The 72089-nt window shown below is 36.0% G+C and overlaps 1 protein-coding gene across 3 annotated transcripts; it reads left to right on the top strand.

Annotated features, from left to right (window-relative positions):
• Positions 1-34545: 34545 nt before the first annotated feature.
• Positions 34546-64689, top strand: LOC140136251 (uncharacterized). 3 transcript variants are annotated; one of them, XM_072157975.1, is made up of 2 exons: positions 34546-34654; positions 60568-64689. In XM_072157975.1, exon 2 carries the CDS (start codon positions 61645-61647, stop codon positions 64228-64230), a length of 2586 nt encoding a protein of 861 aa, XP_072014076.1. In that variant the 5' UTR covers positions 34546-34654; positions 60568-61644; the 3' UTR covers positions 64231-64689. The 3 variants fall into 3 exon arrangements, with proteins under 3 accessions (XP_072014076.1, XP_072014074.1, XP_072014075.1); XM_072157973.1 differs by having other exon boundaries at positions 34546-34667; XM_072157974.1 differs by having other exon boundaries at positions 34546-34781.
• Positions 64690-72089: the final 7400 nt, after the last annotated feature.

Raw genomic sequence — 72089 nt, 5'->3', positions numbered from 1 at the left:
AATTTTTAAAGCAAATAAATTAAAGTAGCAAGTTCTCTGTGTCACAGAAAAATCCACACAATTTAAGAAAAAAAATGGAAAACACAGAAATTCGCAGAACAGAAAAAATGTGTTTCCTTCAGTAAAATAAAATGAAAAAAAAAAGTAATGAGAATGAGAGGTAAAAATAAGGAAAATGAAGTCTGTCTTCAAAAAAAACAACCTTAAAACAGCTAAAAATATTATGCAAGTAACTTCTTTTTTTACCCCAATTTTTAGTGGTGCGCATCTTCTTTAGGCCTACACAGCACAAGGGGATTCCATCCTTTCTAATGAAATCATGGAATTTAGTATTTAAAACCATTCCCACGGAAAATCACAGGATTCAATGTTTTAAATCACAAAAAACTTGCCACTTTAAAATAAATGGTAAACAATGCATTTTGATTTCATTTTAAAACAATAGGTAAGCTACTTCAAACCAGGTCATTTTAAACAAACTGGTCATTTACCTTCAACACCTTACTCCCAACCTCTGTCCACTCCAAAAGTAAAACATAAAGAGAAAGTACAAAAATCAAGTACTAATATAACCAGTCAATTGTAAGTAATGCTGAACCACTGGTGGCTTGTTGACCAGCTTTTAAACATGTGGTCAGCTTAAATTGAGTGCACAAGGCTGTAAAAACATGCATATTCTTTCAAAGTTTTATACCATGATATCTCAACTTTGGTATTATGTTTCAGTTTAACTTGGTCAAAAGTTCCTGGCAAAAATTACTTTGTGTGGTGACCAGATCCATAACGAATGCTCTTTATATTTTAAGTGGAGTAAATCAGGGTTGAAATCAGCCTTTTCAAAATGGCCACCTTTCTGTGTAATTCACCTACCTGATCAAGGATCCGTGAAAGAACCTATATGTTGTTAGCAAATTATCAGGGTCGTGGCTTTAGTTTAGTCTTTTGTGCAACATAAATGACTTAACACATTTTAGCTTGTTTTAATTGAATAGAATCACTTGTATAGCATATTGTTATTTTGTTTTAAAAAATTAGGCTTTTGTTTGAGTAGAAGACAGGATTCATGCTGGTTATTAATGGTTACTATTGTGATAAAATGTTACATTTATTTGGAGTCCTGATTTCATTTAAAGAATATTAACAGAGCCAATCTGTGATTGATAGTGATCCTTGAAAAAATGTTTCTCCAAGGTAGGCATGGTATAGGGGCATATCCAGTGATGCCCAGAGCCCACCATCCCCAAAAAACAATTGAGAGAGAGAGCTATCTATAAGAAATTGCTCCGTACATATATAGAAAACCTGTTCATAGTTAATATGGTAAAAATGGGCAATTTTCTCAGGCTCCCTTGAATTGCCACCAAATTGGGGTCGAGTGAAACGAGGTTTGAAATTTGGATTTCAAATTATAGTTTCATTGCATTATGGAATTTGCTAGAACTAGATCAGGTAAAGAAGAATCATTTGGTCAGATAATCTTAGATGGAAATAGGTGTGGTTAAGGTAGCAACTTTGAAGTAACTAAGCTATCTTATAAGCTTTTGCTATAATCTGAAATGATTCCTATTCAAACTCATATTCCACAATTTAATTTCAAGAGAGGTCTTTTAAACTTACACTACTAGTAGTTAATACTATTGTTGAAAATAAAAACCTATCATTTTATGTATATTTTGTATAGGCGTGAATGTGTTTGCTGATACAATGATCAAATGTTTTTAATATTAAACTCAAAGTCGATTATGTTCTATCTTTGTTCAATTAATTCCAGGAAAATCATCACCAATATCGGATAGTTGTTAATAAGGCCATAACACAAATTGCTGTTGAGAATAGAAAGATACATCACTGAAGTACAAGAAGACAGATCATCAGGATCCCTTGGGACAACATAACTGGTGATGACTCTCTATACTAGACCAGTCTTTGTGCTTCATTGGGTTTAAAGTAACCAGGGAGAAATTGCAGTGACCATTAAAGCCAGACTAAAGGTATGTATTACATGACAGAATGGTTGTATACCAGCCATTAAATGAGATATAATTGACCATGCAATGTATTCCGTTACAGGTAGTTTGTCTGTCTCATTTTTCCATAGCATTATTGTGAGAAAGACTGAAATGTAGCAATACTTGTATCAAGGCTCAAAAAAAATTCTTGTTACTTGTGTAAGAGCATGTATTTATTGTTCTAATAAATAATAAATAATAAACAGATAAATAAAAATATGTGATGACCAACATTATAAATAGCCCTTTCCATTTAAATTTGAAAATCTTATCTTTTGCAATATTATTAGGAAGGCAGCTTTAAATATTGGCTGCTAAGTTCCAAGATAGTTTGTGGAATCTCTGATAGTTTTATATCTCATTAAGTTATCAAAATAGATTACTTGTCAAATGTTATATCGGAAGTTTACGAGACTTAACGATCAAATTTGCAGTTGGATATTGGCTATTTTTTCATGGCTTGTGGCGCACTGCCAGATTTGATAGAGATTGTCCTTAATAAGCCAGAGGGAACTGAAATCCTCTCTGACATACCAACAATACTAGTCGTTCTACAGCCAAGAGCAGAGCCTAAGGATAATAAATAGCCTCTAAGTGGCTTTCTATTATCTTCGTTATCACACCTTGACTCTGGATAATTGTTTTCTTTAAACCAAGACGCGTGGGTTAGGTAAAAAACTTCAACAATGAGACTTAGTTTTGTATTAAGAATCAGTTAAGGATGCTAGAGCCAGTGTTTGCATGCACGCAAGCCGTCAAAGCGAGAAGAATGACAATGATAACGAAATTCCATTCCTGGGGTTCATTCTCTACCACCGCAAATGCCTTGAAACCATATTTGAAATGTAAACAGGTTTTGGACAACAACAAAAATTAAAGCAAACTGATGAGACCCAGAGGTTCATTTCAGAAGATTTTTTGGCCTGAATAGTAGAGGTGACTTCCGAGTAGATTCTCCTTGCTCTGAGAACCTGCATGTGGGAGGGGGGATCACAGAGCTGCAAACTCTCCCTCTTTTCGCAGGAGACTCCCTACTTTTAAACCTTCAGAACCCTTAAATTTTGGTCATCTCCCTGAAAAGGAAATGGTTTCATCCATTAAGATGTACACATTGTGACAAGCCTCCCTGATTGCAACAGGAAATCTCCCTTTTTTCAAGATTCAAATGTTATCAGTGGGGAGGGTAATTCCGATCCTCCCTTGAAACATCTACAAATGGTCAACTCATGAGGGGGGAGCTGGTGAAAAGGTTCCAATCAAGGGACTCCTGCATGTCTCTCATGGAGAGAGTGTATACCTTTGGATCCACCCCCCCCCAGAGCTAAATATGTTTAGGTTGCTTGCAATGTGTGTGTAATGCACTGTGCTGATTAAATTTGAGTTATCTTCAGTAGATAGGAAAAACACGGGGATTCAACATAATTATTATGCCTAGAAAAAGAAAATATCGCAACACTTAGAAATTTTGCTTTGATCTTGAATAGATAGCGCCACTATCACAATTCTAAAAACATCAATATATTTTGTTCGATTGTGACTCTTCAAAAAAATCCTGGAAGTACATTATTTTTTGCTCCCCATCATCATCATCATCATCATCTGTGAACAAAGATTCATGTAAGCATTTTCAAGATCAAAGCTCTGAACATACAATGTGAATAGGGTACGGTTTCTAAGACAAGCAAATTTGAGAAAAAGTGTACCTTGCTATCATATGTATTTAAAGCTTATTTAGGGAAATTAGAAAAAAAAAAAATTGTGTGAAATCGGGTGGTTTCTGACCTTGTGAGTTTAAGTTGTATATAATCATGATAATGCAGAGTTTATAGAGTCAGGAAAATTTATAATTTTACTTGCTTTGGAGCTCGTTGGGAGGATGATGATGCTAATACTTAGGGGTGTGTTTTCAGTTCAATATTCTTTAAATTCTCAAGAATTTGGATAGATTTAAAGACAAAAGGTCTGAAATTTGCAAACCACCATTACTTAGCATCTTGTTGGCCTTGACCAAAAACTCTAAGGTTTTTAAATAAAATATATCCTATAGCAATGTAGCCAACAGCTGATATTACCCTTGGAAAACCCCTATTCAATAATATTTGCCCTGAAACCAGAGAATATCTCTGCGTTCTAAGCAGTTTGTTCCGTTGATATTGTGCTCTTTTAAAATATGAGTACACCCTGGAGGTGGGTAATGAGCCGTAAAGTGTCACGGTGGTATATATATATATGTATATGTATATATGAGGGTGTTATTAGCAGCATATTAGTGATAATTAAATGGATTGAGTGGAGTGGATTTAGGGACTGTTCTTGGAAATATTTGGGGAAATTTATAAGCCATTCACAGATTTTGTGAGATTGGTTGAGTATATATCCAATATTCTTATTTTGATTTCACGATTTGGTTATTTAATATGGAAAAAAGGGGAAAAATTAAAGAAAGTAAAACAATGTACTTGTATCTTTTGACAAGCCAGCCCATTTTAGGCCCCGAATAGTCAATTTTGAGTTTCCCTCACTTAATTTCTGAAAACAAGTGAGGTAACTTTTTCATTATTCATTTTTTGTCTGTCTTTCATTGTATGACCAACACGCATGTAAAATGTGTTGTTATTTGCCGCTCACTCACTTGAAGATGGATGTTTAGCCCAAATGAGATTCAAAAGTATATTACAAAGAGTCTGCAAGGTTGACAGCAAAATGTATGTTTTGATTTTGATTTTTCCACAAAAAATAAAGGGATATTCATAATTTTTTTTGCAAATATAACCAGTTTTTATTGGTAATTTTTTGAAAATCACAATAATGAATTCAAGTGAGGGTCAGAAAATGAAGTGAGGGCGGGTGATGGGAAACTCAAAATCGACTTTCCTTGGCCTTATGAAAATTTAATATTGGAGTCAATGATTTTCATCAGCACTTCAAACTACTCAAACCAGGTATGTTGGTCTCTAATTGGTTGAGGGCTATAGTTTATGAATATTGTGTTGTTGGAAACTTTGTCAATGCTAGATAAAATAAAATGTTGTACATTTAATTTATAGCTTCAAGCCATATAAAGGTGTAATACAAATATGATCCTAGCAGGGAATCTTTATGCAGTAAATGACAACATGCACCATGCGACTTGACAAAATTATTTTTCATCATTTTAAACCTTTTGAATATAGATGTCTTCATGACAAAAACTTTTGTGAAAAACACACAAACCTCTAAATCTGCCTTAAGTATGTTAGTATGGTTAGTGTTCACAATACAGGTGATGTGCACTATGAACTGAAAACTTGATAAATATCTTTGCAATAAATTTTTCTTTTGGAGACTTGATCACTGTGGCATCCTTGGTGGTGAAATATTCTAAAAATTTGTTCTGTCAGAGTTGGTGGCTAATGTTGAAACCTAATTTGCTGTAGACTGCTGGCCTTAATCTCACACATAGAGGCTGTAGTCAAATGGAGTCACCCTTCTGGTAACCCCATCTGAAATTCCCATTCCCTGTGCGGGAGATTAAGGTCATGTCTTCCATAAAGGGTGTATCATGGATTTTGACTGGAATAGTCCAATGCTATCTTCAGTAGACAGCAATGATAAAGCACTAACATTAGATTTAAAACCTTTTGTTCATAAAATGATAAATTAATTTTAACTTTCAGACTGTACTTTAATTGTGCTGTGTTTAAAATTTAAAAAAATCATTCTGCACTAGCTTTCCATCAGCATCATCTGCAAGTACAATGTCCCTGTTAGACTTTCATGGTGCTTGCCACATGGGAGAAAATGCCCTAGTAGGAACTATATCCCCCAGTAAAAACCCAAAATTACAGACAAAAGTTTCCACTTTTTATACTAATTTTGCTCAAAATGTTGTTGATTTTGTCCCCTTAAAATTAACTTTTCCCCCATGCCCCCCCAATAAAAATCTTGGTGTCGCCACTGCTTAGAACTGCAGGTAAGGTGATCAGTAACTTTTTAAAAGATAGTATTGTAAAAGATGACTAAGGTGGGGCTTAATAAGCATCAATAATTCATATATAAGTAACTGCAAACTCACAAGTTGAAGTACTTTGTACCATTTTGTGTGTTCACTGTGAATCATTCATTCAACACTCATATATTTTGTATGGTATTATGACTAACTACATTGGTAGGGGTTTATTTTCTTTGGTAAAATATTTCCTCCAACTCTCGGTTCTGGTGAACTGGTGTTCTTTTGTTGCTAAGGTGTTCCATCACTTGACCTGGTTAATACAGATGTTTATTTGATACCACTGTGTGATGAAAAGAGTGGTTATGTCTGAAATGATTTGCATATGTGTTATTAAAGCGGTTACTCATTGATAAGCATGCTGAATTTGGAAAAATACCTGGATTGACTCAGTGAAGTGTTTGGGTGTTTTAAGTTACATTTTATTAGAGACCATTCAATTCAATATCTATCTGAAATATATTTTCATTGGTTTATGCTTGGGAATACGAGTGTCAAAAGTCAAGAAGGTTCACATCTAAAAACTTTTTGCTAAGATCTGAAAATGAGATATGTGTATTTCGTTATGAGAATTGCATTAAAGTATAAACAGGAAAACAAACTAGGCTAGGTCCTTTAGCCACAGGGTTGCAAGAATGGTTGCTTCTGATTGGTGACTGCAGATATGTTAATGGTAATGAGGTGTATTAGTAGGTTTATTTTTTGTAGGAAATACAAAGTGGATGTTATAACTTTGAGGAAAATATGCAAGAGAGCAAAAGTTTATAAAAGATTTGGCACTAATAAATGCAGTGACGGCACCAGGATTTTTTTTTTTTTTGATTGAGGGGGGGGAGGTGAGGGAAAATTAATATTTTGTGGAGGGAAAAAAAATTGAAAATTTTCCCTAAAATTGGGCGAGATTTATGGCCCAAAATAGTGAATTTTTGTGTGATTTTCTTGTCCTGACTAGGTGCTGTCACTGAGTAAATTATATGGATTTCGGCCTTTTTTTTTTGCCGATTCTATGAAAGTAATAAAACATGTTCATCAGTTTTTGAAGAAAAACTTTTAGATCACATGAACTGTTGAATCATCAGTATCAGTCAGAGATGTCTTACAAATTGTGGCACAATGAAAAATGGGCTAAAAATGATTATAATTAAGAGAAAAACGACTGACTCAGATTTGTCTCAGCACCATTGATATGCATAATCATGATAATGAACATTCCAGAGATCAACCAAAGAAACAAAAGTAAAAAAAACCCAGGTAATTTGCATTTTCTAAATCACATTAGCTTCATTGTTACTGATGGTTGGCTTAGTCATGCATTAAAATGTAGGGAGGGAAACTGTGGCCTGAGGCTTTTGAGAATGAGTTACCTTAATTATTCAGGACCAGTGGTATGGATGACTGTTATAGTGGTGAAGTGTAATCAGTTCAAAAATAAGTATTTTTGCCATTCTGATTTTCTTGTCTTTTTTCATCTGGAAATGTTCGCAATTTATATGATCTTTGTACCATTTTATTTTTGGATTCAATGATTTTTTTAAAAACTGAAAATATTTATTCACAAAAGTCACACAAATTGTATGTGGTATGAATAATTGAATATATCGGGAGCATGTGTTGTTGGCACTCAAGATTTTTTTTTCCTACTTGAAATCAGGTTATTTTGATGTTTCCATCACAGACTCTGAATATATTTCCATTATGTACAGACTTTTTAATTTTGAAATTAAAATTTTGGAGTTCATGTTTCTTAATTGGTATCATTAATGTTTCCAAATTGTCTTTGTTTCACCGCACATCTGGTGCATAATATAAACGTGTATAAATGGTCTATTATCTGCTATCTACTGAAGAAAGCAAGTTGTTTAAATACCATTATCACCAAAGTACACACTAGGGTATATTCTGCCATGCAGCATCCATTGTACCTTTAATAGCACTATGCTTGGGAGCTTTAGGCTAGTAGCAAAATCTGCCAATTGTGATTATGAAATTATTGAAGAAGTTAACTTTGAGTTAATAACATCATGTATTTAAGAACAAATTGAATACATTGTACAGTATGTATTTAAAGTGTGTTTTATTAACATTTTACATTAAAGAGGGAAGTTAAACACATACTGGTTTTCCATTCTAGGTATATACTTGCTTTACTTTAGCAAGGGGAAAGTGGCAGCACACAAATTCACCTCCCACACCAGCACCCCAGCTGAAATCAAAATTGACCTACACTTTCAGCATGCATCCTTTTGTCAGTACACAACATATAGGTCTTGAAATTACTCGTCTAGTACTGGGCATGATATTTCACAGTAGTAAATAACTTAGACCCCTTTCAAAGTCTTCCAAATTTGCAAAATGTCACACCCTCCAGATTTTCTTCAAAATCCTGGGTTGTTTCAAACCTACTGAATAAAAACAAGAGTGTGTCAATAAAGACACAATATTAATTTAACCTTTTCAGTGAGGTTATGACGCTAAGACGATGCATTCCAAGATTGTTTGAAATTCAAAACTTTTTGAATTGTAGCCCTACATTTTGAAATTCTACATGAAAATTACACTTAATATTAGTACAAACATGCCTAGTTTTGGTTCAGTAACCATTTTTCTTAATATTGTCATTTGGATCTAATTAACTTCTAAGAGAACTACAGTGAAACAGGTGGCATGTTGCAAAGCTCAAAACATTGAGTGCTTTACCCAGCCAATCTGTAACAGCAGCTAGCCAACAGGCCTGATGAGCTGGGCAAATCAGAAAGTCAAGTAGCCATGTTAGCCTTGAGGGGAGCTATGTTACTTTTATGAACTTGGCTGAGCTAGCTACAAAGGGTAAAGCAGAATATGGCACGGAGTCTTTGATGACACACCTTTTTGAGGCTTATTAAAAAATTGGGTACAAATTTAAAAGAAAATTAAAAGAGGTACAAAGAGTATCTATTCCTAGATTGTTTATACGGTAATGCTTTTGGCTTCTCTGATGTAAGAGGTTTATTAAAAAATTCAAGTGGTACAAATTAAAAAAAAAAGTTTTAAAGATCATAATGCTTTTGGCTTCCTGACTTATAGGATCTTTGCTTCATGGGTTTTTGACCTACATGTAATAGATCTGTATTGTTTGTCTATTGTTTTTATTTTTTTATTTGCTTGTAAGCATGGTGAGTTCAAATCATAAAACTAAATCTGATTTTATATCAGATACATTTTCTGAATCTTTAGGACAGAAAGGGCAATTTTTTATGCTTTTAAATTCAAAATGAAGTATTTGCAATTTGACCCCCTGTATAAATTTGTGAGGGTACTGTAGATCAACAGTTTCATAAATGCCTCTGACTAATTCTCAATTTTTAATCATCGGTCCATTCTTGATAACTGCATTATTTAATCATGAAAAACTAGTTTATTTTTTATCCCTAACGCTATGATTTTCCATGATTCAGCATACCTACGACAAAACCAGCTGACGTTGCAGCGAGTTTTATTAATTCTTTTTCAATAAGATAGAATATCAAAGGCACTCATCTGAATTGAAATGAAGTAGTTAGAGACTATTTTAAAATCATATCACCAGTGAGTTAGCGAGGTAAGGTGTCTACCATGAAACACCTGCAGTCTTAACATTCAAATATCCTGCACATGAAATGTATCTCTGAATGTTTAATCTAAATATGCTGCACGAGCAAGCAAAATCAATGCAATGTTCTGAAACCTGGTTTTGATATACGGCCAGAAATTATGTGTAATTTGCTTTGTGTTCTATTGTTTTCATTAGCTTGAAATTTATCATATTTCATGACTTTGACGTCAGATTGTAATAGGAATATCAGAAAAATTTAGATTTTTAGAAGTTAAGGTAAATTGCAAGAAAAACTACAAATTGGTATTTCATAACATAAGATTGGTTTTGCCGATTGTATCATATCAGTCTCCTCAAGGCATATTCATTTCAATTACCAGAGGCTATGCCAGTTGAAATCCATACACCCCCTGTGGAAGACATGTCCTTAATCTCCCACACAGGGAGTGTGAATTTCAAATGGGTTATCTGATTTGGGTGATTCCATTTGAAATCTACACCCCCCTGAGTTTGAAGGTTAAGGTCATATCTTCCACAGGGGGTAAGGTTTCAAATGGAATAGCACCTTGTAACTAGGCTTTCTTTGCTGACCCAATTGCTCATGCAATCAAAATAAAATCAAGATATTGCGATATGAAATATCACAGTGATGCAATCTATACAGAGATGTCAATTCAACTATAGATATTCATTTTGAATTCATTATGAGGCATCCAAATTTCTCTCTTGTATTTTCAAGAAACTGAGTTTTTGAGAAAATTGCTTTTTTATGCTATGCTCACATCTTCTGAACATATACAGTGGCGTACCGTGGCTGCCCCAACCCGGGGGGATGAAGAAAATTCAATTTTGCCACCCCCTTTGTTTTTGCCGCCCCTTCTTCTTCCGCCGCCCCTTCATTTTTGGCCGCCCCCTGCTTTTACCCCCAAAATATGCGCATGTTATATGACAAACTACACTACAGTATGTTGAAATCTACACACCTTGTTGGAAGACATAACCATGATAACATTGATCAGGGAGTGTGAATTTCAAGTGGAGGTGATAATTTCAAATGGGGTTACCCAACTATGAGTGATTCCATTTGAAATCTATACTCCCTGTGTGGAAGATTAAGGTCATGTATTCTATAGGGGGGTGCATAGATATCAACTGGAATAGTCCACTCCAAGGTGTTTCTTCAGTTCAGTGGTATTATGCTCCTAAATATTCTTTACTCCGCAAAACTTGTAATTACAAGTCGTTCAGGGAAAGTAACACTGTTGTTTAAACCCAGCGAAGAAGACAGATGTTAAACACGCTCTTGACCTAATTGCATTTTCAACGTTTTCAGCTCAAAAACTCTACGCCAGCACCTATTACGCCAAGCTGCCATCATTGAATGCAAGCAAAAAGCTCAGTTGGTAGGGTCGTGTAATGAAATCTTATGGGTTGGTAGCTGTTGGTATGTGTCTCAGCTTAATGGAATCCATTAACGTTCACTCTTCATTATTGTATTGGCTTCACAAGCCATGTGTGATTCATACAATGAAACATTGGGTTGGCCTGATGAGAGCATCTTAAAAACCTGTAAATTGAGCTGTAATTTTATCAGAATGGGTTCATCTCTTGGAAGATCCTCTAGGCCATTAAACCCCCTTAGAATCAGTCCATATATCCTTCAGTCAAATCAAGGGAAATTAGTGACAGTTTAGCATAGTCATGTCAGCTTGTGGTGGATTTTTTGTGCATAATTGGAGCCAGTATATTTAGTGTTGTACCCATGGGCTGGTTAGTTATGGTGAATGGGGCTATTCCACTTGAAATCAATACATCCCCTATGGCAGACACAATGTTAATCTTCCACATAGGGAGTGTGAACTTCAAATGGGGTTACCCTAATCAGGAGTTCTATCAGGCATGAGAATTTTCAGTTTTAAAACGGAATTCAATTTTTCAAAACTTTATTTAATTTCAGCCTGTTTTTGGTACTTTTTGCCCAATTTCACATGCATTTTCATTTTTTTTAGGAAAGCGCAGTCTCATGCCTGCTTATTGGATGCCTCCATTTGAAATCTATACACCCTGTGTTGAAGAATAGGGTGTGTCTTCCATAGGGAGTGTATGGGGTTCAACTTGAATATCATCCTCAAAAAGCATCTGTGTAGCATTCCCTGATAGGTGACTTTAATTACCATGATTACAGAGCAAAATCTTTATCTTCAGTAGAGAGCAGAAAAGCTATCTTCAGAAGACAGCAAAATGGACCCATCTTCATTAGAAACAAAATAGTTACAATCTTTATCAGAATACATTCATGAGCACTTTTTTGCCGAGTGCAGCATCTGTATAGCATAAAGTAAATAAGTGGGGTCCTGATTAACAAAGTTCAAAGTAAAAGGGGACAAGGCTGGGTCGTAGGACGGATTGCCCTTCTATCGTTGAAAGTGATTGGACCAGGCAATTAAGATGGGGTCTGGTGGACCATGTCTGTATGTTCTTTTTTCCCTTCCACCAGGCCCAAGTACAGGTGAATAAAAATGGAAAAACAAAAAAAAAAAAAAAAAAAAACTCCAAGTAATGTTGTGCGGGGTGCTGCTACCGGTACCCATTTTTATATCTAATTCTGTGTTTGGAGAAGCAATATGGGTGAAGAGCCTTGCCTAAGTGCACAAAACGTTGATGCCATGGGGATTCAAACATACCACCTGGATCTACCTCACTATTATAAGTTAAATTCTTGGACCGCTGCGTCACCGTGCCCCATTGAATCAAGTCAAGTCATGAAATATCAGCACCTCATTCATTGAACAAACTTGGTGGAATAGTGTAGCCCTGGCTTGACTTGATTATTTACACTACAAGATGCATACATCACAAGTGTTTAACTAAAACTTCCCTGGTGGTAGATATATATTATATATGTGGGCTACATGTCTTTGCTGAATAAGGAGAATATGGCTATCTACATAAGGCAGCACAAAACTTGGAAAGCCAGAGAACTTTCTCTTTGTTAAACTTCTCTGGTAGACATATATATGCATAGGTTTCCTGTCTTTGTTAAATAAGGAGTATATGGCTACCTTAGAAAGCAAAAAACTTGGAAGGTCAGAGAAGTTTCTTTATGTTAAACGTCTCTGGTAGACATATATGTAGGTTGAATAAGGACAATATGGCTATCTTCATGTGAAAGCAAAAAACTTGGAAAGCCAGAGAAATTTCTTTTTGTCAAACTTCTAGACATACGTAGGTTTCTTGTCTTTGCTGAATAAGGAGAATATGGATATCTTCATAAGATAGCAAAAAAATTGGGAAAGCCAGAGAACTTTCCTTTTGGGGAAACATCTGTAGTTTTTTTTTTCAGTTGAGGTGAAGGAAGTAATATTGGACAGTATCAAAAGCCTCTTTCAGACCAACATTAGCCTGATTTTGAGCCATTTAAGTATTAAAATGACAAAATATTTAGCTATCATATGTATTTGTCTGGACAAACCATGCATACAGTAATTTTGGAATTAAGCAGGGTACATTGTACATGTTGTAAATTTTCTAGGTATGCCAGCATGAGGCAGAGGCATATATGTGTGTTTTTTGAATGTCAAGACCCATTTCAATCTGCTCAATACCCCCACATACCAATATTGCATGATGCATAGAATATTGCCTGTTAATATTCCACCATAATGCCTACGGGTGCAGTGCTGAGATATTAAAACTCTGTTTGGATATGCACACAATGTAACATATTATATTAACTGGGGATACTTCAAATATTTCAATTTTAGATTAACCTGGCACCTCATACCAATACATGGACCTAGTTTTGACATTATTAGACAGACATATCAACGCCCTTGGCGTCAACAGAACATAATAGCATGGCATTGTACTGACTACAAATAGGTAGATTAATAGCCTAGGTTTTGTTGTTTGGTTTTATGATTGACCTAAAAAGTAAAAAATGTTTTTGCCTGAGTGTAATCATGGTACCGGTAACATAAATAGGTAGAACATTTTTATGGAAATTAGTCAACATACATCTTTTAAGAGATTAGATTGTCTCCAGTAAATGAGGTCCACTTTGCGAGTGTATCGAGTGAAAAAATTAGGTTCTTTATGCTTTCTTGGTCAAAGTAAAAAAAGTCCAAAATTTTTGGGAAAGGTCTAAAAAAGGTCCACTTTTCAAAATCAGCCCCCTCCAAATAAATCCTGGCTATGTCCCTACGCTGCTGTAGACCGTCTCTTTGTAATTCATTATCCTTTGAGAGGTAGCTAGGGTAGCATCCGTTGTCTTTTAATATCCTGTCAAGGTGAATGGCCATATCTAAATTGCTTCTCTATCATGGTATTCATACCAACAATGAAGCATCTCCTATATATATTCACCCACAGGATATTCAATGTGTTGGAGTTCAGACAAACTCTGAATGGAATACACACTAGAATCCACAACATGCTCATCTATATCAGGGCACAGTTTTTTAACCCCAATACATTTTGCAGTTATTGAATGACCTTTGAAAAATTGGATACAAAAACTCATACTTTGCAACTTGAGGTCAAATTTTGCACTATGATTGTTTAATTGAAGTTATTGAACTATGCCATTGGGATGAGGCCATTGTAGTCCTTAGTGACAACCAGGTTGGTTATATTAACCCAGTCCATGGGTATCGATTGCAGACGACATGTTCCAAACTATTTTTCATGACCATTTGGAATCAGGATGAAAAATGCATTAAAATGAGTACAAACAAGCCCAGAATTGGTTCAGTGATTCTTGAGATAACTTTTGATATTTTGAGAAAATATCTCAAAACTTGGACTATGGCTAGCATGCAGAGCATTAAAAGCTGCCATTTGATGTTAACTACAAAGTAGGATGGCATTCTCAATGATGCATTTGGGAGTGTGACTATTTCAAATATAACTATGAGACTGACTTATTGAAATTCACTACCATTAACTAAGATATTGACCTTGCTTCTAAAATTGTGTGGGATATTTTAATTTGAATGCAGATATGTGTAGGAAATGATGGAATATGTAGACAACCCAAGGGGTAGGGGTGATGGTTCTCCCTGGTTGAAGGGGTTTCTCCCTGGTTGAAGGTATACAGGGATGTGCCACAGGTTTTCGGTACCTTTCAGCAACCATTTTGGAAAAAGTGCCCTTAAAAGCAAAGTGCCTGTTGGTGCTTTTTGGGGAAAATTGGTATACTGATACGGGTTGCAAAAACAGCAAAATCTAGGTATAGAGAAAGTCAGAATCCAAGGTCCGTATGCACAAAAGAGTTAGACCGGGTCTAAAGTTAGACCTGGTCTAAGTGGAATTTAGTCCAAGGAGAAAGGACATTTTCCTTTACATTTTTGCTCAAGTTATTTTGTATTATTTTTGAACTTTGCATTTAAATCTTTAGAATTTGCTACCTACTCTTGGAAGGAAATAATAGTAAAGGACCATTTCTGGTGGAACTAAATTTCAGTTAGACCAGGTCTAACTTTAGACCCGGTCTAACTCTTTTGTGCATACGGACCCAAAGGTCTATGTTGCACATCCCTGTAATTTATTCCAAGACCCCCCCAGGCAATCTGTCTATTATTATATTTATGTTGAAAATTTGTTTTACCACCTTGACTACTTGTCTCTGAAATGGGCTATTCCAGTTGAAGTCCATACACCCCCTATAGAAGACATGACCTTAGTCTCCCACATGGGGGTGTACATTTCAAATGGAGTTGCCAATGCAGGTGATAACCCCATTTGAAATTCATACTCCCTCTGTAGAAGATTAAGGTCATGTCTTTCACAGGGGGCGTAAGGATTTCAACTGGAATAGCTAAATTTAGATCACAGAGAAAGCAATAAAAGTACATGATTGAAATGTATTGATTTCTGGTATTTCAGCATAGATAAGAAAACATGACACTTTGGACTTGGAAGGAATATCAATCAAATGAAGGATATACACACCTAGGTTACTTGCTGAGATTGTCAGAGAGGGGGGGGAGGGAACTCTCTATTTTGTACATGAAAAAAGGCAAGGGAGCCCATGCCATCATTAGGCAACTGAATCGTAACAGTATCATAATACTAGCCTAATACTTTTCGTTAAAATTCACAAATGGTTTCAAAGTTGCTGTAAATTTTGATGAAATTGGGGTATCAAATTGTAATGTAAGTCCTGAATTTGAGTTCTTTTTGTTATCCTTTAGTTCCAGCTTAAGGGGTCTTTTTCTGGGGGCCACTCTGTATTGACAAGGGATATCATCTGTGAACATAAAAGCACATAATTAGAGTCTTTTTTTTTTTTTTTTCATGTTACACATGAAACGTGAATAGTGTATTTCAGGAAAAAAGGGTGTATTTTCTACACAAGGTCTTGCATGTTTAGGGTCCATTGTCAGCATTTCCGAAATATTGTTCAAAGTATTTTGTCGCCGATTTTGCCGGAAACCAACCAATGATCTATGTGAAAAACAACCTGAGAAAATATTCTATAGTAACTACAATACAATTGATGACCATTCTGGGAAAGGCTTGTCAAGAGCCACACATTTGCATTAACTACCCCCCCCCCCCTCCCCACCGATTAAAACATGCAAATGTTTTGAAGGTCTATCAAAATCGTCAACTAATTTCACTTGCTTGTTTGAAGTTGAATCTCATACTTTCTGAAGGATATTTCTAACTAGACCCAATTGTGTTAAATTGTTATATAATTCCGATAATTATTCAATATCGATTATACACAATTTCATTGAAATGGAAATTTATATTTTGTTTCCTGTACAATCTTTTTTGAAAAAAAATAATGTAACTGATATGCTTTGCATGCCATATATAGACTTCCTCATTTTTTGAGTTTTTTCGGAAAATATCAAGAGCTATCTTAAAAATCACTGAACCAATACTGGGCCTGTTTGTACTCATTTGAATGCATTTTGAATGCTGATTCCAAATATGGTCATGAAATGTAAAATTCAGAAATTTTTTAATTTTTAAAGAAAATTTGGAAGTTGTCGTCTGCAGTCGACACCTACTTGGAGAGGGTTATGGTAGAAGTAAAAATGGGTAATATATAAACTTATCTTTGAATATATCCATTTCATTTTGTTCACAAATATATGAGAAAGAAAAGATTCAGTGATCAATCTGCCAAATCTAATAACTCTACCATTTTAACAGGCTCAAATAATAAAATGAAATCGGCAGAAATTCACACCGAAGTATTTTGAGAAGGAGACATACACATTTTCAGCTGCATTATGAGTACATAAGAAGAATTTATCTGATTTCATCAGGAAAAATGTCCTTCAAGTGATGCAAGATCTAGGCCGACAACCTCCAATTGCTCCCATCCATGCATCGTGGCCCTTTATTGACGAGAGCAATCATATGCGACATTCCATGGCAAGTAGTTTTATACCCTGTAATTGATTGGAAATCCGCTCTATTGAAAGTTTTCAGCTGTGCAATTTCCCGGAGTGAAATATAGTATGGCAAGAGGTGCTTTAATGCTTTGAAATGTCATGGAATCTAATGTTTTGAATTCACTCAGCGACATTTTTCTGTGAAAAATATGTGACCGCTTGAAAAATCGGTGAAAATCTCTGTTGGATTACAGATTTTGTAAGGATTTTCAACCAATCAAATATTTTTTTAATTAATTTTTAAAAACTAGATAAAAATATCTGGGGCCTGTTTTTTTTACTTTTTTTAATTTTGACCAACTTCACCAAAAATGGGGCTTTTTAATGATTTTTTTTTTAAATTGAGCATTTTTTGACCATTTTTGGTGTAAATTTCTCAAAGTTGGTCAAAATAAAAATAAAAAAAATAAAAACAAACATGTCCTAGATATTTTTATCTAGTTTTGGCCAAAATTTGAATCATCAGGTCTTTGCCATTCTAAAAATGTATACTTATAATACTTCAGACCAACAATTTAGCAGTTATGAGGCCCAAAAGTTTCCATAATTCCAGGGTTAAGACCATAATGCTATCTACTGAAGATAGCACTTTATCTCCTTCATACCCCCTCATGCTGTACATGTAGTGTAACTCGTTCTCTTTAGCTGTGAGGTATCCACTCTGGTGAGTGTGTGGTACCAAGAAGTTTATGTACATGGTCTATACAACAGACCATTTATCCCAAAATCATAATAATCATTAATCAAGTGGTAGATTATTCATTTAGGGACCGCTAAATATTTATGTCAAGGGAGTGGGAATGTAAAAACTTTTAAATGGAGAAAAGGTAACAAGGATATGTGAGGGAGAACGTGAAATTTTTTTGCACATTTGTTTACCATTTTCATCCAATTTTGCCCCCCCCCCTGGAAATGTGCCTTGCTCCCTGCCCTCACCCCCCTCTGAAAAAAGTCCTGGCTATGTCACTGACTAATGGAACAACAACATTCAAACATGAATTTATAAAACCTGCAAAAAAGATAACCTTTCAGAAATATGCAGTAATACAATTTCTTGCAAAACACTTTCTATTGGAAACCTTAAGGGATCTGGAATGAGCGTTTTGAGCGTTTTAGACAGTATTTTTTGTGGGACATGAGAGCACATCGGACCTATCGAATTGCATTCTGAATACGAAGAATGTCTTTCTGATATCAAATAATTTTCATTTTTGAAATTCACGATATCATACAAATTTTATGACAAATAAATAAAATTTGATATTTCTCACATTTTTGATATATAACAGTCCTAGAAGTAAATTTTATAAATCTAATGATATATTAAAGTGTATGTAGCTGGGAGGAAAAGCCGATGATCAATTGAAAATTTTGACCTTTCATATTGAAGATATGGATTTTTTTCCCCAAAAGACCTAATTATTTTTGGTGTTTTGGAAAAAAAAATCCATATCTTCAATATGAAAGGTCAAAATTTTCAATTGATCGTCGGCTTTTCATCCCAGCTACATACACTTTTTAAAGTATAAATCATCAGATTTATAAAGTTTACTTCAAGTAGGTTTACTGTTAAATATCAAAAATATCAATTTTAATCATTTGCCATAAAATGTGTATTACATTGCAATTTCAAAAATCAAAATTATTTGATATCAGAAGGACATTCTTCGATTCAGAATGCAATTCAATATGTCTGATGTGCTCTAATGTCCCACAATAAATACTGTCCAAACGTTCATACCCCACCCCTTAATTAAACATTATATATGTATATATATCGCTATGAAGGTTCAATAACTGGAATAAAATTCCCAAATCATCTGTATGACTATCAGGCAGGTGGATGAAAGGAGGGATGGGAATTCCCTCATTAGATCCCGTCTTTATACCCGGTCATTGACACAGACACTGCAAATTGAATCCAATACACATCATTGTCAGTTGTCGCGTAGGGACAAAACGTGTGTTTTTAAGGTTTTTTGTTTACTTTGTCAGTGTTTGTAGACTAGGTCAATTGTGAATTGCTTGCCAAATATAGAATGATATTGATATCTTTATATTGGTCAAAGTGTACAGTTGTTAAGCACATCTGTCTCAAGGATCTCACTGCCACTGTTTTTTTATTTTTTTTTATTGGTACCTCAGCAAATAAAACCAAGTTACTGTAAAGAATCATGACCCATTGGTCACTTTTGGTTAAACAAATTGGCCATGTATAGACATACAATTACAAATGGTTCTAAAAAGTAGAATCAATGACCACAATTTAGGCTATTCCATTTGAAATCCATATACCCCTATGGAAGACATGGCCTTAATCTCTCACACAGGGGGTGTAGATTTCAAATTGAGTCACCCATCCAGGTAACCACATTTGAAATTCACACTCCCTGTGTGGAAGATTAAGGTCATGTTTTCCATAGGGGTGTATGGAATTCAAATGGAATAGCCGAAATTGTTCTAATACCATTATGGTCATTAATACTACTATTTGAACAAAAAACTGCATGAAACTGTTACTGTTTGGTGGTCTGTCACATAATGTTTTTGGCCTGGAAAAGTGTGGAGTATTGCATGTGTTTAGCCTGTAAAATTATTGTAGTATGTGGATTTTACTAGTGCTGCAACCATCTGCCCAATACAATTAGCAGATTAGAATTGGACATGAGCTAACTATCAAATTGAGATAGATGGGACAATTTTGGAATTTGTGAGCGTGTTTGACTAGCTGGCCGCAATATTCTAATGGTTTATCTGTCTGCTGAGACATTGGTGACAAATTACTATTGTGATTCTTTGTTATCGACACAATAGATGAGTGACCTTTCGGTGAATGACCAAAGATGCAAGTATAAGGGTTCTGTTTGAATACTAATGCAATTTGAAACCTTGAGTCATTCATCTAAGAAGCCACTAGGATCATAATGTGACACAATTTCATTCAATTGGACAATAATGAAAATGAGATATAGGCAAAATAGGGAGCAAAAATAATAAAACACTTAAACAAAAGAAACATATAAAAAGTTTATAACTTTGCAACTAATGCCAGGGACTTTGAGATTTCAGCATCATTCATATAGAGCGAGCTGTCATCTTATAAGGCAATAGAAACAAATTAGTTTGATCTTTTGATCAACCATCGAGTCCTGGTCGATCCTTATTATTTATGAAATCAATCAATTAACTATTGTTAATTGTGATAACATATGCATCTTTGCCTGTATTGATATTGACCAATATAGATTTAGCACTAATTCTTATTAATTAGTTGTCAGTTCATTAATAACATGCATTGAAGCAGCATCGACGGTCGATCCATAGATCGAACAGATTTGGTTCTGGTGCTTATTAGATTTGATTTTCATATCAACAGAAACTTTGGAAACTCTCAGATGGAGAGGAGGAAGCTCTTGTGAAATCTTTTACCCCATTGCCCCCTCCCCTCCCCCTGCCGGGAAAACAATTCCTGATACTGCTGCTGTAGATATATAATAAACACTATTTGAACAGAAACTGATGTTCTTAAGAAACAACACTGAAGAACACACCTTAAGTGAAAACTAATCTCGATTGCATGTTTTTTGTTCTCATCTTAGTGATGGCAATGAAAGAGACAACATCAGCATGCAGGTACTGCAGGCAAAGATTCACAGTGAACACATCACGCTTTCTATCCCACCTACGTCATCATAGGATGCGGATTACTTCATATTGGTATAACAATCCTAGTCTTCCACCAAAGGCAGGGTGTATCATACAGAACCAGAAGAGTATCAGACAAGCAAATCACAGGATAAACCATGGAAATTTTGGCAATATCAAGTCACATAAAAGCCGATGTATTAACAAGCACAAGTGCTTCAGCCAGGCTGGTGACAAGAAACATCATGAAATGACACATACAGGTGATAAACCACGTAAATGCAGATATTGTGACAAGTGCTTTAGCCAGGCTGATCACAAGAAACTATATAAAATGACACATACTGGTGATAAACATCACAAATGCAGATATTGTGACAAGTGCTTCAGCCAAGCTGGTGAAAAGAAACAACATGAAATGACACATACTGGTGATAAACCACACAAATGCAGATATTGTGACAAGTGCTTTAGCCAGGCAAGTAACAAGAAGCAACATGAAATGACACATACTGGTGATAAACCACACAAATGCAGATATTGTGACAAGTGCTTCAGCCAGGCTGGTCGCAAGAAACAACATGAAATGACACATACTGGTGATAAACCACATAAATGTAGATATTGTCACAAGTACTTCAGCCAGGCTGGTAACAAGAAACGACATGAAATGACACATACTGGTGAAAAACCACACACATGCAGATATTGTGGCAAGTGCTTCAGCCAGGCTGCTCACAATAAACTACATGAGCGGACACATACTGGTGATAAACCACACAAATGCAGGTATTGTGACAAGTGCTTTAGCCAGGCTGGTGACAAGAATAGACATGAAATGACACATACTGGTGATAAACCACACAAATGCAGATATTGTGAAAAATGCTTCATCTATGCTGGTGACAAGAAACAACATGAAATGACACATACTGGTGATAAACCACACAAATGCAGGTATTGTGACAAGTGTTTCAGCCATGCTGGTAACAAGAAACGACATGAAATGGCACATACTGGTAATAAACCACACAAATGCAGATATTGTGACAAGTGTTTTAGCCAGGCTGGTCGCAAGAAACAACATGAAATGAAATATACTGGTGATAAACCACATCAATGCAGATATTGTGGCAAGTGCTTCATCCATGCTGGTCAAAAGAAACTGCATGAAATGACACATACGGGTGATATACCACACAAATGCAGATATTGTGAAAAGTGCTTCATCCATGCTGGTGAAAAGAAGAAACATGAAATGATACATACTGGTGATAAACCACACAAATGCAGATATTGTGACAAGTGCTTCAGCCAGGCTGGTGTAAAGAAACGACATGAAATGACACATACTGGTGATAAACCTCACAAATGCAGATATTGTGACAAGTGCTTCAGCCAGGCTGGTAACAAGAAACAACATGAAATGACACATACTGGTGATAAACCACACAAATGCAGATATTGTGACAAGTGCTTCAGCCTGACTGGTCACAAGAAACTACATGAAATGACACATACAGGTGATAAACCACATAAATGCATATATTGTGGCAAGTGCTTCATCCATGCTGGTCAAAAGAAACTGCATGAAATGACACATACGGGTGATATACCACACAAATGCAGATATTGTGACAAGTGCTTCAGCCAGGCTAGTAACAGGAAACGACATGAAATGACACATTGTGGTGATAAACCACACAAATGCAGATATTGTGACAAGTGCTTTACCCAGGCTGGTAACAAAAAACAACATGAAATAACACATACTGGTGATAAACCAAATAAATGCAGATATTGTAGCAAGAGCTTTAGCCAGGCTAGTGACAAGAAACATCATGAAATAACACATAATGGTGATAAACCACACAAATGCAGATATTGTGACAAGTACTTTAGCCAGGTTGGTGACAAGAAACGACATGAAATGATACACACAGGTGATAAACCACACAAATGCAGATATTGTGACAAGTGCTTCAACCAAGCTGGTTGCAAGAAACAACATGAAATGACACATACTGGTGATAAACCACATAAATGTAGATATTGTCACAAGTACTTCAGCCAGGCTGGTAACAAGAAACGACATGAAATGACACATAATGGTGAAAAACCACACACATGCAGATATTGTGGCAAGTGCTTCAGCCAGGCTGCTCACAATAAACTACATGAACGGACACATACTGGTGATAAACCACACAAATGCAGGTATTGTGACAAGTGCTTTAGCCAGGCTGGTGACAAGAATAGACATGAAATGACACATACTGGTGATAAACCACACAAATGCAGATATTGTGAAAAATGCTTCATCTATGCTGGTGACAAGAAACAACATGAAATGACACATACTGGTGATAAACCACACAAATGCAGGTATTGTGACAAGTGTTTCAGCCATGCTGGTAACAAGAAACGACATGAAATGGCACATACTGGTGATAAACCACACAAATGCAGATATTGTGACAAGTGCTTTAGCCAGGCTGGTCGCAAGAAACAACATGAAATGAAACATACTGGTGATAAACCACATCAATGCAGATATTGTGGCAAGTGCTTCATCCATGCTAGTCAAAAGAAACTGCATGAAATGACACATACGGGTGATATACCACACAAATGCAGATATTGTGAAAAGTGCTTCATCCATGCTGGTGAAAAGAAGAAACATGAAATGATACATACTGGTGATAAACCACACAAATGCAGATATTGTGACAAGTGCTTCAGCCAGGCTGGTGTAAAGAAACGACATGAAATGACACATACTGGTGAAAAACCTCACAAATGCAGATATTGTGACAAGTGCTTCAGCCAGGCTGGTAACAGGGAAAAACATGAAATAACACATACTGGTGATAAACCTCACAAATGCAGATATTGCAACAAGTGTTTCAGCCTGACTGGTCACAAGAAACTACATGAAATGACACATACTGGTGATAAACCACACAAATGCAGATATTGTGATAAGTGCTTTAGCCTGACTGGTAACAGGAAACGGCATGAAATGATACATACTGGTGAAAAACCACACAAATGTGTATATTTTGGCAAGCTATTTAGCCAGACTGTTGACAAGAAGAAACACGAAAGGACAGGTACTAGTGGTAAACCAAACAAATGCAGATATTATGACAAGTATTTTAGCCAGGCTGGTACCAACAAACATGAAATGACACATACTGGTGATAAACAACATAAATGCCGATATTGTGACAAGTGCTTTAGCCGGGCTGGTACCAAGAAACAACATGAAATGATACATACTGGTGATAAACCTCATAAATGCCGATATTGTGACAAGTGTTTCAGCCAGGCTGGTCACAAGAAACAACATGAAATGATACATACTGATGATAAACCACATAAATGCAGATATTGTGACAAGTGCTTCATCCAGGCTGGTGACAAGAAACTGCATGAAATGACACATACTGGTGATAATAAACCATTGTAACATTTGTATGTTAGAGTAGAAAGGTCTACAGTGGCTGGTGGAGCATGTTACTAAGTATCATTTTCACAGCATCTCTTGCAAAAGTCTAAATTTGCAACCATCAACACACTGAATCAGCAATAATTGGTTACGGCAAGTGATTGAAAGTACTAAGGAATAAGTTTTGAGATTTAAAAAAATATTGTTTTTCTGTGAAAATAATTTATGGTTTTTGAGGTGTGAACAGTGTGCTTCGACTGTATTTATAAATATAAATATGCATGTGATCACCTTAGTGCTGCCATAACAGCTTGTAGACAGGAAGTCTGCAAGTGACATTTGGCACTGTGGGTGGCACTGCAAAGGCAGTAAACGACACCAGATTGTACAGCAAAATTCACTATTTTGTTTAACTATGTGTGATATTATTGTAAATGTTTCCAACGATAAATATTTTTTCTGTCTGCAAATACTGCCAAAATTTTGTTTTTCATAGCATGTCAGAAATTCCAAATACCCCAATGTGAACTAATATTGCTAATGAAGTTATTTATCTAACAAGTTCACATCCTTGTCGGTATAGTAGCTGAAGTGTATATGGTGTGTTTCATTATAATACAATTACAGCACTTGGCATTATAGTAGATGATAGGTTACAAGTGTAGATATGATTTGTTTTATTATAATACAATTACAGCACTTGGCATTATAGTAGCTGATGGGTTACAAGTGTAGATATGATGTGTTTTATTATAATACAATTACAACACTTGGCATTATAGTAGCTGATAGGTTACAAGTGTAGATATGATGTGTTTTATTATAATACAATTACAACACTTGGCATTATAGTAGCTGATAGGTTACAAGTGTAGATATGATGTGTTTTATTATAATACAATTACAGCACTTGGCATTATAGTAGCTGATAGGTTACAATTATAGATATGATGTGTTTTATTATAATACAATTACAGAACTTGGCATTATAGTAGCTGATAAGTTACAAGTGTAGATATGATGTGTTTTATTATAATACAATTACAGCACTTGGCATTATAGTAGCTGATAGGTTACAAGTGTAGATATGATGTGTTTTATTATAATACAATTACAGCACTTGGCATTATAGTAGCTGATAGGTTACAAGTGTAGATATGTGTTCTATTATAATACAATTACAGCACTTGGCATTATAGTAGTTGATAGGTTACAAGTGTAGATATGATGTGTTTTATTATAATACAATCACAACACTTGGCATTATAGTAGCTGATAGGTTACAAGTGTAGATATGATGTGTTTTATTATAATGCAATTACAGCACTTGGCATTATAGTAGCTGATAAGTTACAAGTGTAGATATGATGTGTTTTATTATAATACAATCACAACACTTGGCATTATAGTAGCTGATAGGTTACAAGTGTAGATATGATGTGTTTTATTATAATACAATTACAGCACTTGGCATTATAGTAGCTGATAGGTTACAAGTGTAGATATGTGTTTTATTATAATACAATTACAGCACTTGCCATTATAGTAGCTGATAGGTTACAAGTGTAGATATGATGTGTTTTATTATAATACAATTACAGCAGCACTTGGCATTATAGTAGCTGATAGGTTACAAGTGTAGATATGATGTGTTTTATTATATAATACAATTACAGCACTTGGCATAATAGTAGCTGATAGGTTACAAGTGTAGATATGATGTGTTTTATTATAATACAATTACAGCACTTGGCATTATAGTAGCTGATAGGTTACAAGTGTAGATATGATGTGTTTTATTATATAATACAATTACAGCACTTGGCATTATAGTAGCTGATAGGTTACAAGTGTAGATATGTGTTTTATTATAATACAATTACAGCACTTGGCATTATAGTAGCTGATAGGTTACAAGTGTAGATATGATGTGTTTTATTATAATACAATTACAACACTTGGCATTATAGTAGCTGATAGGTTACAAGTATAGATATGATGTGTTTTATTGTAATACAATTACAGCGCTTGGCATTGTAGTAGCTGATAGGTTACAAGTGTAGATAAAATGTGTTTTATTATAATACAATTACAACACTTGACATTATAGTAGCTGATAGGTTACAAGTGTAGATATGATGTGTTTTATTATAATACAATTACAACACTTGGCATTATAGTAGCTGATAGGTTACAAGTGTAGATATGATGTGTTTTATTATAATACAATTACAGCACTTGGCATTATAGTAGCTGATAGGTTACAAGTGTAGATATGATGTGTTTTATTATAATACAATTACAACACTTGGCATTATAGTAGCTGATAGGTTACAAGTGTAGATATGATGTGTTTTATTATAATACAATTACAACACTTGGCATTATAGTAGCTGATAGGTTACAAGTGTAGATATGATGTGTTTTATTATAATACAATTACAACACTTGGCATTATAGTAGCTGATAGGTTACAAGTATAGATATGATGTGTTTTATTATAATACAATTACAGCACTTGGCATTATAGTAGCTGATAGGTTACAAGTGTAGATATGATGTGTTTTATTGTAATACAATTACAGCGCTTGGCATTGTAGTAGCTGATAGGTTACAAGTGTAGATATGATGTGTTTTATTGTAATACAATTACAGCGCTTGGCATTGTAGTAGCTGATAGGTTACAAGTGTAGATATGATGTGTTTTATTATAATACAATTACAGCACTTGGCATTATAGTAGCTGATAGGTTACAAGTGTAGATATGATGTGTTTTATTGTAATACAATTACAGCGCTTGGCATTGTAGTAGCTGATAGGTTACAAGTGTAGATATGATGTGTTTTATTGTAATACAATTACAGCGCTTGACATTGTAGTAGCTGATAGGTTACAAGTGTAGATATGATGTGTTTTATTGTAATACAATTACAGCGCTTGGCATTGTAGTAGCTGATAGGTTACAAGTGTAGATATGATGTGTTTTATTATAATACAATTACAGCACTTGGCATTATAGTAGCTGATAGGTTACAATTATAGATATGATGTGTTTTATTGTAATACAATTACAGCGCTTGGCATTGTAGTAGCTGATAGGTTACAAGTGTAGATATGATGTGTTTTATTGTAATACAATTACAGCGCTTGGCATTGTAGTAGCTGATAGGTTACAAGTGTAGATATGATGTGTTTTATTGTAATACAATTACAGCGCTTGGCATTGTAGTAGCTGATAGGTTACAAGTGTAGATATGATGTGTTTTATTGTAATACAATTACAGCGCTTGGCATTGTAGTAGCTGATAGGTTAGGCTAATGAAAGTCGATTCCTTGTTTCCCGTTACCCTACTCCGCTCAAAACCAATTGCTGGCCAAATATTTCATTATTTTGAAAAAAATGTTGATTTCTAACCAACTAAAACATACCAATAAATAATTGTGGTTTTAAATTATCATAAATCTCTTTCTGTTGATTTTCAGGGATTTTCTTTGCAGTATGAGCATGGTATATGGTTAATAATGAATTAATAATGAATACCTACTCAATTCTCTGTCCCGCACTTTTGATCTGCTCTTATCTCATCCCGTAAAAATATTGTGAAACTTTTGATAATAGTTGTACAATCACCTTCATGTGGTTGTAAACTACATCTTAACATCTATACACTACAAACTGTGATTTATCACATGTATACATGGGTAGTTATTGGTTTACACCTGTAACAGATGCAATAATGAAATGGTATAAAATAATGAAAAATGAAATGGTCACCTACACAGTCATGAAAAATTGTGCAACGGGAAACAATGAATTGACTTTCATTGGCCTTACAAGTGTATATATTATGTGTTTTATTATAATACAATTACACCACTTGGCATTATAGTAGCTGATAGGTTACAAGTGTAAATATGATGTGTTTTATTATAATACAATTACAGCACTTGGTATTATAGTAGCTGATAGGTTACAAGTGTAGATATGGTGTGTTTTATTATAATACAATTACAGCACTTGGCATTATAGTAGCTGATAGGTTACAAGTGTAGATATGTGTTTTATTATAATACAATTACAGCACTTAACATTATAGTAGCTGATAGGTTACAAGTGTAGATATGATGTGTTTTATTATAATACAATTACAGCACTTGGCATTATAGTAGCTGATAGGTTACAAGTTTAGATATGATGTGTTTCATTATAATACAATTACAACACTTGGCATTATAGTAGCTGATAGGTTACAAGTGTAGATATGATGTGTTTTATTATAATACAATTACAGCACTTGGCATTATAGTAGCTGATAGGTTACAAGTGTAGATATGTGTTTTATTATAATACAATTACAGCACTTGACATTATAGTAGCTGATAGGTTACAAGTGTAGATATGATGTGTTTTATTATAATACAATTACAGCACTTGGCATTATAGTAGCTGATATGTTACAAGTGTAGATATGATGTGTTTTATTATAATACAATTACAACACTTGGCATTATAGTAGCTGATAGGTTACAAGTGTAGATATGATGTGTTTTATTATAATACAATTACAGCACTTGGCATTATAGTAGCTGATAGGTTACAAGTGTAGATATGTGTTTTATTATAATACAATTACAGCACTTGACATAGTAGCTGATAGGTTACAAGTGTAGATATGATGTGTTTTATTATAATACAATTACAACACTTGGCATTATAGTAGCTGATAGGTTACAAGTGTAGATATGATGTGTTTTATTATAATACAATTACAACACTTGGCATTATAGTAGCTGATAGGTTACAAGTGTAGATATGATGTGTTTTATTATAATACAATTACAGCACTTGGCATTATAGTAGCTGATAGGTTACAAGTGTAGATATGATGTGTTTTATTATAATACAATTACAGCACTTGGCATTATAGTAGCTGATAGGTTACAAGTGTAGATATGATGTGTTTTATTGTAATACAATTACAGCACTTGGCATTATAGTAGCTGATAGGTTACAAGTGTAGATATGATGTGTTTTATTATAATACAATTACAGCACTTGGCATTATAGTAGCTGATGGGTTACAAGTGTAGATTTGATGTGTTTTATAATACAATTACAGCACTTGGCATTATAGTAGCTGATAGGTTACAAGTGTAGATATGATGTGTTTTATTATAATACAATTACAGCACTTGGCATTATAGTAGCTGATAGGTTACAAGTGTAGATATGATGTGTTTTATTATAATACAATTACAGCACTTGGCATTATAGTAGCTGATAGGTTACAAGTGTAGATTTGATGTGTTTTATAATACAATTACAGCACTTGGCATTATAGTAGCTGATAGGTTACAAGTGTAGATATGATGTGTTTTATTATAATACAATTACAGCACTTGGCATTATAGTAGCTGATAGGTTACAAGTGTAGATATGATGTGTTTTATTATAATACAATTACAGCACTTTGCATTATAGTAGCTGATAGGTTACAAGTGTAGATAAAATGTGTTTTATTATAATACAATTACAGCACTTTGCATTATAGTAGCTGATGGGTTACAAGTGTAGATAAAATGTGTTTTATTATAATACAATTACAACACTTGGCATTATAGTAGCTGATAGGTTACAAGTGTAGATATGATGTGTTTTATTATAATACAATTACAACACTTGGCATTATAGTAGCTGATGGGTTACAAGTGTAGATAAAATGTGTTTTATTATAATACAATTACAGCACTTGGCATTATAGTAGCTGATAGGTTACAAGTGTAGATAAAATGTGTTTTATTATAATACAATTACAGCACTTGGCATTATAGTAGCTGATAGGTTACAAGTGTAGATACGATGTGTTTTATTATAATACAATTACAACACTTGGCACTATAGTAGCTGATAGGTTACAAGTGTAGATATGATGTGTTTTATTATAATACAATTACAGCACTTGGCATTATAGTAGCTGATAGGTTACAAGTGTAGATATGATGTGTTTTATTATAATACAATTACAGTACTTGGCATTATAGTAGCTGATAGGTTACAAGTGTAGATAAAATGTGTTTTATTATAATACAATTACAGCACTTTGCATTATAGTAGCTGATGGGTTACAAGTGTAGATAAAATGTGTTTTATTATAATACAATTACAACACTTGGCATTATAGTAGCTGATAGGTTACAAGTGTAGATATGATGTGTTTTATTATAATACAATTACAACACTTGGCATTATAGTAGCTGATAGGTTACAAGTGTAGATATGATGTGTTTTATTATAATACAATTACAGCACTTGGCATTATAGTAGCTGATAGGTTACAAGTGTAGATATGATGTGTTTTATTATAATACAATTACAACACTTGGCATTATAGTAGCTGATAGGTTACAAGTGTAGATATGATGTGTTTTATTATAATACAATTACAGCACTTGGCATTATAGTAGCTGATAGGTTACAAGTGTAGATATGATGTGTTTTATTATAATACAATTACAACACTTGGCATTATAGTAGCTGATAGGTTACAAGTGTAGCTATGATATGTTTTATTATAATACAATTGCAGCACTTGGCATGACAAAACACATACATTTTTGAGACATTAAGATATTTATAAAAATGATATCATTAGTTTGAGAAAACAATTGATTTTCTTCATTTTCTAGCTTTGCTGTAGAAAATGAAGTATGCGCTTAGAAAAGAAAGTTCAAAAAAATCCTTTTGCCCTCAGAACCCTTGAATGTTCTTATGAGGAACCATAAAAGGAGCTCAGGGCACACTGAGGAACCTGTTTTGGTTCTCTGAAAGTCATTTAGAACCTTATTTGGTTCTCCAAAGGTTCTATTTTTAAAGAGATTTAAGGGTTGAATAGAGAGGTTCGTAGAACCTTGAAATTCAAAATCTAAGAACTTTGAGTTTCAGAGAACAAAAGAAGTTCTTCAGAGTGTCCTAAGATCCTTTTATGGTTCCTCCTAAGAACCACCAAGGTTTCCCTCATTCCCTGAGAGGACAAATAAGGTTCATACACTCTTGTCTAAGAGCGTAAATAAATACGGTGTTTCTGTTATTGTAGATTATATAGTTGTAAATTGTTTGAACATTAAAGTTTATGATGAATTGAAATTTAAGAGTTACTTGCTTACCATCATTGCAGTCAAAATGGTTTGAGGTAGTATATATAAACACATAAAAAAGGAAGGTTTTGTAGTTTGATTGGTGGTCATAACTTTGAGCACAAATAATTAAAAGCAGTACAGTTGAATGTATGGAGAATTTTAGTTTTAGCTTCAGTATGATACCACACATGTGTAAATACAAATCATCAGAATGAGTGATATTGATGAATAAATGTAATTGATACAATTTGAAATGCATATTTGCCAATTTATACTGAAACTGAATATTGAAAACTGTGAAATTGTATAGCCTAAATTTTGCACTTTAAGACCAGAAAAAGGGGTGTCTCAAAGCTTGCGCCGCATTTGTAAAATCGCAGGTGATTTGAAAAAAAAATGTGGAAATTTTTTTATTTGAATAAAAAAAATTGTATTTTTTTTCCGGAATTTTTTATTCTCAAAATACCAAGTCGGGAATATATAAAAAAAAAAAAATCGCATTTCACATTGGTTTTCAAACCACTCGTGAGCTTTGAGACAAACCTTTTTTTTTGCCTTACCTGAAGTGAACAGCAGTCAGTGTGTGTCATTTATTGATAAGAACCCGTCGCTGTCTTTTTAATTTGGGAGCATTGTGCATGTACAATTCAAATGTATTATGCCCTTCATGTTGCAACATTTTTTAATTACCAAAAATTTCATTTAATTGTTAATTTCTCAATCATTCCCATTTTGTTTTAATAATTTTTTAATATCATACTGCAGTTCACAATATTTAACGAAATTTTTAGATTTTCTGGCACATATCTTTTTTAAGGGCTGGGGTATGAACGTTTGGACAGTATTTATTTTGGGACATTAGAGCACATCAGACATATCAAATTGCATTCTGAATACGAAGAATGTCATTCTGATATCAAATAATTTTGATTTTTGAAATTGCAATTTAATACACATTTTATGGCAAATCATTAAAATTGATATTTTTGATATTTAACAGTACTTGAAGTAAACTTTATAAATCTGATGATTTATATTTAAAGTGTATGTAGGTGGGATGAAAAGCAGGCGATCAATTGAAAATTTTGACCTTTTGTATTGAAGATATGGATTTTTTCCCAAAACACCAAAAAAATTAGGTCTTTTTGGGAAAAAAAATCCATATCTTCAATATGAAAGGTCAAAATTTTCAATTGACCGTCGACTTTTCCTCCCTGCTACATACACTTTAAGAATATGTCATTAGATTTATATAATTTACTTCGAGGACTGTTATATATCAAAAATTTGAAAAATATCCAATTTTTATAATTTGTCATAAAATTTGTATTATATTGTGATTTTCAAAAATTAAAAAATTTGATATCAGAAAGACATGCTTCGTATTCAGAATGCAATTCGATAGGTCTGAGGTGCTCTCATGTCCCACAAAAATACTGTCAAACGCAATAAACGCTATTTTAGATCTTTTTTAGTATTTTTCTCAAAAACTAGATATTTTTGCATTTTTAACAAAAGTTATGTATAACATAGGGTAAGGTATCCGATTACTACACTGAAATTTCAGTGACCCAAGACAAGCGGTTTGTTATTTATGATAGAAAATGAGGTACCGCTAGGATGTACCTCATTTCCTATCATATCTACTGAACCGCTTGTCTTGAGTCACTGAAATTTCAGTGTAGTAATCGGATTCCTTGCCCCAATAATATACATAACTTTTTTTTACCAGTGTGTTATTAATTTGTGAGAAAAATGCAAAAATAGTCACAAATTTACCGCAGGGGTGTAGTACCCCCTTAAGAAAGACAAACCTTTTATTATTTTTTTGGGGGGGGGCTTAATTGTGCTCAATGTTATGACCACTCAAACTAATGGGGACTTTCTTATCTATTTGATACTTTTTTGACTATCAAGGTTTTACTATTTTCATTTAGCCAGTGGCGGCGCCAGGAATTTTTTTTTTTTTTTTTTTTTTTCGGGGGCATTGGGGGCAAAGTGAATGTGAATTTCAGGGGGGCAAAATTGGCAAATTTTGCGCGAAATTGCTGCAAAAAGTGGAAATTTACGTGATTTGGGGGTTTTGCCTCAAAAGTGGGGGGGGGCAAGCAAAATATCCCCCAGTAGCGCCGCCACTGCATTTAGCTTAAATTAATTCCCATCCTTTTTGTCATAGCTTGATTGTGTTATATTTTTCCTTTCAATTCTGTCAAAAGCATAGAAATTCAATATGTTACAAAAGATAGGCTCTTCCATTTGAAATACACCCACATATGGAAGTCTTATGGCAGATATGACCTTACACACTCGTGTTAATCATCATTACAGGGAGTGAGTGTGAATTTCAAATGGTGGGATCTGAACGAGTGACTCCATTTGAAATCTACAGCCCCTGTGTGGGAGATTAATGTCATTTCTTCCATAGGGGTGTAATGGATTTCAAATGGAATAGCCTAATATCTCTAATGGGGAGGTGGAGATCATAGAATATCAGTTTTTACACTATTTTTCGCCCATTAGCCTATCCGGCTGAAAAGGGCTTTACAAGTTTTTGTAGCCTATATTTTGGCCCGTGAATTTTGCTAAAGGGGCCCGGGGGGGGGCACTCCCACTTTGGAGGTGACGCGTATGTAGGGCTGTTAAGACCCCCTTTTTCAGCGTCGCTCTCACCCAAAGACCCCATTTTTTTTTTACGAACACATGTTCTGTTACCCGAAGACCCCTTATTAGTTGATCTGTCACCCAAAGACCCTTATTTTTCAATTTGAACAGCAACTTTCATTTATCACTGATTTTGTTACCTATTTTTGAAAAAACAAAGAAATTTTAAGCCTTTTTTATTTTTTATTTTGATTTTCAATGTTTTTTGATGCTGTTTCAGCTCTCACCCAAAGGTTCCAAAGGTCATGTTCTCACCCAATGACCCCGTATTTTTTACATTTTGCTCTCACCGAAAGCCAAAAATCATGCTCTCACCCATGACCCCATATTTTTTACATTTTGCTCTCACCGAATGCCCCTAATTAGGCCTACTGCGAAAGTGCCAGCCCTACACCTAGGCCTATATCCATTTCATATTGAAGTGCCCCCCCCCCCGGGTAAAGGGGCTCCTTGCTTTTTTTCTTGGCTTTGCCCTCCTGATTTTCGCTTTCATTTTTTGTCAGAGGGGGCACTCTGCCCCACTTCCCCCACCGCTGGCTACGCCCGGTGGCTACGCTACTGGGAGTGATGTGCGCCCTAACCGCCCTTCTCTACTTCCCGCCATAATTGCCGCCACTAATTGATTGCATACGAGCTGGATATAGCAAGGTCAGAACTCAGAAGGTCAATCTGTGGTCAATCCTCACTGGAAAACAAGCGTGGTGAATTCGGACTTGATTTGGACATTTGCCGTGATATTTCCACGCTTGTGATGGACAACTAGTGATGAAAACGACCTGGTAAAGTAATGAAGTAACCCTTTTCCATTTGCAACCAGTTAACTTCTGTTCGGCCTAAACTAAAGCATGCGAGTTTAAGCTTCCATCAATTAGTACAACAAGTCATACATGCATAGGGGAGAGTGGGGTAAGTTGAGCCACTTTTTACATTTAGGCTACTTTCACTACGCTCAAATTAATAAAGCAGGACCCAAATGCATGTTGCAAATGAAACATATGTATGTTTACTTATGATTGTAATCAATATTTTGCACTTTCGCACAGTGAGACGCCAAAAATTAGGTATCCCAGGCAAACCTTAGTTAACACATTTACTAGTCAGCTAAATTCGCCGAGACCGGGCCCAAACACAATGCATATTTACATAGAAATTTGAATTTTTTTCGAGAATAGGGCGGTGAAGGAAACCTACATAAATATGTTTTCTATACTTCACTTGACCCAAATATATGATTTTTATGGTGATAATCAAGTCGCACATGGAATTTTAGAGGATTTTGATAGCAGTTCCATTAAAAAAGCTGCTATCGCCATGAGACTAAGATCTAGAAACACCCCTAAATGCCGCTTTTGGGGAATTTTGCTAGCAGAATCTTTTTGATGAAAGTCAATCTTTGACAAGATGTAACTTTGTTACGGAAAGTGCTATGACAAAAATGTTTTCAGTTTTGGCTTTCTTTACTCAAGGGCTTTAATTTGATATGTAAAATGATGCAGTTTGATGGCAAATTTGAATTCACCTAGCATACCTACAAAAATCATTTGCAAATTGGCTCAACTTACCCCAACGGTGGGGTAAGTTGAGCCAGTCGCGGGGGCAAGTTGAGCCACCATAGAAATGCGCAGTATATGCCATAGCTGTGAAATTCAATTTTGCCTTTTTTTTAATTGTTGTTTTCAGGTATTTATTTCGAAAAATAGTTTGATATAGAAGTGGTTAATATTGCATACAAGTATTAATTTCTGACAAGATTTTACTTTGAATTAAAAAAATTGGGGAAATTTCTGCAGGTTTTTCCTATGCTCAACTTGCCCCATGGCCTGTGGCTCTTACCCCATGTGACCCTTTTTGTCAACAACCAAGCCTCCCACCTGACTAAAACTTGTTACAGTTTTAAATAGTTTTCTAAAATAGTGTTCATATATATATGGCCATGTGTTTTGAAGTCGCCACCCAAAAAGGGTGGCGGCGTTGCATTTTTCCAGATCCTTTCGCCAAAAATGTTTATAACTTGACAACCACATACACTACAGACATAAGTGTGGTGTCAATTTAAAGCTGAAACTCCATACTGCATGCTGTGCGAAATTCATTAATGTGTGTTTTAGGGTATTGGAGATATTTCCATTTGTTTTTGGACTATTCAGGGTGGCGGTGGCTGAGGAAGCGGTGGCTGAGGAAGCGGGCTGTACAAACCCTATGGAAGGCACAGCATCATGAGCATTGCAGTTATATTTTTAAATTGCTCCCATTTGCAAATTATAAGGCCCCTCTCCATGTAACTTGGACCCAAGTGTCCATAAGTAAATATGTATTAGATAAGCTGTGTTTTAGGTCAAAGGTGGGGTCAAAGGTCACGGGTCAAAGGTCATTTAAGGTCATTTTCCGAAACCGTAAGAAAATAGGTATATATACCCTACCTCTATACAAGTATACATTTTCTGAAGGAAATTTCATGGGAGTTCAAATATGATGAGCAATTAAAGATAGGGGCAGAGGTTAAAAAATATGTCTTGAAAGATAAAAAATGAAAAAGTTAAATTTTAGCTGACAATTTCAGTCTGGGCAACTTAACAATACCCCCTACAATTTTTTAAATGGCATATTTGGATTGCTCATACAATTTCCTTTCAGGAAATGTATAGTTTGTATGGGGTGGAGTGCATATTTAAAATTTTATGTCAATTTCAACCTCGGAAGGCGTAAATAAGCTCAAAAAGGCTGCGCAACGCAAAATGGGGCGAGTTCAAGACACATGGCCATATATTATATATCACATCCTCAATATCCAGAATGCTATCATTTTAGCATTTTTCTTTCTGGGTGAAACATGAACAAAATTGTTTTTTGCCAAAAGTTCGACAAAAGTGCGAAAAATGAACTTTCTAATGAGCTTTCTTACCCTATGTGCAAGCGATTCCATATTACACTTAAGAAGCCTCTGTTATGTCATATACAAAAATAAGTGGAACTGCAAAGTAAGATAAGCTTTTAATTTTCTTTATAGAGGAGGTGGCTCAACTTACCCCTGGCTCAACTTACCCCACTCTCCCTACCCACGGTCCTAGAATATTTTCGCAATTTGAATTTTATCCTTTTAGGTATGACTGCTTTTACCGTAAAATTTGTGTCAATTCCAGATCATGATATGTGCGCCACGTTTTTTAGGTTCCCCGATTGCTGATTACATATAGATGAGATACCAGCGATCTAGCGAACCTATTGTATCGGGCTGCTATTCAATTGCATGCAGGGGTAGCGCTAACCTGCGCCATGGGGTCATGGGCGCATTCTTTTAGATTTGGCGCACAAAATTACCATGTAGAGGTTGCTAAAGGGTCATTTGAATTACCGTATTCATTCCAATATAGCGCCCAGGGCGCTTAAGGTTAAATGCAATTGATTTTCAAGGCTTGATTCCAGAGGGGCGGAAGTTAATAATGGAAACAGCCATGCAGAAAAGAATGAACTCACGCGTGCAATAGTGTATCAATCTGAACTAGAACACGGACAAACCGCGCTCGTGAGTCATCCTATATGTTGCAGGGATAGGGAAGGGCGACCATGATAGGACCATATGGGCTGATATGGGGGGTGATTGTGGGCAGCCGTTTTCGCAATTTTCCTTTGGATTTTCTAAATTTTCAATTTTTAAAATTATCCTGGATAATTATGCAATTTATAGGCCTACAACAATAACTACAACAACAGTAACAAAACCAACAACCAATATTTTGTTAATCTAATTTGTAAAAATATATTCATAGGCCGCGCCTAGACTAGTATAGCCTAAAAATTCCTGAATTATATAATGAAAAAAAAACGGGCAAAAACAATCAATCGCTGCAGTCAGAAAAAAAGAAACGAACAAGAAAAAAGAAAAAAGTGAGAGAAAAATAAAATAAAATAGATGGAATGGACCACATAGGGACTCGAACACGCACCAAAGTTTTCCAGCTCAAAACTATAGAATTATATAGTCGAGCGTGAGCCCCAGCGCGCTAACCGATTGAGCTACTGAGTGATCTGTGAAATCGATTGATCTCAAACTGACTATTATGGAATAGTGCATACCAGGCTCTTATGATAAACAATCTCATCACCGCTGTAAATGTCGGAGGTATCGATGGCGAAAAACCTCGATTTTTGCAAAAGTAGCTTAAATTTGGAGTGAAATTCAAATGGGAAAGGAATCGACATACTTTTGAGAAATAATGTAGGCAGTTAGAAATCAAAATTAATGTTCCACAATCCAGATATCGATAATGTAACATAACAGTGTTTTGTGGTACAAGATTCTCGAAAATTGTTCCCAAAAAACGGGCTAATAAAATTTAATCGGTACTGTTTTTTGTTCTTCCCCATGGCAATATTATTTCTTTGGTCGATTTGTAGTTCATTACAAAAAAGGAGAAAACAATCACTCGGCGTAGTTTTATACGGAGCGAATATTTGAAAAAAAAAAAAAACTGCATGGAACGTGTTTTTGATCTTGTGAACACGGTGCGTAAAAATGATTTAAACGAAGGATTTTCAAACGGATTCTAAAAATTTGTATAAAGACACAAAAATAATGTTAAGATACGTCCATGCACCAACATTTGACTCACTGCGATATTTGATTGCTGAGAAAACGCGGTTTTAGAGAACAACTTTATACGCCTTTTATACGCTTTTTTATACGCTTCTTCGATGTAACCTTAACTGAGTCATTTAGGGTGGGTGCTTATTTGTTTACCTAATTTTTCGTAACGGGCATTCATTCGAGACAAATTTATGTATGTTATAGAAGTCTTGAAAAGTTTACGCAGGACTTGTACCGGTAGTCCTGCAGCTATTTCACTGTATCAACATCTATCTGTCACTTCAACATTAATGTTACCCTTTAGCAAATTGAAAATACCCTGGATGGGCGCTTATTGGGGCATGGGCGCTTATTGGAACGAATACGGTACCTTTTATTTCTATTGTTTTGGATCCACAATTTCACAACATTTGAAATTTTTGACCCCTTGTTTGAAAACCTAGTGCTACCCCTGATTGTGTGGTGCATGGGTTACGTGTATTTTCAATGTAAAATGCCTATACGGTGATCCACCCAAAATAAAAAAAATCACCGTGTAGATCCCTACTATCCATCAATCATCAGAAGCCTAGTTTAGAAATAGCGAGTCTGACACTTTTTCCCCTAAAGCGAACCTTAGGCTAATGAAATGAAATGATTAGTTTCCCGTCACATTTTTTTCAGTGAAATATGAGGTCATGATTTCCTTCAGAGGATGATTTAAGGAAGCCCCATCATGCACTGTAAAAGTGTCATCACACGAGTAACGAGTTTCAACTGCCACTTTACTTTTCAAATCCCATTGAACTCTGTGCAAAAGATGTTGTTTTAGAATTGCCTGTGTGTCATTATTACTTGGTCGATTTCAGATCTTAAGTGATGTATGCATGAAGGATAATTCACACCTTCTGTAGATAACATAAAATGTGAAATCGACCAACTTTTTGAAGGTGTTTTTATTGTAAATATATATCTGTCCAAATTCAAATTTAACCATGCACGTGTATGCAGTGGGCGGGCAGTGGTGTCATGTTCACTCATGTGAACACAGTTGTCAGGGATGCCAACTAGTACGATTTTGCCGTATTTTGTACGATTTTTTGATTAAAATACGATTTTACGTTTTCCCTCAAAAATACGATTTTCGTTTAGCCTATCAAAAAAAAATTGTGGTCTTTGAGTTCCATGTGAATTTGAAATAAAATTTGGGGGTGAGTTCTAAGGATGTCAATTTCACTTACCAGAGTTAAAATAACTGATAATTTGAAGCCTAGCGATGTATAAAAGTTGAAACAAAATCGCGCTTCGTTCTGACTCCACTGCCCGTTAACCACGCATTCTGCCGACTTTTGGATGATGCATGCGCATTAAAAAATATTTAACATGTTTAGTAAGCCTACGAGATGGTTTCCGAAATAATTTTCTCTTGACTTTCAGATGGTTCATGAACATTAATATTTTTTATTAACTATCTAACTACTACCTATGTAATGTCTTCTGAAGGTACTTAGTCAACTATTTAGCTCTACTGGTGCAAAAGAATAGGCCTACAAGATGGATTCCTACAGCGTTTTTCTGCCGACTTTCGGATGATGCATGCACATTAAAAAATATTTAACATGTTTAATAGGCCTAAAATATGGTTTCCGAAATAATTTTCTCTTGACTTTCAAATGGTTCATGCACATTAATATTTTTTATTAACTATCTAACTACTACCTATGTAATGTCTTCTGAAGGTACTTAGTCAACTATTTAGCTCTACTGGTGCAAAAGAATAGGCCTACAAGATGGATTCCTACAGCGTTTTTCTGCCGACTTTCGGATGATGCATGCACATTAAAAAATATTTAACATGTTTAATAGGCCTACAATATGGTTTCCGAAATAATTTTTTCTTGACTTTCAGATGGTTCATGCACATTAATATTTTTATTAACTATCTAACTGCTACATACTTGTGCAATATGCAAGTATTTAGTCAACTATTTATTGGTGCAAAAGAATAGGGCTACAAGATGGTTTCCTAACTGCCGACTTTCAGATGATGCATGCACATTAAAAAATGTGCAGTGGCACATTAATATTTTTTTCAAATATGCTCTTCAGCGTTTCAAGCATGTATCTATGATGTGAGGTAGGCCACACTGTGACCCCACCAAGTGGGGGTGGGGTGGTTCTGTTGGAATGATCCACTTGAATCAATGAATTATTAGTATAAAATTGTGCATCATATATGTGACGTGTCATGTCAAAAGGAGACACTTTTGGGCAGGATCGTAACCCGGGGGGGGTACTCAAATTTTTTTTGGGTAGGGGTGTGCCTCCGAAGATTTTGAAGTAGGACCCATGTCTATACCACTTCAAACCTGATTTTTACTACCGATGCATATACCAACACAGAATAGACACCCATGACTATACCAGTTGAAAATACAAAAATACCACCCATTGATATACCAACCCCATATACAGACCCATCCATATACAACTATACGTTTAGAATACCGTAAAAAAAATTCAGATCATATTTTTTATTATTTTCTTGTTTACTGTATTTTGTATTTTTTTATTAGAACTATCAAGGGTCTATCATTTATTAATTATTATTATTTTGTTTGTTAGGGGTGCCCGGTCGCCGGGGTGGTGAATTATAGGGGGGAAAAAATTTTTTGGCAGGCCAAAAGGGGGGGGGGGATTTTGGCAGAACATTTTGAGAATTCACCACCCCGCGGTACACATAATCGTTGCACCACCCTTATTTTGTAATGAATACAAATCCAAAATATATTAATTGTTGTTTTGTTTTCTCAGTTTCCAAATTTATGTTCGTTTGTCTTGTAGGGGCCACTATAGTGGGAATTCCAATTGAATGAACGCAGCTTTCAATAGCGTGACGAATTTGTGCGTACACTGCGCGATGTACGCCAGCGTGTGCGACTGTGCGTGAGTAACGCGGAAGTGAATCAACCATGCCAACGCACTTCGTGATTGGATAGCATTGTATCCAAGGTCGTATGCGTTAGCGTTGTAGTTTGAAATACGCAATATACGATCGCGGTTGGATCGAGTGCAGCTGCTGAAAGCTGCGTTCATTCAATTGGAATTCTTACTATAGTTTGTAACAAGTATTGTGTAGGGAAAGATGATTCTTGCACTTATATTTAAGTTTTATTTAACAACATACATGTACAAAAACCACGAAAACAGTGGCGCAACCAGTGCCCCCCCCCCACACGCTCATCATGGCCTTTGGTTCATGCAAGGCAGTCGATTGACGGAAGATATCTGTGAAAAAAAAATTGGGCCGGAGCAATCATAATATTTGTACCCTGCATGGTGAACGGAAAAAAATTAAAAATTAATAGAAATTTTGAACATGAATTTTTATTTATATTTTTTTGTACGGTAGCTTTTTTCTTTCTACTCATGGTTTATTGAAATTTTGCCGAAATTTTAAACGAATTTAATATTCATGCATTTCTGTTCAATGCAATTGCAATTTACATTGAATTATCGAACCAAAACAACATCAATTTGACCCATGCATATCGATCGTGTATGATCTTGGCAGTGCTGTACCGTGTCATGTCAGCTGAATTCGGCACCAAAAAATAAAACTGAACTTTTCACTAAAAACTTACCCGATTGTTGAAAAAACCTATTTATATGATTCGATGCATTTAAAAATCGGCAGTTAATTTACTTTAGTTTTGCGATCCCGAGTTCTGAGAGGCAAAACTAACTTAAAAATCAGCGATGAAAAAATTGCTGTTGCAACTTCGATAACGATATTATTTCAGTGATTTATCAAAATTGGCTGGTGTAAACAGAAGTAGTGCTGGGCTCGCATATACTACACCGGAAGAGTGTCGCCATCTGTTTGCAATGACAACTCAACGTTTTGCTAATCGGACTATCAATTGATTTGCCCAGCTCTGAATTTATTATTCTGATTTGCCTTATTTGGATAGCGATGTACCTTATTTGGACAATTATTTTGTGACATTCATGCAAGTGAGTTTAAAGATTTTCGACCCATTGATATACCAAAATCTGATTTAGACCCCATTTGAATACCAATTTCAACTTACTGCCCTTGCGTATACCAAAAAAAAAAAAAAATAAGGGGTCATTGATATACCAAGCGGCCGAAAATGCGACCCATGTTTGCGGCACGTCCCCGTATGGCCTTTTGTACTGAGTACCCCCCCCGGGGATCGTAAATGGAGAAATAGCCAAAAATCTGCCCAGGCTGATTTTTTCACAATTTGTGTTTGTTGCGAATCTGTGATGTTATTATTGTTTTAAATATTGTCTGATAGTTTCAGATCGGAATATAACTGGCATCTTGTATTTCTCGAGACATTTTTCAAGGTAATTCCAACTCTCAACATTGTCAATAATATTTTTAAAGGCCGATATCTCAATTTCCAATTTTTTAATACCATAACTTACAAACTCAATATCTTCGCTTTGGAATGTCCAATTTATTGGGAAAAACGGCGTTGTGGAGCAAAATATCTCTCTATTTAAGATAATGTAAAAACCTCAAAATTGATAACCTGCCCAAAAGTGTCTCCTTTTGACATGACACGTCACATATAGGAAGGTCAGTCACGCAAATCATGAAATAAAGCCAGTGCAGCCGTTTCAAAAATGCCTTGTACATGGTTAAGTATAGGAAAGTGGACATTAAAAAGTGCTATAACTCCAAAATGGAGCCTCTTTGAAAATTACATTTTAATTTCTTATTGATTCATGCCAAGCTTGTCCTTGTGAAAAATAGTAATCACCAGTAGCCCCCGGTGGGAGTGAGGGAGGTGGGTGTTTGACTTCTGGTGGAATGGTCTCTTGAATCAATGAATTATGAGTTTGTAATTGTGCATCACATATAGGAAGGTAAGCCACGCAAATCATGAAATAAAGCCAGTGCAGCTGTTTCAAAAATGCCTTGTACATGGTTAAGTATAGGAAAGTGGACATTAAAAAGTGCTATAACTCAAAAATGGAGCCTCTTTGAAAATTGCATTAACTATCAAATTTGTCTTCTGTAAGGGGCTTAAAAGGGTTTTTACAGTGTAGAAACGCTCTGACAAACATGAAAACAAGTTAGGTTTTAATGTTTATAGCTAGTTACAAGTGAAATTACACATGATCTTAAAAAATACAGTTTTGTATGGCAAAATACAGTTTTTGGGGTCTGTGAGTACAGTTTCTTGAGTTGCAAGGTTGGCATCCCTGAGTTGTGCTAACCGCAAGACTTGCTGGGAAGTGCTTAAATCATCCTCTGGATTTCATTATTCATAGCCTAGGGGTGTAATGGATTTCAAATGGAATAGCCAGTAGAGTCCCAACCCCAAAATTGCTGAATTCTCCCAATAGTACGAAATCTGAAAAAGAGGGTACGTCTCTGGAACTAAACCATGCAGGCCAAACCAGGGTTCAATTTCGTTGCGTTTTTGCCACAGATTTTTGAAGAAATTGATTTCGCTTTGAATTGTGCATCAAATTATTAAATCAGGAAAACCATCAATGCAAAATAGGTCTGGGTGGCCTATTACGATTGAAACTTCAGCAAAGCAAAACAACATTCGGATCAAAATTACTAGACCCTACCTACCTCCCGGTGGGTTCAGTTTGTATTTAAAGGTAGGACGTATGACCGTTACAGGATTTGAAAATGACCCCTATTTCACGGGGAATCGAGGACATTTGCAGCAATTTTACCCCCTATTTTGCGCGAAATCAAGGAAAATTTGCCCCCAAATACCTCCCCTATTTTTATCATTTTGAGGACGCATTTTCATTTCACCCCCTTATCACGAGGAATCAAGGACATTTTTTCGAAATAAATACCCCTATTTTTACTATTTAAGGACGCTTTTGAATTTGTACCCCTATTTCACTGAAAAATGAGGACAATAACTGTAGTGGTAAAACACGGACAAAAGTCCTAGAAATATACCCTATTTTTCATTTCAAGGACAATTTTGCTTCAAAACACCCCTAATTTGGACAATCATGAACAATTTGTCCTCGAAAATTCATGGACATTTCTTGAAAAGTACCCCTAATTGGAACCATCATGCGTACACATTGTCAGTGAAGACTGAACCCACCGGGACCTACCTATAGCCTACTGATAATTATAGCAGCAGTCGGCAGCATTACATAAAAGCCCACCATAAAAACAAACCCACAAAAATATTTTTTTCAGTGCCGAAAAGAAAAACATTTAGGCTTTATTGAACTACCATGCATACATGTGATGATTGAGTAAAGTATGCAGAATTTGACAGCCAATCCACTAGACCAGTAGATCGTAAAATACCTTTTAAAAGAGATATCACAAAATTATTTATTTCTAGCAAAATGTTCGACATGATCAGCTGAGGGTCGGCACTCGGCAGTGCTGCAATCACTGTTTATAAACAACCAACCAGTGTTGCCACTACTAAAAGGAGCCCAAAATCTCGCCCAAAGTTCACCTTATTCCTTACAATGTGTTTCAATGGGGAAGAAATTGATGGAAAATTCCCTTGGAAGCTTTTGGGCTTGAAATAGTAGGACAGAAAACACGCCAATGAAGATGCCAATGAAGATGCCAATGAGAGCGGAGATCGATGATCTGAGAGTCTATGGAACGACTAGAAAAATTTTGGGGCGTCAAGAGCGGCAATCAATGAATTCAGAGGGTCTAAGGAATGGCTAGTGGCTCTGAAAAAGGGGATCGTCGCCGCAGCACATACCCGTATAGCTGGGAAATGTGAGTGCCCTCCCGGGATGAAAGAAACATTTTGGCGTTTAAATAATCTTAATCGGACGTTCCATTCCAGAGATACAGCCTTTCAAAGTTTCGAGTGTCACGGTTTTATCATGTAGGGCTGCTAGAACATGTTTTAACTTTTTAAAAAAAGTTAAAGTCCAAAAAGGAATAATAAAGTCATAATGTACGATCTTATAATATGAATTTGGTTAATTTTGTTCAAACCTGATTTTTTGGCATATTTGTAATGTTTACACATGTCACAACTTGCACCTAAATGGAATCAGCCAAATTTGTTGTGTTTGTAGGTAAACAGAGCAAAGTTCGACATAAAGTCATAATTCAAGAAATATGACTTTATGTCCATATAGAACTGCTTGGTTTAAACGGCCAAAATAACAAGCAGTGTTTCTTTCACGTTACCTCGTTATTTCAGCTCAAAATGGACAGAAACCATTCCCGATCATTATTACTAGTATTATTTCAGCATTTTGTGTATATAATGACAAATTTAAAATTTGAAGGAAATCGTACATTAAGCCTTTAACTAGCGTTATCTGGAACAATAAAAACCTTGGTCGAGGTTTTCCAAAGTTTAAAAAATAACGGTTAGTTAAATGAAATAATATTTAAAGGTGAACCTCATTGAAAATAAAGTTATATATCAATGGAAAGCTTATGATGTCAGGAAGCAGAAAAGAATATTTTTTATTTGCATAGCGTACCAGGCGAGACATAATCTCCATGCAAAGATTGGATATTGGCACCCCCCTAAATTACAAAACGAAATCGTTCAAATTGGGCACTTTCGTTGATGACGTCAGCCCAGGGACACACAGTTACTTCCGGGTTTGATTGTAAACACAATGTCCGTGTATTACTATGGCATACATCGGGCCAATGCACGAATTCAGTCATTGTCAACTTACTTTACATGAAAAATATCTTCAATAAAATAAGAATAACATGAAGGAAATATCATGATCAAATCAAGAATGAAGTTCCTGAATAAAAGTGTGTGGATTTATAAATGGGAAAAGTGCTGGCCGGGGTGCTTTGGGATAGGCCAAGCCATCCACGATATGCATAGGGAATATTACAGTAAAGCACGAAGAGTGAAGATTCGCCAAGAACCGGAATGAAAACAGATTGCAAAAATAACTGCTAGTGCTACCAGTTCAGATCGTCACACCAAGTTGAGATGAACTTATCACAATGAGAAAATGAAGGAATAGAATAAGGTACATGTACAGGATTTTTTAATTATTTCTTAGCTTTATAAAGCTGCCGGTTGTATAGGCGAACTCGTATATAGATGTTACGGGATGAGCTCAGTGACTGATGACTGAGTCTCACTACGCCGAGTGTTCAGTATCCGCGACTGAACTGTACTTGCAGACAAAATGACCGATTTGATATTGACATTCTGATATTTCCAACTTATTGCTACTTCATCAGCAACATTTATTCCTGTAAATGATCCAAATATAAGGGAACGATTGATCAAATCTGCTGAAACACCCCATGAAGCACACAGCGCCGCAAGTGCTGAGGACGAAGCCCCGAAGCGAGTCGCTGTGTTTGTGCATATCCGTCCCTTCAATTTCTTCAGCAGCAATTTACGCGCCGTGTTCGGTAATCCATAAAACATGAATGTTTCACTTTTTCAGTACCGTACACTGATTGTACTATCATTAAAGAATCGTGACACAAGTGACAATATTTTAATTTTATTCAGATTTCAGAATTCCATCAAATAACGGTCTACTAAGCCTAAATTGTATTTATTTTATAATAAAGTATCTGGCCGAGTATCTGTTGCTTTCAATCGCGATTGTGTGGAAAGAATGTATTACCGCAATGCGCTAAATATGAAAACCTTATATGGGCTGGATTTGATGAAATCGGCGGTTTTTTATTTATTTTTTGATTACTGCAAGACGATATTTTTTAATCAGATATTTTAAAATGAATCAAGAATAGGGAATGTCACAAACAAGTATTTAATTTGTTATTCGATCATGTTTATTCAGTCCATGACATGAACGGTAGCAGCAAGCATTTGCGCATGGGATTGATCCCAGCGCGAAATTCAAACTCAATTACGCAGTTATACCCAGCCAGTTATGACTGATTTTGTCAAAAATTTACGGACAATTTATGTATTGACAATAATTCTATTATTTCTAATATATAGAAGGAACCAGCAACTTGAAGATTCCTCTAATTTCAAGCTTTATTGTGAAAATCAGACTTGCCGGGCAGCTTGCAAAGTACAGGAAGCAAGTCTTGTTTACATGTTTCCGAGTAGGATCACGTGACTCACGAACCCTGAGCTTACGTCCACGAGCATTCCCAAGGTCATAGACGATTGATTTGGGTGCTTTTTGGGCGCCTTAAAAGACCAAAAATTCAATTATTTTTTTATTTTTCAGCTTTATTGGCCATCAAAAAAATCGGAAAAAATAATTTTTAGTATCCTGACATCATAAGCTTTCCATTGATATATAACTTTATTTTCAATGAGGTTCACCTTTAATGTAAGAAGAAGTGAAATTTACCTGGGGAAATTTAGCAACGCGATGAGGTTTATTTGCTATGGTATCCCCTATTGTATTCTCTTTATAAAAACTAATGCAGGAATCGTAGAAATCACTGATATACACATTTATTGCTTTCTCTACCGCCACCGCTTTTGCAATTATTAACATTCAAAATGGTCTAATATTATTACAATTATAGACGTATATGTGCTTTGTATATAATATTTTACAAATTGCAATTATGAATTTTCTAAAAACTTTTAAATTAAAAATATTTTTACCATCAAAAATATATGAGCAATAACGTCCTTCACAAGTAACTTTGCTTCTTGAAGTCACATTGGATTCAATGGGGTGTCATAATGTGCCTGATTAGATCGTTCATCTATTACAAAAACAAATTTATTCCAATATGGTTCGGTTTTGAAGTTGTGAATAATTTTCCAAGTGTAAGGATACTTTCTTGGCGCAGTATACATGTAGAGCTTTCATCTGATATCCTCTGATTAGGCCTACATACGAGAAGAGAAATGTTTCTGCTTTGGCTTGTACCCTTACCTAAATACATACCCTTCAAATAACCTTCACATAGTCTTTCATATTATAGCCTTCAAATGCTGTTTGAATACTATACATATAATAGCCTTCAAATCATTACAATGCAGTTGAATACAGCAAATAGTATTCAAATATTATAAAATAGTCTTCGAATACTATTTAGTCTTCGCATAGTCTTCGCATAGTCTTCTATAGAGCCGAAATATGTAAATGAGTTGAAGACTATTTGAAGGCTATACTGAATAGTATTCAAGACTATACGATGAATAGTATCCGAAGGCTATATGAATAGTATTCGGAAGGATTTTGATTGAAGATTGTTGCAGGCAGTTGAATGTGTATAGATCTGAAGATTAATGAAGGCTACCACATCAGCCAGGGCATTCCCAACATATAATTACAATGGAAATTTTCATGCTTATACCTACCGCAAAAATAAAAGCACATGCCATGTGAATGCAATTGCATCATCATGCGAGCACACATATGGACACGGCCCGGGCCCGGGGCACGAAAAGCTTGGCCGGCCAAGGTAAACTCCTGTGGCAATTAGTGATCCCTGTTGCACGCGCTTGTCTGCAGCACCCAAGAGGTCCGTGATTCAAAACCGCACCTGATAAAAAAGTTTTCTCTCCTTTCCTACTAAATTTCCTTTCCCCTCGCCAAAAAGCCCCTGCTTATAATTCAGTTGGGGTTAATGCAGCTGTTATTTGCGGATTCCTGCCTCCAGGGGCTAATGGGGACGTAATTTTGGAAACTGTCCCAGCTAAGTCCTGGCGGGGCAGCCAATATTTTCTTGTACATCCCCAAGCAACTAGTCCCTGCCCCATGATCCCGGAGCAACCACCGGAATAGATCACAAAACATGCATGAATTCTGAGAGTCAAATAATAATATCAAAGAACCTATAGATTCACCCTGGTAAAATGACCAGGTAAATGGGTACAGATCAGCATTTCCCCCCATGCACCCCGGGCCGTGGCATGCACTTACGACCCTGCACAGTCTGAAGAACTCTTTAATAACATCCTGGGTAGATATCCCACGGCCCTTTCTTTGCATTACATCCGCATATACGTCCCGGCTATGTCCAGGTATAGTGTGGGGACCAAATAAGTGGTTACATCGATCCCCGGCTAAGTCCCTGCTATTTCCCAGGTCCCGGGGGGCGGGGATTGCAATTGGTGCTAATACATGCATGTAAATATCATCCCTTGAATAACATGGATTATATTTATGTTGCATCAGATCACATTCTTAACATTTGATTATCTAGTAATAACAATATACTTAAATTATCAATCAAATGAATGACTGCAAGTCCTTACATATTTATGTATGCTTGACTGTATGAAAACAAGAACAAGGACCATGGTGTTGTATGTGCATTTACAAACTGTAAAATTGGAAATGTATGTGGAATACATATGCATATGCTATATATATATAAGCTTACATTTTTACTCCTTTTTTGTGCACAGCTGAAGGTCCAAATGACTTACCTGATGATTACAGCACATTATAAGTTCACACAAACCATTTAAACATGTACATACAATGTACAATACCCAAAATGATGAAAAAATACAAATATTTCCTCTATAAGTATGCAGCCAGTGCACTTCCACTCAACTGCCATTTTAGATTTGAAATAGTTTGACCTGGCCATGACCTATAATCATTCCTACATCCTGTATGGTATTTGAAGAGTATTTGAAGACTATAATAGCATTCATGTTGGGTAAGGGATATATTGAATACTATAATACCATTCAACAAGTACATGATACTATTCAACACTATTCAACACTATTCGAGATAACTGAATCGAATAGTATTTCAGCTTGAATGGTGTTGAATGGTATAAAACCAGTATAATACCCTTCGAATATTATTTGAAGAGTATTTGAAGACTATAATAGTATTCATGTTGGGTAAGGGTAGGGTGCATCAAACACCCCTCATGTCAACCAAATTTTTTGTACCTAGTCTTAAAATATGCCACTTGTTAAAATATTAACCTGCACAAAATTTAAATTTATTCCGAAGTTGTCTATGGGGTCCACAGTGGGCCTAAAGTTTAGGGATGGAATCCTGTATCAGACAGCTCGCGACCCTTAAGGCAGCTATTATAAATTACATATTTACAGTACACAATATTAGCTGCTTTATGTTTTTAACTACTTGTGTCACAATCCCTGTCACAAAAGAAATCTAGCTAAAGGCAGCTTTATACTGAGCCAAATAGGGTTGTCAGCCCTCTATCTTCAGTCCAAAGGTACCACAATAAGAAAGGCTATAGTGGTAGTCTTAGCTGTCACACCTAATGAAGCAATGGTCAAGCAAAGTATTCGCTATGGTAAAGGCTTTGGAAAGCTTGAGTTCCCTAAGAACAGAGTGTTCAAGCTAAGCTCATATTTCTTAGAGGCAGCCCAAACTTAGTTCTCAAAATATATTGAAAATTGAAATAGCAGCAAAATGTGTAATTAAGCATGTTCATACATACGGCAGAAGAAATAAAGGGTGCAGCATTTATATCCTTTACACTCAAATAATGTGTCCTCGGCAGTAAATTCGTAAATAATTCTTTAAACGTTTTTACTGCCGAGGGCACATTATTTGCGTGTAAAGGATAATGCTGCACCCTTTATTTCTATTCTATTACCACAAAATAGTGCGATTTAAAGAGAAAATATCACATTTTTTGCCTAAATATTTCAAATTGTTTACCTCAAGGTGGAGTACGCGTAGCCAAAGCGTAAGTGATAGTGAGTATTGCAGAACGTGTAACCAAGCGTAATGCTTTGCGTAGAATGCGTAACAACGCTAATATACTGCATCGCGCTTTGCTGTGATGCGAGAAGAACATAAAGTTCGTTGCCCTGGCCACTTTATTGCTAATTAATGGTCTTTCACGTGATGCGTTTCAACAAATCACAGTGCACGATTTTGAATAATGGGGTCGTGGGGTAATAGAATACATTTTAAATAGTAACTTTCTCATAATACCTTTCAATCCCTTATTAAATGTTTAGGAACTGTAAAAATGATCCAATATAGCTATAAATACCAATTGACCTTTTCGGTAAACCCCATAAGCCTTTGTGAGTACATCTGAGAACTCGTCATTTGACGTCACGCCGACTTGAAATGCGCAGTGACGATGTTCGATAAACGATGTGCGCATTGTCGCAGATCGGCGTGACGTCAAATGACGAGTTCTTAGGTGTACTCGCAAAGGCTTATGGGATTTACCGAAAAGGTCAATTCAATGTAACGATGCATATTGCAGCCAATATGTTATAACTGGAAATAACAAAAATTAAAATTGCTGCCTTATGTATAATTGCGGTGCTTACTGTAAAGATTGCTGCCTTATGTATAATTGCGGTGCTTACTGTAAAGTTCTCGCTTAAACTTTAGGACCATGGTGGACCCCATAGATGACTTCGGAATGAATTAAAATTTTGTGAAGGTTAATATATTAACAAGTGGCACATTTTAAGACTTGGTACAAAAAAAAATTGATTGACATGAGGGGCGTTTGATGCACCCTAACTTGTATTGTGTACATGTATGTGGTAATTTCCCCGGGGTAATTTCCTTAGGCCTAATAAATAAATATGTTTACCATCGGATCTTTTTGTTAAACAATTCAAAATTACCCATTATACCCTTCTGAAGAGGAGGAGGCTCTTTACACAGCCGTGGCGTTAGTCACGGCTGTGTCTTTTTTCTTACAGGTTCTTTCTTTCTTTCTTTACCTAGCCGGGACACCGGCTAGGTCTTGTGATGCTATCGGATCTTTCTTACCTAGCCGGGACACCGGCTAGGTCTTGTGATGCTATCGGATCTTTCTTTCTTCTTCTGGCAACAAAGCGTGACATTTTGCGTGACTTGCCACGTTTCGCCTAGCTCTCTTATGCTTTGACAGATTTCAACCATACTTGAGCCAAATGACCACTGGACTAGGCCAAAGCTTACATTTGACTTTAACCTGACTGTGACCTTTGACCTTGACCTTATGGTCAAAAATGTTGATTTCACAAAAAATGCTTCTCTTTCCACAAATTACATGCAATGATCATGTGACTCATGCATATGAATCAACATGTGGCAGTGCTTAAAACTTATTTAAAAAAATTGAGGTCAAAGGTCATTAAGGGGTCATTTCCGGTAAAAGTCTGAAAAATGTGTAAAAAATATTCAAAAAATCACTGTCTTTACAAATTATATAGCAGAGAGTCGCCATTAGCACACATGCATCGCTACTAGCCAGGGTCTTTAGGATGCCTACAGTTCTGGGGTCAAAGGTCATTAAGGGGTTACTTCCGGTCAAAAACCAAAATTATCAAAAATGTTCAAAAAATTTTTATCTCAAAATGTAAACAGACCAGAGTGACATAAACTTCATATATGCATTAGTGTTACCCAATGTATGCACGGTATTTTTATTTTTTTGTCAAAGGTCATTTAGACGTCATTTCCGGTTTTAAGCTAAATAACTTCAAGAATTTTTATCTCCATAACTAAGCATAGTAGATTTTTTTAATTTAAACTGTAACAATGCATTTTCGCGGTGTATATGAGGTTTTTTTATATTGGGGTCAAAGGTCATTAAGGAGGTCAAAACGTCAAATTTGCAAAAAATTTTTTAAAATTACGGAACAGTAGCTGTATCTCAGCCTATGGAAGACGGATAAAGCCCCTACATGCTACAGTGAAGCACCATTAATGGTGTGAGATGTCCGTAATAGCCGGTCAAAGGTCAAACTTTAAGTTAAGACTGGCATTTCCGGCCCGGCTAGGTCCAGATCTGTAACCAGATCTAGTTCTTTACACAGCCGTGACGTTAGTCACGGCTGTGTCTTTTTTCTTACAGGTTCTTTCTTCTTTCTTTCTTCTTTCTTTCTTCTTTCTTTCTTCTTTCTGCCGACCACTTCATTTGCTCTAGCACTTACATGCTTACACCGATTTTGACCTAACTTGGTCATAACCATCATTGACCATGCCCCTACATGTCATATGAAACTCGTGGGGTCAAAGGTCACGCAGGGGTCATAGGGGTCAAAAACGTGATTTCAACTCAAAATGCTTCTTCTCTCACAGATTACATAGGACGGTGACACCACTTACACACATGAATTGTTATTATCCCGTGTCTATGGGGTCCTCACAGATTTGGGGTCAAAGGTCATTAAAGGGTCACTTCCGGTATAAAACGAAAAACCTTCAAAAATTTTTATTTGCTAAGAAAAACATAGGACAGTAACGGTATGTTCACATAAATTGTAATTACCCTGTGTATATGTGGTATTTTTTTATTTAGGGTCAAAGGTCATTAAGGGCCACTTCGGTACAAAACGAAATACCTTTAAATGCTTCTTCTCCCACAAATTACGTCGGACAGTAACACCACTTGCATACATGCATTGTTATTATCCAGTGTCTATGGGGTCCTCACAGATTTGGGGTCAAAGGTCATTAAGGGGTCACTTCCGGTATAAAACGAAAAACCTTCAAAAATTGTATTTGCTAAGAAAAACATAGGACAGTAACGGTATGTTCACACATAAATTGTAATTACCCTGTGTATATGTGGTATTTTTTTATTTAGGGTCAAAGGTCATTAAGGGGCCACTTCCGGTACAAAACGAAATACCTTTAAAATGCTTCTTCTCCCACAAATTACGTCGGACAGTAACACCACTTGCATACATGCATTGTTATTATCCAGTGTCTATGGGGTCCTCACAGATTTGGGGTCAAAGGTCATTAAGGGGTCACTTCCGGTATAAAACGAAAACCGTCAAAAAATTTTATTTGCTAAGAAAAACATAGGACAGTAACGGTATGTTCACACATGAATTGTGGGTACCCAATTCATATGTGGTATTTTTTTATTTGGGGTCAAATGTCATTTAGGGTCACTTCCGGTCTGAGACGAAAAACCTTCAAAATGCCCCTTCTGTCACGAGTAACATAGCAAAGTGGTGCCACATGCACCCATGCATTGACATTAGCCAATGTCTATGGCCGTTTTCATATATTTTGGGGTCAAAGGTCATTAAGGGTAACAACACGGCTGTGTTCGTGGGTTAGACCACAGCTTAGTCTAGTTCTTCTTCTTTCTTCTTCTTCTGGCAACAAATTTCAAAATGCTTCTTCTCTTACATGTTACATCCTACAATGACGTCACTTGCACATATGCATCGGCTATATCCAGTGTCTATATGGTGTTCACAGATTTGGGGTCAAAGGTCATTAAGGGGTCATTTCCGGTATAAAACCAAATATGTTCAAAATGCTTCTTCTTCCACAAATTACATGTGATGGTAACATGCTTAGGACATGTGATTTGACTTTGAACGATGTCTATAGGGTGTTCACAGATAAGGGGTCAAAGGTCATTAAAGGGGTCATTTCCGGTCTGAAAGCTAAAAATATTCAAAAATCACTGTTTTTACAAAATACATAGCAGAGTGTTGTCATTAGCACACGTGCATTGCTACTAACCAGGGTCTTTGGGGTGTCTACAGTTTTGGGGTCAAAGGTCATTAAGGGGTCACTTCCGGTCAAAAACCAAAATCGTCAAATATGTTCATTTTTTTAAATCTCAAAACGTAACCAGACCAGAGTGACATAAACTTCATATATGCATTAGTGTTACTCGATGTATGCACGGTATTTTTGTTATTTTGGTCAAAGGTCATTTAGACGTCATTTCCGGTTTGAAGCTAAATAACTTCAAGAATTTTTATCTCCATAACTAAGCAGAGTAGATTTTTTTTATTTAAACTGTAACAATGCATTTTCTCGGTGTATATGAGGTTTTTTTATATTGGGGTCAAAGGTCATTAAGAAGGTCAAAACATCAAATTTGCAAACAAATGTTTAAAATTACGGAAAAGTAGCTGTATCTCAGCCTATGGAAGACGGATAAAGCCCCTACATGCTACAGTGATGCACCATTAATGGTCTGAGATGTCCATAATAGCCGGTCAAAGGTCAAACTTTAAGACTGGCATTTCCGGCCCCGGCTAGGTCCAGATCTGTAGCCAGATCTAGTTACCTAGCCGGGACACCGGCTAGGTCTTGTGATGCTATCGGATCTTTCTTCTTCTGGCAACACGTGCGTGACTTGCCACGTTTCGCCCTAATTCTGTTATGCTTTGACCGATTTTGACCATACTTAGTCACAAACACCACTGACCATGTCCCCACATGTGATATGACATTGAACTCCATTTGACCTTTGACCTGCTCACAATGGCAAAAATGTGATTTTTACTCTAAAATGCTTCTTCTTCCACAAATAACATGTGATGGTGACATGCTTAGGTCATGTGACTTGACTTTGGTCGGTGTCTATAGGGTGTTCACAGATAAGGGGTCAAAGGTCATTAAGGCGGCCATTTCCGGTCTGAAAGCTAAAAATCTTCAAAAAATCACTGTTTTTACAAATTACATAGCAGAGTGTTGTCATTAGCACACATGCATTGCTACTAACCAGGGTCTTTGGGGTGTCTACAGTTTCGGGATCAAAGGTCATTAAGGGGTCGCTTCTGGTCAAAAACCAAAAATCATCAAATATGTTCATTTTTTTAAATCTCAAAACATAACCAGACCAGAGTAACATAAACTTCACATATGCATTAGTGTTACCCGATGTATGCACGGTATTTTTATTTTTTTGTTTAATGGTCATTTAGACGTCATTTCCGGTTTTAAGCTAAATAACTTCAAGAATTTTTATATCCATAACTAAGCTTAGTAGATTTTTTTAATTTAAACTGTAACAATGCATTTTCTCGGTGTATATGAGGATTTTTTTATATTGGGGTCAAAGGTCATTAAGGAGGTCAAAACGTCAAATTTGCAAAAAAATGTTTAAAATTACGGAAAAGTAGCTGTATCTCAGCCTATGGAAGACGGATAAACAGTGATGCACCATTAACGGTGTGAGATGTCCATAATAACCAATCAAAGGTCAAACTTTAAGTTAAGACTGGCATTTCCGGCCCGGCTAGGTCCAGATCTGTAACCAGATCTAGTTACCTAGCCGGGACACCGGCTAGGTCTTGTGATGCTATCGGATCTTTCTTTCTTCTGGCAACACGTGACATTTTGCGTGACTTGCCACGTTTCGTCCTAGCTCTGTTATGCTTTGACTGATTTTAACCATACTTGGTCACAAACACCACTGACCAAGTCCCCACATGTGACATGAAATTGAACTCCATTTGACCTTTGACCTGCTCACAATGGCAAAAATGCGATTTTACTCTAAAATGCTTCTTCTTCCACAAATAACATGTGATGGTGACATGCTTAGGTCATGTGACTTGACTTTGGTAGGTGTCTATAGGGTGTTCACAGATAAGGGGTCAAAGGTCATTAAGGGTCATTTCCGGTCTGAAAGCTAAAAATATTCAAAAAATCACTGTTTTTACAAATTACATAGCAGAGTGTTGTCATTAGCACACATGTATTGCTACTAACCAGGGTCTTTGGGGTGTCTATAGTTTTGGGGTCAAAGGTCATTAAGGGGTCGCTTGCGGACAAAAACCAAAAATCATCAAATATGTTCATTTTTTTTATCTCAAAACGTAACCAGACCAGAGTGACATAAACTTCATATATGCATTAGTGTTACCCGATGTATGCACGGTATTTTTATTTTTTTGGTCAAAGGTCATTTAGACGTCATTTCCGGTTTTAAGCTAAATAACTTAAGAATTTTTATCTCCATAACTAAGCATAGTAGAATTTTTTAATTTAAACTGTAACAATGCATTTTCCCGGTGTATATGAGGTTTTTTTTGTATTGGGGTCAAAGGTCATTAAGGAGGTCAAAACGTCACAGTTGCAAAAAATGTTTAAAATTACGGAAAAGTAGCTGTATCTCAGCCTATGGAAGACGGATAAAGCCCCTACATGCTACAGTGATACACCATTAATGGTGTGAGATATCCATAATAGCCGGTCAAAGGTCAAACTTTAAGACTGGCATTTCCGGCCCCGGCTAGGTCCAGATCTGTAGCCAGATCTAGTTCTTTCTTTCTTTCTTCTGTCAACCTTTACATTTGCTCTAGCACTCACATGCTTACATCGATTTTGACCTAACTTGGTCACAATGATCATTGACCATGCCCCTACATGTCACATGAAACTCGTGGGGCCAAAGGTCACCCAGGGGTCACAGGGGTCAAAAACGTGATTTCAACTAAAAATGCATCTTCTCCCACAACTTACGTAGGACAGCGACCCCACTTGCACACATGCATTGTTATTACCCAGTGTCTATGTGGTGTACACAGATTTGGGGTCAACGGTCATTAGAGGGTGACAGACCGTATGAGAGGAGAGACCTTAAAAAAAGTAGATCAGGGAGATAGAAGATATGTTCACATATGATCCGCAGTCACCCAATGTATATGTGGTATTTTTTTTTATTTGAGGTCGAAGCTCATTAAGGGGTCACTTCCGGTATAAAAAGAAATACCTTTAAAATGCATCTTCTTCCACAAATTATGTGGGACAGAGACGCCACTTGCACACATGCATTGTTATTACCCAGTGTCTATGAGGTGTACACAGATTTGGGGCCAAAGGTCATTAAGGGGTCACTTCCGGTATAAAACGAAATACCTTCAAAAATTTTTATTAGCTAAGTAAAACATGGGACAGTAACGGTATGTTCACATATGATCTGCAGTCACCCAATGTATATGTGGTATTTTTTATTTGGGGTCAAATCTCATTAAGGGGTCACTTCCGGTATAAAACGAAATACCTTTAAAATGCATCTTCTTCCACAGATTCTGTAGGACAGTGACGCCACTTGCACACATGCATTGTTATTACCCAGTGTCTATGGGGTGTACACAGATTTGGGGTCAAAGGTCATTAAGGGGTCACTTCCGGTATAAAACGAAAAACCTTCAAAATTTTTATTTGCTAAGAAAAACATAGGACAGTAACGGTATGTTCACACAGGAATTGTGGTTACCCAATTCATATGTGGTATTTTTTTATTTGGGTCAAATGTCATTAAGGGGTCACTTCCGGTCTGAGACGAAAAACCTTCAAAATGCCCCTTCTGCAACAAGTAACATGGCAAAGTGATGCCACGTGCACACATGCGTTGACATTAGCCAATGTCTATGGGCGTTTTCATATATTTTGGGGTCAAAGGTCATTAAGGGGTCACAACACGGCTGTGTTCGTGGTCTTAGACCACAGCTAAGTCTAGTTTCTTCTTCTTCTGTCAACCATTACATTTGCTCTAGCACTCACATGCTTACATCGATTTTGACCTAACTTGGTCACAATGATCATTGACCATGCCCCCACATGTCACATGAAAATCGCGGGGTCAAAGGTCACGCAGGGGTCACAGGGGTCAAAAACGTGATTTCAACTAAAAATGCATCTTCTCCCACAACTTACGTAGGACAGCGACCCCACTTGCACACATGCATTGTTATTACCCAGTGTCTATGTGGTGTACACAGATTTGGGGTCAAAGGTCATTAAGGGGTCACTTCCGGTATAAAACGAAAAACCTTCAAAATTTTTATTAGCTAAGTAAAACATAGCACATTAACGGTATGTTCACATATGATCTGCAGTCACCCAAAGTATATGTGGTTTTTTTAAATTTGGGGTCAAAGCTCATTAAGGGGTCACTTCCGGTATAAAAAGAAATACGTTTAAAATGCATCTTCTTCCACAAATTATGTGGGACAGAGACGCCACTTGCACACATGCATTGTTATTACCCAGTGTCTATGGGGTGTACACAGATTTGGGGTCAAAGGTCATTAAGGGGTCACTTCCGGTATAAAACGAAATACCTTCAAAAAATGTTATTAGCTAAGTAAAACATGGGACAGTAACGGTATGTTCACACATGATCTGCAGTCACCCAATGTATATGTGGTATTTTTTATTTGGGGTCAAATGTCATTAAGGGGTCACTTCCGGTATAAAACGAAATACCTTTAAAATGCATCTTCTTCCACAGATTCTGTAGGACAGAGACGCCACTTGCACACATGCATTGTTATTACCCAGTGTCTATGGGGTGTACACAGATTTGGGGTCAAAGGTCATTAAGGGGTCACTTCCGGTATAAAACGAAAAACCTTCAAAAATTTTTATTTGCTAAGAAAAACATAGGACAGTAACGGTATGTTCACACATGAATTGTGGTTACCCAGTTTATATGTGGTATTATTTTATTTGGGGTCAAAGGTCATTAAGGGGTCACTTCCGGTATAAAACGAAATACCTTTAAAATGCTTCTTCTTCCACAAATTACGTAGGACAGTGACGCCACTTGCACACATGCATTGTTATAACACAGTGTCTATATGGTGTACACACATTTGGGGTCAATGGTCAGTAAGGGTCACTTCCGGTATAAAACGATATACCTTCAAAATGCCCTTCTGCCACAAAAAGCATAGCAAAGTGATGCCACGTGGACACGTGCATTGACATTAGCCAATGTCTATGGGGTTTTCATATATTTTGGGGTCAAAGGTGATTAAGGGGTCACCACACGGCTGTGTTCGTGGTCTTAGACCACAGCTAAGTCTAGTTTGAATTCTTTTCCCCCATTGCCCCCCTCCACCAGTCAGAATTAATAGGTAAATTTTCACGGGAAAATTTTCTGGACACGTGACCAATGCGTATCAATGTGAGTGTAACCTCGAGCCTGATCTCTGACCCCCGGCCGTGACCTCGCTATTCAAGTCTTAGTAATTTTGAATTGGAATAGTATTTTTGACCGCAATTTTGATAGAAATTTGTGCATTGCAAATTTATTGAATATTATGTTATCTTAATTTTTTCACAATATCATCAAAACGTAATTTCAAAAATATCTATCTACGGAAAAAAATATTTATCTACGGAAACTCTTACAATAACATTATTAACTTGCGACAAGTAACTTATTTTGCACCAAAGAAGGAATTCTTCCTATTCAAATACATTGGAAGAACACCGCTGTGCTCGGGTCACATTCCATAATGCTAATATGTCTGCCCATGGGTGTCACGTGTCCAGAAAATTTTCCCGTGAAAATTTACCTATTAATTCTGACTGTCCACCAGAAAGAAATTCCTGTTGCTGCCGTTGTAGCTAGATATAAACACTATTTGAATAGAAAAAATGTTGTCTTTTAGATTGCACGTACCCCAGGAGAAAACTAATGTTGATTGCATCTTTCTTGTTCTCATCTAATAGTGATGCCAATGAAAGGAAGCAAGACAACATCAGCATGCAGGTACTGCAAACAAAGATTCACAGGGAACACACCACGCTTCCTATCCCACCTACGTCATCATAGGATGCGGATCACTTCATATTGGTATACCAATCCTAGTCTTCCACCAAAGGCAGGGTGTATCAAACAGAAGAGTATCAGACAGACAATCCTGAAGACTAACAAGGGAGACAACAAAAGACAGTCTAAAATCGCCCAAAAGAATGATAAACAGCAAAAATGCACCTTTTGTTATCACAGAAAAACCAATAGATTGGTATATGGTGGTAATGTTATGTCACATAAATGTAGTAACAAATGCATTAGCCTGGCAAGTGACAAGAGCCAACATGGCATGATGATCACAGAAAACAAGTCCTGTAAGTGCATATATTGTGGTAAGAGGTTCAAACAGGCATGGAACCTCATAAAACCTCATAAATGTAGATATTGTGACAAGGGCTTTAGCCAGGCTGGTTACAAGAAGCAACATGAAATGGCACATACTGCTGGTAAAACACATAAATGCAGATATTGTGACAAGTGCTTTAGCCAGGCTGGTTACAAGAAGCAACATGAAATGACACATACTGGTGGTAAAACACATAAATGCAGATATTGTGACAAGTGCTTTAGCCAAGCTGGTTACAAGAAACAACATGAAATGATACATACTGGTGATAAACCACACAAATGCAGCTATTGTGACAAGTGCTTCATTCATGCTGGTGACAAGAAGAAACATGAAATGATACATACTGGTGATAAACCACATAAATGCAGATATTGTGACAAGTGCTTTAACCGTCCTGGTCACAAGAAACAACATGAAATGACACATACTGGTGATAAACCACACAAATGCAGATATTGTGACAAGTGCTTCAGCCTGACTGGTCACAAGAAACTACATGAAATGACACATACTGGTGATAAACCACACAAATGCAGCTATTGTGACAAGTGCTTCATTCATGCTGGTGACAAGAAGAAACATGAAATGATACATACTGGTGATAAACCACATAAATGCAGTTATTGTGACAAGTGCTTCAACCATGTCTGGTCACAAGAAACAACATGAAATGACACATACATGCGATAAACCACACAAATGCAGATATTGTGATAAGTGCTTTAGCCGGGCTGGTACCAAGAAACAACATGAAATGACACATACTGGTGATAAATCACACAAATGCAGTTTTTGTGACAAGTGCTTCAGCCAGGCTGGTGCCAAGAAACGACATGAAATGACACATACAGGTGATAAACCACATAAATGCAGATATTGTGACAAGTGCTTCAGCCAGGCTGGTCACAAGAAACGACATGAAATGACACATACTGGTGATAAACCACATAAATGCAGATATTGTGACAAGTGCTTTATCCATGCTGGTGACAAGAAGAAACATAAATTGACACATACTGGTGATAAACCACACAAATGCAGATCTTGTGACAAGTGCTTTAGCCAAGCTGGTTACAAGAAACAACATGAAATGATACATACTGGTGATAAACCACACAAATGCAGCTATTGTGACAAGTGCTTCATTCATGCTGGTGACAAGAAGAAACATGAAATGATACATACTGGTGATAAACCACATAAATGCAGTTATTGTGACAAGTGCTTTAACCGTCCTGGTCACAAGAAACAACATGAAATGACACATACATGCGATAAACCACACAAATGCAGATATTGTGACAAGTGCTTCAGCCTGACTGGTCACAAGAAACTACATGAAATGACACATACTAGTGATAAACCACACAAATGCAGATATTGTGACAAGTGCTTCATTCATGCTGGTGACAAGAAGAAACATGAAATGATACATACTGGTGATAAACCACATAAATGCAGTTATTGTGACAAGTGCTTTAACCGTCCTGGTCACAAGAAACAACATGAAATGACACATACATGCGATAAACCACACAAATGCAGATATTGTGACAAGTGCTTCAGCCTGACTGGTCGCAAGAAACAACATGAAATGACACATACTGGTGATAAACCACACAAATGCAGCTATTGTGACAAGTGCTTCATTCATGCTGGTGACAAGAAGAAACATGAAATGATACATACTGGTGATAAACCACATAAATGCAGTTATTGTGACAAGTGCTTTAACCGTCCTGGTCACAAGAAACAACATGAAATGACACATACATGCGATAAACCACACAAATGCAGATATTGTGATAAGTGCTTTAGCCGGGCTGGTACCAAGAAACAACATGAAATGACACATACTGGTGATAAATCACACAAATGCAGTTTTTGTGACAAGTGCTTCAGCCAGGCTGGTGCCAAGAAACGACATGAAATGACACATACAGGTGATAAACCACATAAATGCAGATATTGTGAAAAATGCTTCATCCATGCTGGTGCCAAGAAACAACATGAAATGACACATACTGGTGATAAACCACACAAATGCAGATATTGTGACAAGTGCTTCATTCATGCTGGTGACAAGAAGAAACATGAAATGATACATACTGGTGATAAACCACATAAATGCAGTTATTGTGACAAGTGCTTTAACCGTCCTGGTCACAAGAAACAACATGAAATGACACATACATGCGATAAACCACACAAATGCAGATATTGTGACAAGTGCTTCAGCCTGACTGGTCGCAAGAAACAACATGAAATGACACATACTGGTGATAAACCACACAAATGCAGCTATTGTGACAAGTGCTTCATTCATGCTGGTGACAAGAAGAAACATGAAATGATACATACTGGTGATAAACCACATAAATGCAGTTATTGTGACAAGTGCTTTAACCGTCCTGGTCACAAGAAACAACATGAAATGACACATACATGCGATAAACCACACAAATGCAGATATTGTGATAAGTGCTTTAGCCGGGCTGGTACCAAGAAACAACATGAAATGACACATACTGGTGATAAATCACACAAATGCAGTTTTTGTGACAAGTGCTTCAGCCAGGCTGGTGCCAAGAAACGACATGAAATGACACATACAGGTGATAAACCACATAAATGCAGATATTGTGAAAAATGCTTCATCCATGCTGGTGCCAAGAAACAACATGAAATGACACATACTGGTGATAAACCACATAAATGCAGATATTGTGACAAGTGCTTCAGCCATGCTGGTGACAAGAAACGACATGAAATGACACATACAGGTGATAAACCACATAAATGCAGATATTGTGACAAGTGCTTCAGCCAGGCTGGTCACAAGAAACGACATGAAATGACACATACTGGTGATAAACCACACAAATGCAGATATTGTGACAAGTGCTTTATCCATGCTGGTGACAAGAAGAAACATAAATTGACACATACTGGTGATAAACCACACAAATGCAGATCTTGTGACAAGTGCTTTAGCCAGGCTGGTGCCAAGAAACATCATGAAATGATACATACAGGTGATAAATCACACAAATGCAGATATTTTGACAAGTGCTTTATCCATGCTGGTGACAAGAAGAAACATGCAATGACACATACTGGTGATAAACCACACAAATGCAGATATTGTGACAAGTGCTTCATCCATGCTGGTAACAGAAAGAAACATGAAATGACACATACTGGTGATAAACCATATAAATGTGTATAATGTGGCAAGCTGTTTAGCCAGGCTGTTGACAAGAAACATGAAATGACACATGTAGGTGATGATAAACCATGCACATTGTAAAATTCTTTAGCTTTATGTAAATAAACCATGCACATTGTAAAGTTCTTTAGCTATCTATATGTTAGAGTTAGTAACAACATGAAATAATACATAGAGGGGAGGGGATGAACATGATACCTGTGTCTTAAACATTCAGATTTCTTAACCAACTTCAAGAACTGGTTTTTGTTTGTTGTTCTGTTTTTCTGTTTTGCTTTAAAATGACATCTCATATCAGAACTGCCTTTTTTCCCTTTAAAATGACATCTCACACATAGATGTTGGATGTCGAATATTGATTTTATGTGACAAATATTATTAGTTATCCCCTGTTTGTTCATGCAATACGAAAAATATCATTGGTTTTGAGGTCGTATCACACTCGGCCGAATACGAAAAATATCACTGGCTTTGAGGTCGCAGGCCGAGTGTGATACGAGTCCGACCTCAAAACCAGTGATATTTTTCGTATTCGGCCGAGTGTGATACGACCTCAAAACCAGTGATATTTTTCGATTGCATATGAACAGACAGGGGGTAACGAATTTATCATTCAGTAGACATGAATTTAACACAAATAAATAAATAAATAATATAAATAATACCACAATCATAAAATGATCAAGTTATTATAGGCCTACCCCAAACTCTTCCATGCATGCTTAACAGTTTTCTGTCATGCAACTACAGCCAGGCCATGTATTATGTAATACAGCGCGCCATTGCCAACGTGCGACGCACACTTAGCACGCGACGTAAGGTAGCGCGTAATTACCGTCTCTATCGCATATGCGATCAGCACAGTGTACAATACAAGTTACAACGCGAGTATGCAGGCCCGTTAATTGCCGGTACTGATAATTTATGAACACTGAACAATACAAAATTATATTATTTGGCTATTAACCAATGAAATGTTATTCATGTCTACTGCATGATAAAGACATAAGAGTTTATATAAGATCTTGAAAATATCGATATGATTTTCTTCAATCTTATAATAAGAGACATCAGGCTGAATTTGAACTTTACAAATATATTCCTGGTTAAGTATCTGCTAGGTTACAAGTATAGATATGATGTGTTTTATTATAATACAATTACAGCACTTGGCATTACAGCAGCTGATAGGTTACAAGTATAGATATGATGTGTTTTATTATGATACAATTACAGCACTTGGCATTATAGTAGCTGATAGGTTACAAGTATAGATATGATGTGTTTTATTATAATACAATTACAACACTTGGCATTATAGTAGCTGATAGGTTAAAAGTATAGATATGATGTGTTTTATTATAATACAATTACAACACTTGGCATTATAGAAGCTGATAAAATTACAAGTGTAGATATGATGTGTTTTATTATAATACAATTACAGCACTTGGCATTACAGCAGCTGATAGGTTACAAGTATAGATATGTGTTTTATTATGATACAATTACAACACTTGGCATTATAGTAGCTAATAGGTTACAAGTGTAGATATGATGTGTTTTATTATAATCCAATTACAGCACTTGGCATTATAGTAGCTGATAAAATTACAAGTGTAGATATGATGTGTTTTATTATAATACAATTACAGCACTTGGCATTACAGCAGCTGATAGGTTACAAGTATAGATATGAAGTGTTTTATTATGATACAATTACAACACTTGGCATTATAGTAGCTGATAGGTTACAAGTATAGATATGATGTGTTTTATTATAATACAATTACAACACTTGGCATTATAGTAGCTGATAGGTTACAAGTGTAGATATGATGTGTTTTATTATTTACAATTACAACACTTGGCATTATAGTAGCTGATAGGTTATAAGGGTAGATATGATGTGTTTTATTATAATACAATTACAGCACTTGGCATTACAGCAGCTGATAGGTTACAAGTATAGATATGATGTGTTTTATTATAATACAATTACAGCACTTGGCATTACAGCAGCCGATAGGTTACAAGTATAGATATGATGTGTTTTATTATAATACAATTACAGCACTTGGCATTACAGCAGCCGATAGGTTACAAGTGTAGATATGATGTGTTTTATTATAATACAATTACAACACTTGGCATTATAGTAGCTGATAAAATTACAAGTGTAGATATAATACTTAATAATAGGTTACAAGTGTAGATATGATGTGTTTTATTATAATACAATTACAGCACTTGGCATTATAGTAGCTGATAGGTTACAAGTGTAAATATGTGTTTTATTATAATACAATTACAGCATTTGGCATTATAGTAGCTGATAGGTTACAAGTGTAGATATGATGTGTTTTATTATAATACAATTACAGCACTTGGCATTATAGTAGCTGATAGGTTACAAGTGTAAATATGTGTTTTATTATAATACAATTACAGCATTTGGCATTATAGTAGCTGATAGGTGACAAGTGTAGATATGATGTGTTTTATTATAATACAATTACAGCATTTGGCATTATAGTAGCTGATAGGTTACAAGTGTAGATATGATGTGTTTTATTATAATACAATTACAGCACTTGGCATTATAGTAGCTGATAGGTGACAAGTGTAGATATGATGTGTTTTATTATAATACAATTACAGCACTTGGCATTATAGTAGCTGATAGGTTACAAGTGTAGATATGATGTGTTTTATTATAATACAATTACAGCACTTGGCATTATAGTAGCTGATAGGTTACAAGTGTAGATATGATGTGTTTTATTATAATACAATTACAACACTTGGCATTATAGTAGCTGATAGGTTACAAGTGTAGATATGATGTGTTTTATTATAATACAATTACAACACTTGGCATTATAGTAGCTGATAGGTTACAAGTGTAGATATGATGTGTTTTATTATAATACAATTACAGCACTTGGCATTATAGTAGCTGATAGGTTACAAGTGTAGATATGTGTTTTATTATAATACAATTACAACACTTGGCATTATAGTAGCTGATAGGTTACAAGTGTAGATATGTGTTTTATTATAATACAATTACAGCACTTGGCATTATAGTAGCTGATAGGTTACAAGTGTAGATATGTGTTTTATTATAATACAATTACAACACTTGGCATTATAGTAGCTGATAGGTTACAAGTGTAGATATGATGTGTTTTATTATAATACAATTACAACACTTGGCATTATAGTAGCTGATAGGTTACAAGTGTAGATATGTATTTTATTATAATACAATTACAGCACTTGGCATGATCAAAAGTATACAAACACATACATTTTTGAGACAGAGATTAAAAATTATATCATTGGTTTGAGAAAACATGATTTTCTTTGTTTATCATGTTTATAATGTTTTCTAACTTTGCTGTTTAAAATGATGCCATCTACACCCATTAAAAAGAAAGTTCCAACATTGAAACTTTTTGGCCTCAGGAGAACCCTTGAAGGTTCTTATGAGGAACAATAAAAGGATCTTATGACACTTTAAGGAACTGTTTTGGTTCTCTGAAAGTCATTTAGAACCTTATTTGGTTCTCCAAACGGTCTAAATTTTTAAAAACTTTCAGGGTTGAATAGTAAAGTTCCCCTTAGAATCTTTAAATTCAAAATCTAAGAACTTTTGAGTTTTAGAGATCAAAAGAAGTTCTTCATAGTGCCCTTAAATCCTTTTATTGTTCCTCATATGAACCTTCAAGGGTTCTCTTGAGAGGACTAAAAAGGTTCTTTTTGGAACTTTCTTTTCTAAGAGTCAAGGATAAGGTGTTTCTGTTATTGTAGATTATATAGTTGTAAATTGTTTCTCAGTATCCTTGTTTGAACATTAAAGTTTATATGATGAATTGAAATTTACGAGTTACTTGCCTACCAATCTTTGCAGTTCAAAATAGTTTGATGTATGTATAGTATACCGGGTAATATATAAACACATCAAAAAAGAAAGTTTTGGTAGTTATCATAACTTTGAGCACAAATATTTAAAAGCAGTACAGTTGATATGAATGTATGGAGAATTGTGTTAGCTGCAGTATGATACCACAATTGCGTAAAAAGAAATCAGAATGATCGAGAAATTGATGAATAAATGTAATTGATACAATTTGAAATGTTGCCAATTGATACTGAAACTGAATACAAATTATGCGGTGTGAAATTGAATACATGAATACAAAACCCACCCAAGTCCATGGGAAGTGATTTTGAGAGAAAAACCCGTGTATCATTTTAATTCCTTCAGTTATATTTACCTGGTCAATATGGTAAGTTTTACTTGCAAATGAGTGGGTTAAACTGTATAAGTATGACGATTAGCATTTCAGGGCCAGGGACTTTGTGGGGTTAATTTTAAATTCTGGACTTGGGTGGTTTTTTGAATCATACAAAGACAACAATGTTGGAATGAGATTACCACTAGTAAGATAATACAAAATAAAGCACACAGGTATAATGTTGATAAGCATTCTGCCATGTAATATAAACAACACACTTTCCTTTATTTTAAAACCCATTTTTTTCTTCAAAAGTCACTTTCCAGCAATGAATGTGTTACAAGCGTACTTTTATACATACTGGATTTCAATCAATGTGTTACAAGACTCAAATCATGGACTTGGGTGGTTCTTTCATACATGCTATTTTTCACATGTTCAATAGACACAGAGGATGAATTTGAGTTGTTTTTTCATACATATGACAGGCCTATGTATTAGCAACAATTTGCCATGCTTAACTCAATTTGGCCACAGTATGGACTTGGGTGGGTTTTGTATTCATATATTCAATAGCCTAAAATGTTGCACTTACCTGAAGAGAACAGCAGTCAGCATGTGTCATTTATTGATCACAACCTTGATTGCTGTCTTTTCAATACGTGAATTTAGGGTTTCTCTACCGGAAGTCAATTTGTGCCGAAATTCCTTCCCACAATGCAATAGGCATATTACATGACAAAGGAGAGTGATTAACCTGCGAAATGTATCTATTGTTATGCAATACGCCTGCTGCATTGTAGGGAGGAATTTTGGGAGCATTATGCATGGTTGACAGCAATACAATTCAAATGTATCCTTTTCATGTTGGAACTTTTTTCGATTACCCAAAATTTCATCCCATTGTTAATTTCTCAATCGTTCCAATTTTGTTTAACACAATTTTTGATCCCCTGCAGTAAACAAATTTCTCCAAACTTTTTTTTCCAAAGATTTTATTTTCATTCAGCTTAAACGAGGATTTTGCAATCCTAGCATCCTCTTTTTATGACATTTTCAGTTGATTCCGATTTTGCGAGTTATGCATGATTTATATGTATTACACTGCTTCATCATGTTCATAGCCTGTTGTAATTTCGTTCTGGTATACCAGAACGAAATTCAAATGTGACAATATTTTTGCTCAACGAATAAATCTGCAAAAAAATTTTTGGTACATAAACATTATGTTGCCAGAGGTTTCCAGTGGTATAAAAATGTCAACTTTTTTTGAGAAAAGTGGATCACGAAATGCCCTTTTAAATTAATTCCCATCCTTTTTTTCATAGCTTGATTGTGTTATAATTTTCCTCTCAATTCTGGCACAAGCATACACATCATCCACACAGGGAGGGAGTGTGAATTTCAAATGGCGGGGCCTGAATGAGTGACCCCATTTGAAATCTACAGCCCCTGTGTGGGAGATTAATGTCATTTCTTCCATAGGGGCTGTATGAATTTCAAATCAAATATCCTGATATTTCTAATCTGCTAATGGGGAGGTTGGGATCATAGACCATGCACAAAAGGTTTGAAAACATCGGGGGGGGGGGGCACTCCCACTTACATTAGCAAGTCTATAGAAAGTATGACAATTTCCTAGACATCTTTTTTTCAAGAGTTATAACTGAATTTAAAAAAAAAAAGCGGCCTCAAAAATGGAACCGGGGGTGGGGGGGGACGAAAAACATGTTTTATTTTTACAAGTGCCCTGTTTTCAAGTATTAGGGGGCCTACATAGTGGCGTAGCGTGGGTCATCACATGGGGGGGTGCACGGACCCAGGGCCATAGCAAGCGGGGCAGCCGGGGATTCAATGGCCGCCCCACTTTTTTTCATGTTTTTCTTTATATCTTTATTTCAATTTGGTCATATATTTATATTTTGGCCGCCCCACATTTGTCATGGCCGTCCCACATTTTACAACCTTGCTACTGTCCTGCACGGACCCTGATTGGAGGGACAGCGGGTCTGATTGGCCGGGGGGTGGCACAAGCCATTTTTCGGCAATTTTCCTATGATATTTTCTTTGTGGTGTCAGTCTAAAAGTAGATGACCATTGACCTCATCATTGCGTATACATGCTCACTCACACACAGAGAGGTCAATTACCAGGCTATTGTCAGTAGCCTTAGTCGGATGCCCTCGGCTCATTATGCCCCGGGGGGGGCACTCACATGTTAAGGTGGTACGGGTATGTGCGGCGGTCAAGGGTCCCTTTTTCAGGCTCTCCGGCAGTTCCTTAAGCCCCACATTTGAATCTGCTCCAGTTCTTTGAGCCTCAAACTCTGACAATTGTAGCTCTTTAAGCTCAAATTTGGATAAAAATTTGAAATTTTTAGCTAAACAGCCTATAATTTGGCCCAAATTTCAGTTCTTCAAGCCCCTATTTTGCCCGAAAATCAATTCTTAGTTCCCAATGTTCGGCGCTCCGCGCCACACACTCCTACCAAAATTTAAGTTGAGTGCCCCCCGGGCATTATGCGTCTCAACGGTCGAACAAAATGGCCATGCGTGGCTGTGGATTCAACCTACCATGGCGATTTCTGCCATGAAGATATTGGGGCGATGACACTCTGCGGTATCCCCGGGTCCCGGCCTGGGGGGCACTTCAATATGAAATGGATATAGGTGTAGGGCTGGCACTTTCGCACTAAGGGGCATTCGGTGAGAAAAAAAAAAAAAAAATATGGGGTCATTGGGTGAGAGCATGATTTTTGGCATTCGGTGAGAGCAAAATGTAAAAAATATTCATTCATTCATTCATTCATTCATTCATTTTATTTCCATAAAAACTGACATTCACAAAAACAATCAAATTAAAAATTTACAGAAAACAACACATTATGGAGGAAGAGGCTGGAAGGCCAATAAGGCCAGATATATCGCCTCCCCCTAGAAATTATAAAGTTACAAATAACATTTATACAAAAAAATCAATCAAACATCACATAAAAAGGAATCACTAACCAAAAGACAAGACAAGGACGGTGCTTAAAGATAATATATTAAGTATATTTTGAGATTAACATTTCTTTTAATTGATAACGGAAATGTTTAATAGATCTGGAGTTTTTCACAAAAATACCTAGTGAATTCCAAAGGATGGGGCCTTTAGTACGAATTGCGTGATCAGAAAAAAACTTTTTTGTTTTTAGTCAAATTTAAGTCGTTTACATGTCTTGTCTTGTAGTTATGTACATCAGAGCGTTTGGAAAAATAATTATTAAATATAAGAGGGAGTTCATTAATAGAATACTTGTACATGAATGTACCCAAATCTAGTGTGTACATATCTTCGATAGTTAAGATGTTATAGTTTGCAAACAACGGTCCTGTATGTTCTCTGTAGTGACTGTTTGCTATCGTTCTTATAGCCCACTTTTGGAGTTTCATTAATTTACTTAAGTAAGTTTTACAGGTATCCCCCATACAAGTATTCCATAATTAAGATAGGGCATTATCAAAGTACAATAAAGGGTATGTAAAATACGTTCTGGTACATAATGTTTTAGTTTGGTCATGACACCAACGTTTCTTGACACTGTTTTTGAAATACAATCTATGTGGCTTTTCC

This window comes from Amphiura filiformis, chromosome 16 (genome assembly GCF_039555335.1).
Source record: "Amphiura filiformis chromosome 16, Afil_fr2py, whole genome shotgun sequence".
Classification (NCBI taxonomy): Eukaryota; Metazoa; Echinodermata; class Ophiuroidea; order Amphilepidida; family Amphiuridae; genus Amphiura; species Amphiura filiformis.
The sequence above is the reverse complement of the archived record's forward strand: the minus strand, read 5'-3'. Positions and strand labels throughout refer to the sequence as shown.

Excerpts from the sequence above, each read along its gene's own strand:
- LOC140136251 (XM_072157975.1), top strand. The coding sequence starts at position 61,645 with ATGTCTGGTCACAAGAAACAACATGAAATGACACATACATGCGATAAA.